Source organism: Perna viridis, chromosome 5 (genome assembly GCF_037379345.1).
Source record: "Perna viridis isolate PV_CMFRI_1.1 ecotype Kerala chromosome 5, ASM3737934v1, whole genome shotgun sequence".
Lineage (NCBI taxonomy): Eukaryota > Metazoa > Mollusca > Bivalvia > Mytilida > Mytilidae > Perna > Perna viridis.
The window spans coordinates 13,180,236-13,252,324 of record NC_142449.1 but is presented as its reverse complement, the minus strand read 5'-3'; the positions used below and the strand labels follow the sequence as shown (position 1 = coordinate 13,252,324).

Genomic DNA, 72,089 nt, shown 5'->3' with positions numbered 1-72,089 from the left:
ATCTTCTGCATATTGAACAACTTATTAAATAGCTACAATTTTAAAGTCATTATAAGAACTGATCTTTGTTTTTATTTTCTGAGAAGATTGTCGAGATTGCATGTTTACATTGTGAGAAAAACACTTTTTAGTCAGGTGTCCTATTAATGACTTTATGGGTACTACGTCATCAGTTCTCGATAGGGATATGACTTTTTGTATGGAGGGCATGAAAGACATAATTGGAAAGTAAAAATAAAGAAAATGAATAATTCAATATATTTTTTTTGATATTTCATATTTTCAGGGTCCATATATCACTTCCAGTGAATGTTATAATTGAATAACTTTGAAAAAAAACTTTTAATCACATCTTATATTTTTTAATTTGCCGTGATATGGTGTTCCAAGCATAGAAGCAAAGATATACAAGGTTATTCGTATTATAATTCGCCCAAAATTAATAGGCTTTTCATATTATTGCTCTTCGGAATCTCTTAAAACATTGATAACGTCATGATGTTTTTAACGTTTTCTGCAATAAAATATTAAGATACGACCAGTACTGCGCACCATACATTTTTACTGTGTAGCCATGCCTATATCCTGACTGGGCATGACCGTTGAATATATGACCTACCACTTTCAATAAAATTTATTTACATTCAAAATATGTATTGGGAGAGGTGGGCGCTTAAAATATGAGCCTTTTGGGGTTTAAGAGAAAGGTAAAATAAAGAGGTACTAGAGTATTGGTATTATACACACCTTTATAGCGAAATCAAAGCCCGATAGAACCAATGAAGTGTTCAGTTGGTTAATTCTTTGTGAATAGACCACACATGCACTTTATTTCGCGTTTAATGTCATATTGCCTATCCACATCGCTATCGAGAACTAATTACTATCGAGAACAGACGAATGCACGATATAGATAATAGTGTAAATGATGTGCCACATGCTGCTTTTGAAATATGTCAGATCAAATCTTTATCAGTGTTCGTATTATCTCACAAAAATGTCCTAGATATTAACCCGGTCACTAGTTTTGCCTATGTTTACATTCAAACTTTACGTAAATTCATGACCAAACTTGGTATTTTAAGGCATGTGTCAAAGAGAACAACTATCTTCCGAATGAATATAGACGTTTGTTGTCAACAGTTTACAATCATTTTGAAGTGTGTATTTTCCAACACTTTTGCATTAGAGATGTATCCTTAAACCATTTTTCATCGTCATGATAGTTGTTTGAATATTGTGATTATGTTTATGAGTACTTAGACTGAAATTTTGCCTTGAATGTCACCAGGACATTTATTTTGAAACTTTGCAAGTTATTTTTTAGAATTTATAACATTACTTCATGTCCTGCATGTATGGAGAGCAAAATTGACAGAAACTTTGAAACACTTACACTACACATATTGTACACAAAATTGGGTTCATAACATTGAACATGTTCTGTTAGTTTTGAATATTATGATTTTTTGCATATTTCTGTTTGTAAAATTGTTTTTTTTATTTATTGTAGACTTTTACCCTCTCCGGGGGTTTGCATCGAGTTCATAAAGTCCACAGTTTTGATTATATGATGCTTATCATTTTTATTTTTTTACAAGAAATACACTTGATCTCTCTCTTTTGTAATCAGGGTTACAAAACAAGCTCATACCCGATGATTTAATGTTCCAAATAAACCAAGATGATTAATTTGTTTCAAGGTAAGTTTTATATAGTGATGAGAATCTGATTGGATCATGACAAGTGATCATGGCATTTGTTAGTCTTTTAGTGTACCTGTCAATTCATTTGACAGCGCCCCGTGCAGGTCCGGGTGTTAAAAGAATAGGCCTGCAGCAGCGCTAAGCTTGTCGTATAAGACGACTAAACAGTGCTCAGAAACCTAGCCGGGGGCTAGGCGCTCTGCCCCCAGAGCGACTGGGATGTGTGCCCCAGATGGTGGAGTGGGGTACCCCTGGCGTGTTGCATGCTGGGGTTGTCAGGCTATAATACAGAAAACATGACCGCAAACCATAGTGGTGCACCGTGTTGGGAAAGATGCCACGTTCCTCGCACGTTAAAGAACCCTGCTGTGGTATTCGATAGGAGTAGGAACCTTTGCGCTCCGCCACAGGAGGCTAAATTGCCGACCTTACCTACCCCCCTTTTTCCAATGGCAATCAAAATTTGTCGACCCTATTATCCTTGTGACCCATCCTTTTTTTTCATTTCATATTCATTTTATCATCCATTTCATGTTCATCGTCTGAATATACCTGAAATATTGCTGCTCGGACGTTCAACCCCAACAAACAAACAAACATCATTTGACAGCAATATGCAATCACTGTTTTTCATAAATCAGTAACAGATCCAGAAACTCCGAAAAGGTGGGAAAATAAGGCCATTGAGGGGGCTTACTATTGGTATTATCATTAATTTTCTATAAAATCAAATTATTTTTTTTCAAATATGAGGGGGACCCTGGGCCCTTCTTGGATCCACCTCTGTTTTTGCTGAACTTCAATAAAGTTTTAATTATAGAACACATGTATGAAGTTTGGTTCCATGGATATCCACTTCCTGTTTGAAGAGGACATACATTTTAAAGGTGTACATAGATCTGCTCACCACAATTTCAGATTAAAAACTCAATTAATGTTTTTTTTTTTTTCAAAGTGCAAATAAAATATTTATACAAAACAGCATGTTTTAATTTACCAGATAATATTATTTCCATGATTGACACATACACGTGTAGCAAAAAAAAATATCAAGTAATATGTAATTGATAGTATGTATATTTTTCCCTTTAGTTTCAATAATAGCTACTGTATGTATATATATCGTGAACATTAATCATATACATCTTTTTTCAGGAAACCAAAGAAAGGAAATAGACGCTGCTTGAGATGCCTAAAGATAAATAAGTGAACTGACAAAACCTGTCTTTGAAATTTAGATTAGTTTGTTGCTACATCTACAAAATATAGAGAACTCTACAAATTACTTTTCTCATGTTAAACCTGTGTATGCAATTCTTAAAATATTCATAATTTAGATTGTTTTGAAAAATTTTTTTATTGAAAAACATTATAATAACATTATAGTGAATGGTTGTTGAAAACGTTATTATACCATGTCTGCCACCATACATTTTTACGTTTTAAAAACATTTCTAAAAAATGTTTTCATTCGTTTAAGGAAACGTTATAATAACATTATAGTGAATGGTTATTGAAAACGGTATTATAATTTTTCAGCAACCATACATTTTGGCGTTTTAAAAACAATTCTAAAAATGTTTTCAGTCTTTTTAAGGAAACGTCTTTAAGACATTTTTGTTACGTGTTTGGGCTAGCTGGGGAGTGATTGCCCTTAGAAGTGAAAACAAAAGATCTTTGTTTATAGCCAATTTCTTGAAAAATGTAATAAAGATAGAAAAAAAAAAACTATTTTATCTATGCTATTATCTTTACGATAAGGAAAATAAAAGTTGTGAAAAGGCACATTTTTAGCCAATATTTTATTACTTTAATAGATCTACTAAAGGGTGATTATATAACGGTCACCAATTTGAAAATGTATATAGATGTTTTTTTTCTTCAGTTGTTTTTTTTTTCTTGAAAAGCATTATTTGTTTTTCATCGTTCAGTAATACATGTTAAGCGAATGCTTATGAAAACATATATACACTTTTAGTTAACAATATACATTAGTATCAAGGTCATGACACAGACGTAATTATAGGTCTGTAGTAATGCGTAGTACGCCGTCCGAATAAGAAGCATTCAAACTTACAATATAAATGCAGGTTTACTTATTTTCTTCCCGATTGGCGATTGTCTGAAACAATCCTGAACAAGGGTGTTATCATTTTTACTTTGTCAATGAGAAAAAAGAGCATGTGACGTTTGCTTGATCCTTAAAATATTACAGCATCATTTAATAATAAACGCGTTATACAAAAGTAAGCTAGCGATCATTTCATATTCGATTGTTTGAATAAAACTTTGGTAACGAGGTCATGACCGGGCATTGTCCATATCTTCGCAATGAGCTCCGTGCAGGTCCGGGTGTTAAAAGAATAGGCCTGCAGCAACGCTAAGCTTGTCGTAAAAGACGACTAAATAGTGCTCAGAACCCTAGCCGGGGACTAGGGCGCTCTGCCCACAGAGCAACTGGAATGTGTACCCCAGGTGGTGGAATGGGGTACCTCTGGCGTGTTACATGCTGGGGTTGTCAGGTTATAATACGGAAAACCTGACCGCAAACCATAGTGGTGCACCGTGTTGGGAAAAATGCCACGTTCCTCGCACGTTAAAGAACCCTACTGTGGTATTCTCCCGGAGTAGGAACCGTAGGGCTCCGCAACAGGAGGCTAAATTGCCCGACCCTACCCACCTCGCCCTATTTCCAGAGAAATCAAAATTTTTCGACCCCTTTGTCCTTGTGTCCCATCCCTTTTTCATTTCCTCATCATTTCATGTTCATCGTCTGAATATAGCTGAAATATTGCTACTCGAACGTGAAACCACAACAAACAAACAAACAAAATCTTCGCAATGATGATCACTTCTAAGAATAATCTCAGATTACCACAATTAAACCTCAGTAAAGTCCATATGTCAATCGCCTGATTTTATAATGTTTATACAGTTGGAATATTCCGGGTCACATTTGATAAATTTAAATAAATTAGCTGATACTCACATTGAACTAAACGTGGATCTGTTGTTGTGAACGACTTCCTAGAGAAATCATTATGTATATGTGTATTTTTGTCTTGTAAAAAGCAATATCTTTCAAAGCATGATATCTGAAATCACAGCTTTTTCGCACCCGTGTTTTCAAACTATGCCGGTATCAAGATTTCAAATGTTTCGCCTCTTGACGTGCCAGTTCCAATCATGCACCAAAACAAATTTTTCAAGCAATAATTTTGAAAAAATGCCATCGCAATTCAAAAAACAGATACGGGGTTTGCAGATATTAATAAAAACTGTATAAGTCTGAACTGACGTATTTACGGTTTTTTACTCAAACATAACAACTGTGTGTTAAAGGTGGTAGATAAGGAACATAACTCTTGAAATCAGTGATATGTTTGTATTATATTCAATTTCACCGAAACCTTTCAAGCTTTCATTTAGAATAGAATGAAATCAATCCAAATTACTTTGATACTTAAATGAGATTGATATAATAGCCAGAATGAAAACGTTCCAATGATTTGTTAGAGTTATGCTCCTTACCTTAGGTCTACCTCCTTAAATGTGCTTAAAAGCAGTACTCGTCTTTGTTTATTCATATGGCTGAAACTAATGAATTAGAAATGGGGAAAAATTCAATGTACTATTGTTCCATTAAAATACAACAGCTATAATCTCATTTGAGGTAATACCATCATTGCTTTCCTCGACTTATATTTTCTCCATTCTCGTAGACATTCAAGTAAAATAAAACTATTAGATGGATACATAGCCAATTATGAATTTGTACGCATTACATTCCTGGAGATTCTCGTTGCAGTAATGAAATACAATCAGTGTAGACGTGATTGTACATTCAATGTTGCAAAGGTCAAAAGATAACCAACAAAATTAATATAATTTGCTTTGCAATATGGTTTTAAGAGGCAATGTCATGATAAACACTTTCATGAGAATGTTTCATTCTGTTCCTTTGAAAATTACAGTCGAAAATGATTGATTGTTTTCTCTTTAATTTCATGACAAACTTAATCAATGCGCAGTTGTTTAAATAAATATGAAATTCTCATTTGAATATCCACAATGACAATAATATTCTATCAATCACGTAGTTTGTATGAATGAAACGTTGTTACTGGATGAGTTATGGCAATTTAACTTACTTTACCTGCTAACGTTCATTCTGCTTAGATTTACGAATCAAAATATGTGGCAACATCGTAAGCACATATCAAAAGATTTTAGATCAAACAAAGCAATACAGCTTTTATATCCAATGTTTATTATCAGAGGTAGACGTAATAAGACCTACACTGCTACCACTCTCTCCAAAGAAGAGATTGTGGAAAACCATAAATCTGTGCTAGCCTCTTTTGGTCTCTCTACCAAGGACGATGATTATGATTTACCGTCTATGTACTGGATTCCTAAACTTCACAAGAATCCATACAAACAACGTTTCATAGCTGGATCTGCAAAATGTACCACCAAACCTCTTTCAAAACTTTTAACTTCTATACTCACAACTGTCAAAGAGGGTCTACAGTCCTACCACAACACTTGTTACTCCCGTAGTGGTATTAATTCAATGTGGATCCTGAAAAATTAGAAAGATCGTTTGGAGACAATCAGTTCAAGACTATTATCTGAATATAATAGCATTAAAACCTATGATTTTTCAACACTGTATACTTCTATTCCCCATACTCAGTTAAAATCCCGACTTCAAAGCATTATACATCGTTGTTTTTTCCAAAAATGATGGTACACCTAGATACAAATATATAGTTCTTGGTAGAGATTCCTCATACTTTGTAAGAAATAATTCCAAATCATCTTCCAAATATACAGAGGAACTCCGAAGATGTTTACAAAATGCTGGAATTTTTAATTGACAACATATTTGTCCAGTGTGGTGGACGTGTTTTTCAACAAAGGGTCGGCATTTCAATGGGAACAAATTGTGCTCCTTTACTTGCTGACCTATTCCTTCACTCTTATGAGGCTGACTTTATAGCTGATCTGATCAGAAACAATATCGTTTGGCTAGATCCTTCAATCTCAGTTTCTGCTATATAGATGACGTATTATCTTTAAACAATCCTAATTTCGGGGATTTGATACATCGCATCTACCCAAAAGAACTTGAGATACTACAGACACTGTGAAGTCAGCCTCATATCTTGACCTACACTTAGAAATCGATGGTAAAGGAAAATTATTGACCAAACTTTACGACAAACGTGATGACTTTTCATTCAGAATTGTCAACTTTCCTTTCATCTGTGGCAACATCCCTTCGGCTCCTGCGTATGGAGTATTCATATCACAACACATACGTTATGCCAGAGCTTGCCGAAACTACGCAGACTTTTTGTATCGCACTAGAACTCTAACAAATAGGCTTCTGGAACAGGGTTATGTTGCTACACGATTAAAGTAATCATTACAGAAGTTTTATGGTCGTTATCATGAACTCGTGGATTGTTTTGGTGTATTCATCAACACCATGAAAACTGATTTATTCAACGGGTCATAGTTTTCCTTCCCTCGTTTGTCTACCCCAGACTTGACTTTTTATGAGGAACTCGGCTGGTGTTTCTAGAAAAGCAGAGGACGCCTACTCTACCGGTGCACCTGGCCCATGCTCCCAGTTTTTAGTGGAGTCCGAATTGCTCATTTACTTTTGTTACTTTGCATGTATGGTTTTAGTTACTTTAATGTTCTTTGTTGTGTATGTCTGTTTTCCATGTCTGGTCTTTGTCCCTGGATTACATTCTTTTGATTACCGCTATAACCTTGGTTCCCTTGATTACTCTTTAACAGATTATTAGTATTAACCAGGTTTACTGAAATATCAAGCATTCAATAATGGGTTATAACAATATTGTTATACAAAAACATTTATCAATTCTTATGCATGTATTTTTAGTTTGAGTTTTGTAATTTATGTATTTAATTCCCACTGAATTGAATAACATTATATTAAATGTGATCCAGCATATAACATCTGTGGTAAAAATGAATAAGTGACAGGAGTTAAATTCACTTATTTCACGTTTAATGATGATAATCTAACATTCTAAATAAGGCGACTTTGATTTATATGTCCAACGTAACCAACTTTCATTGATGGATATTAACAAAATTAATAGCCCTTTCCTTATATGGTGAATGGCTGTTGACGATATCAAGATATGAAGCAAAAATGTTAAAATATATGAGTTGCTCATTTTTTTATGTTTCTTTTGCGTGTTTTCTTTTGTTGTCTAATGTTCCTTGTTGTGTTTGTTTTTCCTGTCTGTTCCTTGTCCTCGTATCATATTCTGTTGATTTACAATCGAATTTGATTCCCTTGATTACTCTTTAAGCATTAAAAACAGCATAAAAGTAAGTTAGTTCATGGTTAATGGAAGTTGTAACTTTGAATAGTTAAATTATGCTGTACATAGATTTATTTAATGCTATTACATTATGTTACAATGTTTGTGTTGATTTTTGCCAAATATCAGATTAATATTTTATTTCATCATCATTTTTTAAATGCAAGTGATAGATTAGATTTGTTTGTTTTTTCCCCTTAATTTGATTTTCATTTTTATATGTGATTTGCTATATATTTTGTATGCATGTGTTGTATTTTTGTAAAGCGCTTAGGGTAATTATTATTATATAATGCGCTCTATAAATGTTGTAACAAGAATAATAATAATAACGGACGTATTTACGGTTTTTTACTCAAACATAACAAATGTGTGTTAAAGGAGGTAGATAAGGAACATAACTCTTGAAATCAGTGATATGTTTGTATTATATTCAATTTCACCAAAACCTTTCAAGCTTTCATTTAAAACAGAATGAAATCAATCCAAATTACTTTGATACTTAAATAAGATTGATATAATAGCCAGAATGAAAACGTTCCAATGATTTGTTAGAGTTATGCTCCTTACCTTAGATCTACCTCCTTAAATGTGCTTAAAAGCAGTACTCGTCTTTGTTTATTCATATGGCTGAAACTAATGAATTAGAAATGGGAAAAATTCAACGTACTGTTGTTCCATTAAAAATACAACAGCTATAATCTCATTTGAGGTAATACCATCATTGCTTTCCTCGACTTATATTTTCTCCATTCTTGTAGACATTAAAGTAAAATAAAAACTATTAGATGGATACATGTGATCCAGTAAATAACAGGAGTTAAATTCACTTATTTCACGTTTAATGATGATAATCTAACATTCTAAATAAGACGACTTTGATTTATATGTCCAACGTAACCAACTTTCATTGATGGATAGCCCTTTCCTTATATGGTGAATGACTGTTGACGATGTCAAAATATGAAACAAAAATGTTAAAATATACCAGTTGCTCATTTTCTTATGTTTCTTTTGCGTATTTTCTTTTGTTGTCTAAATTTTGAATAAATTTAAAAAAGATGATTCAACGGGAGCATGCCAGATTTCCAACATAATCCATTATGCGTCTGCGTTTAAAGTTCAAACAATCACTTCATTATTTCATTATACATCATTTCGTCACATTCGATGGAGACATCGTTAACGCTCTGTTCCTACAAATTAATGAATTGTACCATATCAAAATCCTATATGTTTATTATTTTCCTTTGTGAATGACAACTAAGAATGATGGAAGATTATAAATAATCCTCTCTGACAGTTTACTGCTCCTCAACTGACGTTGTCTATCAATTTCAATATGAATGCCTTTAACAAACATAAAACTTATTTTGCAGTTATGATGAGAATACTTACTTTACTTTTTGTCAAACAAATCGGGTTCAACTGTATTTTGGTTTTCTTTGTAGAAGAGAGAAGAGAAGAGAAACATAAGAAATATAAATTATTTTCTCGATTTCGTTTTCCATGTCTGTTCTTTGTCCCAGGATTAGATTCTTTTGATTTCCGCTAGAATTTTTGTTTCCTTGATTACTCTTTTGTATCATATATGTGATGACAGTTTATGATGTTACGAAATAAAATGTTTTCAATTCCTCAATTTTGTGCACAATTTTATTGATTGGTTCTTATAGTCTTCGAAGTATGCATGTTCAAAAGATAATTTTACTGAAAATATTATACTCCCTTACCATATTTTAGAATAGGTTTAACATGCCATTATAATTAATTAGTGTAAACATATATTTAGGTTGTTAACAAACAATGTTAATTGCTTTTGTGATAACACATGTACTTGAAAAAAAAGACTAGTTTTCTATTTTAAGATGAAACATCTTTGTTTTCCTGTCTATGAAAGTTTCCATATTCATTGAAATAATCTTTTAATGGTGACATTAAATTTGAATCTGATCAACTATAGTAAAATGTTTCCATTTCAATGTCATTGTTGAGTTAATCAGCCATTTATCTTAGGTATGTTGCTGAGAAAGTCGTTTTCAGAGTAGAACTCGTATATGTTGACGCATTTCTAAAAAACGGTGTGCAGCCAAATGAGATAAGATATAAATATGTCTTTCCCATTTGTCTCCTTTGTGAATTATTACAAGTATTTACAGGGAAATAGGAAAAACAGATAAAAAGATAGATAAATGAAAAGATTCTTGAATCTGAATTACTTTTCTCGGAGTGATATGATGTAGGATGTCTATCTTGGACACATCTGTAAGATGCTAAATCCCACTACTAAAGTTTGATAAATAAATGCAAGGTTTTCCGCATATTATTTCAAAAATAGAATCAGGTCAATAAGGAAATTCTGTAGGAGTTCTATCGCAGATGAACAGATAAACTTTAATACTGACACACATCGTTCATTTTCTGGCCACAACCTTTCAGATCAGTCGTAGCGGGTAAATAAATAACGACTATTAAATTTATTTTATAGGAGTTGTTAAGTCAGATTAGAAGATATTGTCATCTACGTCCGTATGCAGCTGTTAATAATAGCCATGCTCTGGAAATTGTTTTTTTGTTGTTGGAATTTTTATCGATAAAATGGCGTCCTTTTTTACATTTTGAATCGATGCTGATGTATTTTGTATGTATAATCATATATTTCTATGTATGAAAATTGTCACGTCAATTTACAGACTTGTTTAATAAAAAAAATATTATATCATGTTTCAAGGTCCAAAACGAAATTAATCTCTAACCTAGATAAACATTTACATGAATCAACGCAGAGTTAATTGCTTTTGTCTTTACCTGTTATACCATACACACCAAGTTATAGCATCATTATTATGAAAAGCACAAAAAATTGATTTATTCAACGGGTCATAGTTTACCTTTCCCCGTTTGTCTACCCCGGACTTGACTTTTTATGAGCAACTCGGCGGGTGTTTCTAGAAAAGCGGAGGACGCTTACTTTACCGGTGTACCTGGTCCATGCTCCTAGTTTTAAGTGGAGTCCGTCCGAGTTGCTCAATCGCTTTTGTTACTTTGTATGTATGATTTTGGTTACTTTGTGTTCCTTGTTGTGTATGTCTGTTTTCCATGTCTGGTCTTTGTCCCTGGATTACATTCTTTTGTTATCCGCTATAACCTTGGTTCCCTTGATTACTATTTAACCTTTTCACTTTGACAACAATTAGCTACAATGTAACTAAAAGACATCAATACTCAAAATGTATAATCTTTAGTATTTACTGCAAAAAAGTAATGTATGGTCTTTATACACCGTATTCAATTTTGTAAATTTGATATTTAGTGAAAGTAAGGATTTAATAATTTATTCCTTCAAACAGATGTGATAAATGTATGCAAAAACAACAAGTTTAATTTGAAGCAAAACAGAAAATCAATATTCCCCGTCGTCTTTGGCTCTTTCCGCAACATAAACTAAATGATTTCCTACGGTATCTTATTTGCACTTAAATGTATAGAAATCGAATGATGCATATTCACTTACTATTTATTGAATATTGAAGGAAGTAATAATAATATTTCAATCCACAATTTGTACAAGAAACTTAAATATACTTATTCTTTTAAACCACTAAACTACCTTTGTAACTATCAATTTTCAATGTGCACAGGTAAGTCAGGGAGTACTTTTTCAGCCCTGTTTTAAACAAAGTATAGCGTCATATTACTGAGTAATACATAAAAAAACACGGGAGTTGAACGCACAAACAACATGAATAAATCACATATATACAATAAACCCAGAATATTTAATGTAACCAATATCAAGAAACCACGCAATGATAACTGTCTAATTTGTATACAATACAAAATACCGCATCTCCTATTCATATATTTTTGAAAAAAATGTTTTTGAAATAAGTTTACATGTATAAATGTGTAAGTTTCCAAATGAACCTGATATATTTAAGAATTGACAACAATAACAAATTTTCCATGTGCATATTGTTTATTATGCCAACTCTTATAGATTAATTGAAAAACAGCTCTGAATTTAACTGAATAGGGGCGTGTCAATATTTGTTTATCCATTGAGATAAAAATTATTTTAACCAATCAGATTCCAGTATTTATCTCAAATGGCCTTTCTTTATTAGTTTCAGAGGACTGTCGCTAGCTCGCCAAATAAAGTATTTTAGTTGTTTTTAGCCACGAGGCGAGGGGGGATATTAAACACCTTTTGGTACTTTTGTGTTATCTGAATATTTTTGCCAGGCTTCTTCTTACCTTATGTATGTTATGTGACTACTGAAGGTCGTAATGAAAGCAGCTAAAAAGTACACAATTATAGAAAATATCTTTTGACTTAATATGAATAGCAAGTTCAAAGAATAATCAAGGGAACCAAGGTTATAGTGGTAATCAAAGAGTAATCAAGGGAACCAAGGTTATAGTGGTAATCAAAAGAATGTTATCCAGGGCCAAAGACCAGACATGGAAAACAGACACACACAACAAAGAACAAAGAGTAACTAAAATCATACATACAAAGTAATAAAAACAAATATTCGTGCAATTGTAGGCAAAACATTTCTAGACCGATATATAAATTGTTCCATTTGGTCTTCTTATATAGATTTGGGTCGCCAAGACTGTCCTTAGTTAATCAGGAAAACGAAACATTACAATAACATAGTTATGCGGTTGGCTTTTAGTTTAAGAATAAATCTGTTGTACATTTTCTCCAAGATGTTTTCAAATTTTTAACTATAAAAAAGCATATTCTAACCAATGCCTTCCCGAGTATTTAAAAGCTTCTTGATTCTCCGCTGTCAAAGGATTTACAAAAACATACAAAATGAAAGTTTGCACCTCCTAAGATAAAACTGCTCATATTTACTTAAATTGAAGTTCTCTCCTAGCTAGCTGTAACATAAATGTATCATATTATAAAACTAAAAGATGGTGTCTTCAATATTAGTTTTCACCATTGAGTCACCATGTTTTTTATGTTATGCAACCCAAGTTGGGACTATTACCATACATATGTGATGAATTATTATCAATGAATAGACGAATTCATTTTTAAAATAAGATAATTTATAAAAAAATAATTAAGTATGAAAATTATTTTTCCGATTACAGCTGCAATTGAAATGCATAAAAAAATGCAAAAACTTTCTCAACGGACTATAAACATATGTACTAATATACTGAAAACGTACTAATTTTCGCGGCTTTATAATTTTTATAATCCCAGGGAATTTATGTTAACACTATATAACACTAATTGTTTTTTGTACCCGCGAAAATTGATGCCGGTAAATATGTTCCTTTGATATAATCCGCGAAAATTAATGCCGGTGAATATGTTTACTTGATGTAATCCGCGAAAATTAGTACGCTTACGGTAGTCTTTCGCTTTTCTGGTACTAGATATTGACGAGCATTAAACATGTTATAACCTTCAAACATGTCCTCCTTCATTTCTGTTTAAATGTAAAAGCTAAGTTACTTTTTTATGGGTAATTTACATATTTTCAATGTATCTCACGAATGTACGTAACAAGTCGTATACTGCCCTATCAATGTTTTTCAGTGCTGTTTTGTGAATTGAAATATGCGGCAATCTACACAAATTGATTTTAAATCATTCATTTGAATTCTATGTCCAATCTTACTTTCTTATAATATGATCCATAGACCGCATAGAAGTACTAATAACTCCATAAAGAGCAGGTGGCTGTGTTTCACAGATGTATTAATCACGGACCGTGATTTATTTTATTAAATTAAATATTAATTTGTGTGACAAATTAGACGTCTCTATGCCATTTGACACCCAGAAGAATTACTTTTAACTATCATTGTGTGAAGCTGGTAACACTAAAAGAAACTTGACCAAAGATTAAGACTCAATACCACAAATGATTTTGATGTGATGCAGTACACAAGCCCATTCAAATGTTCTTGTCGTACTTTGCGCAAATTTGACGACAATTTAACACTATCCGAACTGACAGAATAAAAGCACTGTTACTTTACAAGTTTTATCAGGCCAGGTTTATTTCCCAAACTCGAAAGATTAGTCTTGAACCGAATTTGATTAATCATTATTCAGTGGAATATTTGATTTTTTTTTAACAATTATTTCTTTGCTTATTTTTTTCTGAGTATAATTTCCATTTGTAATAGTGAGTGTAAAGTAGACTAGGTAAACATCGTACATCGTTGCTAGGTAAACATTATACGTACATCGTTGCTTTTGGTTTTGCTGGTAGATAAGCATCTGTAATACTGATTTGATGTAATAGGACGACTTGGATTCGTGTTATAATCTCAACGACATCAATGATAATTAAGAATAAATAACTTTTAAATGTTTGTATATTCAAGCATATAACTTTGATGACAACCAAAGGAAACAATTAATGACGATTCAGTTCGTTCAGATACTCAATGCGGAACTTGACTTCAATATTTGAAATTGCCTAGTATATAATAACCGAAAGAAAAATTGAAATATTCATGAAGCTATAACAAATGCAAATGAAACACAATTATATAAGGACAATAAAAATAGTAGATGTGGTATACTTGCTAATGAGACAGTCATCCACCAAAAAAAGCTAACTAATGAACAATTATAGTTCTACAGGTCAACACACTTTATGTTTTGGGAGGGATTTGGTTTAATATGCATAAGTTCATAACCTGTTAAAAGAAATGATTAAAGTTTTGATAAAATGTTATGATATATAAATTATTTTGTATTTTTTATAATCCGATTACGATAATTATTAAAATTAAGAAGTAGAACGCTTTCTGCTTGGTTTAAAATACCGGCTCTAGATCTATGGACTAAAATTTTGTTATTCGACTGTAACGTCATCAACTTTTTATTGACTATTATAATATTTTGTTCTACCTGTTTCAAATAATCTCTGTGTTCGCGGTGCACACAAATAACCTAAAGTATTCCTTCACAGACCGAAATATATTACACTTATTTCAGTTCTTCAAAAAGTGAAACTCTGCAACAAATGCAGTGACCTTGACATTCCGTTTTGTAAACTGGTATAAGAACTGCTTTCGAATAATAAATTTGAATAATAATAATAAAACAAAAACAAAAAATTATACTTGATTTCGTTTTTGTATTTAGCTAACGTTAGTTAATGTTTCTTTAAGACTTACATTATCAGTTAAATGTTCTACAACGTAACAATCACTGCGAAATTTATAAATTTTATGATATTTTTATGTTCATTGTGTGCATAGATTTTCTGTGTCCTCAAAGTTTGCTCATCTTTTATAAAAGTTATGAAATGAACAAATTGTTGTTCTTATAAAAATAAGAATAACGAAAATGGTATCAAAACCCTCTTTCAAATTCCCCGATCATACTGGACTAGACACAGATTATTATCCGCCATGCGCATAATACAAGTGCAAAAGTCTGCTGTTTTTTTTGTTTTTTTAAATAAAACTTCATTTTGATTTAGCAAGCATGACTACATCATAATTCATTAGAATAGAGCGAGGTGTTCCAATCCAGGATTTATAAATGTGGTTCCATGCAACTTTACCCGTTTAGTCAGAAATTCCCTCTAAAGGGGATCCGAACCCCGGAATCCTCCCCTTTGTTCTAAAGTTTATCAGAAGTGTTCATTCGGTATAAATTGCTTTGAAACTGTTAGCATTTCTGCACTTATACACAGTCAATTATCTCTTTAAGTAAACAATTTGTACAATAAATGAATGCAAAACTAAAAAGGACAAGATTTTCATTTGATTTCTTTAAGAAAACTGCTTTAACGAAGAACTTTGTGCGAAAGTAAAAACTTTCATTTATTATTCATCAATTGACACTATTGAATTTAAAATCAAGTTTTGTTTATTTAACGTAAAGTGTAGAAACCTACAATATTGCAATACCGAATCAAAAACTTACATGATAAACACTTTTAGCAAACAAACGCTATTTGTTGCTATTGCTGTGGAATTTTTTGAACCTGACATGTCAGTTCAGTCAGGATTAACGCAACAATCGTAAACCATTAAACAAGATAATGAAGTAATACACCAGCTTCCCTGCAAATGGTGAATCTTTCTCATTTTTTAAGATATGTCAGAGCTAGTTCCAACTGTTCTGACTTCTTAATTGCCTAAAAGACAGGCTGTTGGGCCTAGGTTATAAAAAACACGTCTTATACGTACATTTAACATTTTTTATTTTTCGATATCAAAATCTGATTGAGAAATAATTGAGAAATATTCTCATTCTGACAATCAGATTATGAATGATGGAATTTCGTAATGTCACCAAATTAGTTTTTTTGTAGTTTTAATTCGTATTCCTATTATTTTTTATTTCGAACTTGACGTATCTTCCATTCAAAATTCAAGTACTACTTTGATGCTGATTTTTATCAGTTTCTTAATTTATTTAATTTTAAGTGTATTTAAATCTTATTATTTTCACTTATTTATAGTTCATTTGTACTATAATGTGTTGGGGTATTAGTGGCAACTGTATGCTGCCCTTTTGTGTTAAATTATACAGGGAATAATGAACTGTAATGGAAACGTAATGGAAACGAGGGGTTAAGTACGCTTTGAATTCCGCCTATACCAAGTCTGGACGAATATGGGTGTTCCAACTTTCCTGATTTTACCCCAATATTGCCATTTGTTATACGAACTTTCCTTTTGACCACTCCTTTTGACTATTTTTTAGATTTTATCAGTTCTCTAATTTTGTATTTGCCCTTCATTTTATTAAGTTTGGTCGTATGAAAAAGTCAAATCTGAGAACACGAAATTTCCTTATAAAACAATTTTCTATGAATAAATAGTTTCTGAATGGGAATCATGTTTTTATCGAAGTGTATTAGACTTTCCAGATGCTATGAAGGTCTCACAGGAAATCATTATTAACATTTCATCTTACATATTACGCAAATTTGATACTCAAATGCTCTTAAATGAATATTGGGCAAATTGTTATACTTTGATAAATATACCATGCATAGATAGTATTTTAAAATGTGAACACATTCCCTTCATGACATCTAAAGATAGCAATCGGATAGTATATTTAGAAACTTAATTGCTCTCTATAGATTCGTACGTATCACCAATAAATTGCCGGTATAGGTGCTATTTGTATCTGAATCTCGTTGTCTGGCTAATATTATAAATAGCACTTTTAATTGTAACTTTATCGACAACAGGTTTTCTGTTGCATAAAAAATAAAAGACCTTTAAAAGGGAGAATTAAAAAATAGTGAAACAATTATAAATTGATATTTGATAAAAGCATTACCAAACATCTCTTGTGTTGTGCTAAAGATGTAGGAAAAGGTGAAGTCGTGAACATTATTTCCACGTATCAATGTATAAGAGGAACGGGTCTATAAACATGGCACAAGGATTTCAGCGATTTACGTATACACTCTTTCGATACAACAGGCCAATATGATCTAATTTAAAATTGAATATGTCTTCCGGATACATTGAGCTTTTTTATTAGTTCTACGGACGCCATTGTAAATTTTCGCTTGAAATGATCCAAAGCATGAACATATATTCATGTCTCTGTAAAAAGCTTAAAATTCCTAGATACCTCCTGAAAATCAGTGGACGTTTCTGGAAAAGCAGCCAAGGCTGATAATGTTCTTATCTATCCATGTTGAGGGGAATGTCCATTCCTTATTGGTTTTAGTATATTTATTCAAGTTATTGTATGGTATTTATATTCCATTTCTTTTTTTTCTGTTTAGTTGTTAAGCTTTTTGTAACTATTTTGATGATTGAAATGTGTTCTGACTTATTTTTTTTTAATTCATTTTACTCATACATAGTACGTATATGCTCGTGTTTTAATACTTTTCAGTCACATTTGGTTTAATTAAAATAATTCACACAAACCAAACATGGTATACCTACTCCATATATAAATATAAACCATACAGTCTAGCAATAAAAGAGAACACAACATCAGACTAATTTAAACAGAAGAAATTTAAAGGTAAAATATTTCATCTATCTCAGGATATACACAAAAATTAACTAAGATAGAATTCCCATGCATTGTATGTTAGCAGCCAAAAATAAATTTCACAAGAAATGAAAATTTGAGTAACGAAACGATGTTATTCTCTATACAATAAACTAGACACTAGGTGAACGGAGACGTGTTCTTGTTCGTGTTCGTTTCTAATATATCACACAGATGGCATTGATACATTCCATGCTTTGACAAAACCTAAAAGAATCAAAGTCACTTTTATCGTCATAGAATTTGTAGCCGTCACCATTATAGTAAAATTGGTCTTTCAATTTATAGTATGACTAAAGGCACCGCGTCTGTGGGGCTGGATCCAGAGTAAATAACAACAGCGTACGACATAAACTATGCACTAAAAATTGAAAACTTAGATTATTTAAACAACACGTATGATAATTCCCTGATTTTATGAAGAAGTCTGAATCTCTATAACAATACAAATTAGGTTGCTACATTTTTTATTTTATATCATGTCCATACAAAATCTTTTCATTAGAGATACATTTAAATCAAGCATCATCAGTTGAAACACATATGTTTATGTATAGATTTACAACGTTGTTGTGAAAAAGACATTTGTCTTTTTTTTCAGAAAAAAGTACACACGAATTAGCCTTTTCGTAGTTTTACCAATGATGGATTTATTTGTTACTTAACAACGTATGGACGCTGTCTCCTTCTCCGTACTAATTTCAATTTTAATTGTCAATAATTGTCAATGTTATTACTGTTTGAATTAATAGTTTTTTTAGCCTCAGTAGATTTAAACTAAATAATCAATTGGAAACCCTCAATTCAAGATTATTGTCAGAATAACATTAAAACCCATGATTTTCAACTCTTCATACTTCTAATTCCCATACTCAGTTAGTGCTCCGACTTCATTATACATCATTGTTACTCAAAAAAAAAAACAAAAAACAAAAAACAAAAACAAAAAACAAAAAAAACAAAAACAAAAACAAAAACATAAAGATGGTAACCTAGATACGGATATCAATTCCTTATACTTTGTAAAAAAAATACGATTTCAAATCATCTTTCAGATATACCGTAAAAGATGTTTACAAAATGCTGGATTTTTTTTATCGATAACATATTTAACATATTTGTCCAGTGTTGCAAACGCGTCATTCAACAAACGGTCGTCATTACAATGAAACAATTGTGCTCTTGTACTTGCTGACCTAATCCATCACTCTTATGAGGCTGACTTTGTATCTGATCGGATCCAAATGAAGTAACATCGTTTAGCTATATCATTTCATCTTAGTTTCCTCTATACAGATGACGTATTATCGTTAATGGATCCTAGTTTCGGTAGTTTCATACATCGCATCTACCCCCAACGTACTTGAGATAAAGGATAATACAGATACTGTGAAATCAACCTCTTGACATACACTTAGAGATCGGTGGTAAAAGGAAACAACTGACCAAACTGTACGACATACGTTACGAGCTTTCATTCCGTCTTGTAAACTTTCCACCCATTTGTGGCAACATCCGTCAGTACCAGTGTCTGGAGTTTTATATCACAACTAATACCTTATGCCAGATCTTGCTGTAACTACACCCACTTTTTTTGTATCGCGCTAGACTTCTTACAGTTAGGCTTCTGCAACAGGGTTTTGTTACTGCAATACTGAAATCATCACTTCAAAAATGTTATGGTCGTCATTATGAACTCGTGGATCGTTACTATGTATCCATCTGCTCCGGGAGAACTAATTTGATCAACATTTCAAATTGCCTTTTCCTCTTTCGTCTACCCTGGACTTGACTTTTTATGAGCAATTCGTTGAATGTTTCTAGAAAAGCAGAGGACATCTATCCTACCGGTGCTCCTGGCCCATGCTCTTAGTTTTTAGTGGAGTCAAATTTGCTCAGTTACATTGTATTGTATGTATTATTTTGGTTATTTTATATTTTTTTTTTGTGACTGTTTTTCCTGTCTGGTCTGTGGCCCTAGATTATATTCTTTTGATTTCTGTTATAATCTTGGTTTCTTTGATAACTCTTTGAAAGAGCAGTGGGAGAAAAAAAAACGCAATTACCAAAGTAAGTATTTGGTACTCCAAATGACTACTTTAAAATATTCCCTTGTTCCGATTTCGAAAAACTTTTTTTAAGATATAAATCATTGATTTTGATTCCATTTAAACTTGTTTCTACAAAATTGGAAAGTTTTGTTTCATTATATTTCGGCAGACTGTAACAGAACATCAACGTTTCTACGTAAAAAGAAACTAGATGGTTAAAAAAAAAGCTCAACGGAGCTTGTTGCCAAATCCTAGTTATTAACAATATTAATGCTACTGCTTTGTTTCATCTATATGCTTAATGAATATGTTTAAACTGAAAAAATCTAAGCCATTTTTGAAGTACTTGCCCTTTTACTTCTGGACATATCTACATTAAGCTCAATTTATTGGAAATGTAATGAAATATTTTTTCTAATACTGGTAGTTTTATGGTATTGTCATTCTTTAATATATTTTAAGCCAGCTTTCAATAACTCCAAGCGTGTTCCAAACTGATAACTCTTGCTGTCCTTATGATGTATGTTGAGGTATTCTATGGTGAGAATCTGTAGTATTATTAAAGGAGTTTCATAATAGTTTGTTCTTTCAATTGATTTTAGTCATTCTAGTCATTATATTTAAATGGTGATGGTCTTAACTATATTAACCCCACCACATTGTTCATTGTCCTGTCCACAGTCAGAAGATGTTGGTCATTACTGTGTCTATGTGTTGTTAATTTACTTTTAAGTTTTTTTTTTTAAAGAAATTTTAACATTGCTACCGTTGCTTTGATCACTTTTAATCTTAGGGCCTTTCTGAACAAAGTTATGAACCTAGCCCATGCTCCCGAGTTGCTCATTTTACTCTTGTTACTTTGGTACTATTTTGATTATTTTGTGTGCTTTTTTTTTGTTTGTCTGGTTTCCATGTCGGGTCTTTTTCCCTGGATTACATTGTTTTGATTTCCTCTAGAATCTTGATTTCCCTGATTACGCTTTCAAAGTGTGTTTAAATTTATTGAAGACCTTATGGTATTTAGGTTATACGCTGGTGCAATTGTTACGTTTCACAACATCTGTTCTTTTTTCTATTGCCGTAAACCACGGAATACCAATTTGGATTGAACCATTAGTTTCGCATCTTTCAAATATTGGGAACTTAACGCTTATACAAGCGGTGATTTGTTATTGCTTGTATGTCATTAATCAACATGGTTGTCATAAATATATGTACTGGTATAACACCCGATGGAGTATGAGTTAAATAAACATGATTTGATCTCTTATGGAGATCATACGCCATTGCTCTCTTGTACTTGAGGTAATTTAAAAAAAAAACCGTACAGAGATGAACGAAATATTTTATATTTCCACATGTTATTGATATGTTGCTAAGATTACGTTTGAGTTTATCATGAAGACATCTGAATTTGGTAAAATGATTATTTCGTAAATGTTATATATGAAAAACATTCAGGCATGTCCATAGAACGATTAAATTCGTAAATAATACAAAACTTGGAACACAAGGAAGAATTTATACGAAAATCAAATTACAAACAGTACAAACAAATATAAATATTATACTCCGAAACAAGCAATACACAAATTACAGAACAAAGCAAGTGTCAACTAGAAGAAAAAGTTAAATGTAAATATGAAACTTTTTACATACAAAAGTAGACAAATAATTACTTTCAGTGAACAGAGTTGATATGTCCTTACTTAGTTGACCATTTACTGATGAAATGTCTTAAGATACTGGACATTTTACATATATTATAAATTTGATAATAACAAGTTTAAATCTCTTTACGGTAGTCATGTAATCAATGGAATATCAACTTTATTAGTCTGTCTCTATTGTATCACTGTCAGGGTTGTGGATTACACGAATACGAATACACCACTGTCATGATTCGTATCAATGCATACTGTAATAAGAGTTGCCCGATTAATTTACCTCTTGATATTCTTTTTTTGTTAGTTCGTATGTCAAGATTATCCACCATATAATTACAAATCAATGATTCTTGATTCTGTATTGATTAATCTAGACCATATAGAGTGTTTGAGAGAGTCTGCATACTTTATAAGACTTCTGTCATTCAGGTTAAAAAAGTAATCAATGCAACAATTAGATACCGCCTTATTTATTACATTAGAACGTTATTAAGTAAAACAGATCATATGATAATTATCTTTTGGATACGACGAATGTCATGGATGTAAAGAATTATGGTTTTCCATGGTAAGTTGTTTACATATATTTGTTATAATGAAAAATATTCGTGGTACTTATCGAATTCCAATTAGTGTCAAAATCAAAGAAGACAAAATGTCTTGATTTTTTCATTATCTTTGTATATGTTTTGATTTGTTTCATAGTGGTTTATTTGGAATGTTATTTGTTTTTGATGTTATATGTTGGTGATGTTTGTCATGCAAAGTATCGTGGTGGTGCGAGTTTAAAAGGCATTGTTACTGCTTAAACTTTGGTTGAATGTTTAGAATTTTGTGCATTTGGATGCGAAATAAATTGACGATTTACGTATTTTGCTTTCTGCCACTCACGAAAAGGTGGAATAAATGAACGTAAAACTTAATTTGAACATTGTATTTTAAAAGGCATTTGTAATTACAAATCGAAATTAACTGTAACTGGAAACTTATCAGTCTCTCCACTGAGCTACGATTCTCCTTACCCTTCTTAGAAGGAGTAATCAAGGGAACCAAGGTTATAGAGATAATCAAAAGAATGTAATCCAGGGACAAAGACCAGACATGGAAAACGAAATCAAGAAAATAATTTATCTTTCTTATGTTTCTCTTCTCTTCTCTCTTCTACAAAGAAAATCAAAATACAGTTGAACCCAATTTGTTTGACAAAAAGTAAAGTAAGTATTCTCATCATAACTGGAAAAAAAACATAAAGTAACTAAAATCGTACATACAAAGTACAAAAAAAACAAATGAGCGACTCGGACCCCACTAAAAACTGGGAGCATGGACCAATGGTGGAAGACGTAATGATTTGTTGATTGTCATATGCATGATAGTATATAATATTTTCGTTATCTCAGGCTAAGAATAAATTCATGAGCATGTTTTCTGTTTTGATGCAATATATAAGGTTTTGTTGTGAATAATTTGATGTTAATTATTTTATTGTTTCCTTTTTAATAATGTCAGGAAAAAAACTTCTAATGTTAAGTAGCACTCACGATAAGAATCATGCAAAATGTGATTCATGGTTTGAAGCCTACATATTTTTATTTTTGATATTTTGTGAAAAATGTAATAGTAAACATGAATGAACATATGGCTTTTCATATGATCCTTGTGTTTAGGAGATAAAAGTTATAAAGAATGTAGAATTAAAAGTTAAGGGAGACAATTCTGTAAATAACACTTAAATACAATAGAAACTGTTGAAATTTAAATGTGGATTATCTCCTAAGAGCAGACAGATTAGATTGAATAATTATACATTTCATCATATAGACCCATAAAGCAACTTTGTCACAAAAAATGAAAATGTGTAGCCTTTTTTGGGTGTTTTTCACATATTATAGAGTTTGCATGGTTCTTAGCCGAAATGCTGGTCAATAACAACCAGACATGTTAACCCTTTGAATTCTTTTATCGAAGACGAAACAGGCAACCTATACTGACATATATACTTATTAACAATTGAATAGCTGGTAGTTATCTAGAGTCTTTTCCCCCTTGATTACTCTTTCATAAAGTTGAGGATGAAATTTGCATGCAGATTCTCAATTCTAAAATTACACTTTTTATGGTATGTGTTTTGGAATACATGTATTGTTATTTATGCCAAAATGTACAATATAAACACATAGGAGACGCATTTTTTGAATTCATATTTTACATTATTTGGTTGAACATAACACAATTTATTGCACTGATAATTTTGAAGAGGTATGTTACAATAGATACAATGATGTCATGTAATTGTCCTGATCGCACAATATTACATAATGTGATCTTATTTACACATTTTACAGTTATTATACTCTTAAGGTTTACTCAAACATTGAATGTATGCACATCAAAGGACGTATTCATATTTATGAATATATGACTTTTAGGTTGTCTATAATCTACCCATTATATCATGCATATTTATATTAATGTACAAGAAAGTAATATTTGAAAGAAGTACATACACTGATAAATATATGATAAACATATATATAGTTGGTATTATGTTAAGAGAAGGACTATAGTAACTGATCAATTTAGGGATAACACAAACTAGACAAGTACGACTGTGAACGAAGCTCATTTAGTGATACCCCCGCTTTTGCTACTAATATAACAACCATGGATCATTCAGAAGAAAAATAGATACAAAGGTATTATGTGATAATGAATTTGCACAAGTAATACATAGCGTTTTCTAGACGGTGTATCCATCTGCACCATGAAAACTGATTTGTTCAACGTGTCATAGTTTTCCCTTCCTCTTTCGTCTATCCCGAACTTGACTTTTATGAGCAGCTCAGCTAGAAGTATATGACGCTTACTCTACCGTTGCACTTGGTCCATGCTCCAAGGAGTCCGATCTGCTCATTTACTTTTGGTACTTTGTATGTATTATTTTAGTTACTTTATGGTTACACAATGTAATTGGGCGAGATGGTTTGCCCTTCAAACGGACCTTATGATTTCTTTCATTTTTGAAATCTTTGTTCAGAATCTCTATACAAGTGCAGATCATATGGACAAAATATAAATTTTTTAGAAGAAATATCCTTGTTGATGTTCGATTTTTTAAATTCTAATAACACATAGCTGACGACGTTTTCGATGGTTACAACTATTGAATTTTAACAAAATACCATATAATATATTGAAAGAGTAATCAAGGGAACCAAGGTTGTAGCGGTAATCAAAAGAATGTAATCCAGGGAACAGACCAGACATGGAAAACAAACATACACAACAAAACACATAAACATTTACTTGAAATAAGAATCGTAAATGACGTAATATGTGTTCAAGCAGAAACATTTGTTAAAAGGGTTAAAATAATTTTATTATAGCATGCTGGTTAATTCTCACAATTTAGCATTTGATAATGTAGTAATTTGTAAACGCAAATCATTAAGCTGAAATAGAAAAAATAGCAGATAGCTTTAACGTGAAATATGGGATGACATGAAAATATTGTTTAGAAAAGTTATTTAAGGTCTTAACATAGTACAACTCTGTAACATGCGTATCAAGGGGTTCTATAAAAGAGGAAATGAAAAATTGAAGTACTTAAACATAGTGTTATTGCGCATTATTCATTTGCAAACATTATTTTCGGTTGTACATTTCATCCCATCATTGTGTATACGTCCATCTCAAATTAAATCGTAATATTACTTTTTCTGTAATATGAGGTATAAAGATTCTTTTTGATACAGTTGTTCGATTATAGCATTACTATAATTATTCAAACATTCAGAATTATAAGGTTTAGATTATTGAATTGAATAAGGTTTTAACTTTTTTCAAACGTTTTCTAACTCAACAAAAAGACCCCCCAAAAAACAAAAGATAATCTAAATTAAATACCCGAATCACAACTCAATTTGAACATTAAGCCTTTCACTGGTAAATTGTTTATAAATCTCGTAATAGATCAATCGTTTGTTACATTGCGGATAAATCTTTCTTTGAAACAGAAGAAGTATATGATGCACAATTCAGAACTAATATAGTATGTTGCTGACATTACATCATAATGGATTCTAGGAAAGAGAAGTAAAATTCAATTAAAAGCATTATTTTTTTTCTATCCTCGTACTGATTCCATCTCACTACAATTAGAAATCTTCCGTCGAAATGTTGTTGTAAAGTGTCTTCTTAAATAATGAGATTGTCTAACCGAAATGAGGTGCAACGGGAGTCTTTTTATACTCTTAAAAGAGCAGATGTATCAGTACAAATAGGCAGTGTATTTAAATGGTTTACGAGTTGCCAAAATAAAAAAAAAAAACAAATTGATTTATTCTTGTATAAAGTATGAAAATAGTGATCTGATATAAAGATATGCTATATATAAATTGTGAAACTTTTGAAAATGAAAATCAATAAACAACTCATGGTTTCAAATTAAATGTCGAATAATGTGGCTAAAGTAATTTTTCAATCGAATTGTAAGTTTTTAATAAATTACTATAGCAAAGTACAGTCTAGCATACAAAACTGATTTTTACCGACTGCTATAAATATTTCACAAACTAGTCCTTTGTTTTTACTTTTCTACAAAGTAATAAACAATAAAAAGAGTCGCCTAACCTGTTTAAATTATTGTCTTTTCCCTTCAGGTTGTTGTAATTAAAAATGTCAGAGACAAGACTAAAGCAGTTAGTTTTAGTTCTTCAGTTCAAGTTAAGTTTATACAGCGTAAGCTTATCTTGTGCTAACTTGATAGTTGGTAAACTTGTAATGCTAAAAAAAAAGTAAAAAAAAGAGAAGACCAAAAACAAAAACATAACAGAAACAAAAACAAAACAAAACAAAAACAAAAACAAAACAAAAAACAAGAAACAAGAAACAAACAAACAAAAACAAATTTGGAAGTGAAATAATAATAGTATATTAATTGAATCGCTTCCAGACGTAACCTTTACAAAAAATAATGTTATAACAATTTAAACTTGTGAGAAAGTATATTTTTCTACCATAGGTTTTCATTAAGAGATTAAAAAATCTATAGATTTATGGTCAATTATAAAGATTTGTTTTTTCGACATGGTTAACATACATGTACATCGGAACAAAAAATAAGTCGATTAATAAGTAAGGTGACCACTGTTTGGCCCCCATCCATGTTATTTTACGACACAAACCATGTTTTACTGATTGGTTAAAGAAAAAAACATACGCAGGTAAACGAAGGAGCTTTTAAGGCAAACTCGTATAAAGCTACGTATGTAAAAGGTTATAGACTCAAATATCACGAAAACGCACATAATACTATCTTCTAGTCATTTGTTTATACACCCACATGGTGAAATAACCCTCCTCAGAATAAAAGAAAAACGAACAAATTGGCTTTTTGACAATGATCCATATGTTCACAATCTTACCTACGTTTTTCCTTTGTTAAACATCCACAGTAAAATAATTCCCTACAAATTTCAAAATACTAACATGTTTTGGCCAACACAAATGTGACCTGGATGTAATAATAAGTACATATCAGGGTAAAAGACATTTCAACTTGCAGGTATTATTCAAAAGACAAACAGTACGTTATTATAACTTTGCGGTGTAAGCGAAATTTCGCTTAATTTTAACGACTCTTTTGCTGCCACCTTGTGATTTGTGATGTAGTTGAAACACAATTGTAGTGGTAAACGCTTCTCTTAATGTCATATTCTAATGATACACACAATGTTACGATTTGATATTGTCTCATGTTGTGCGTCGGATCAAAACAGAAGATGGATGTACAATCACTTTAAAAAAAAGAAGTGGACTAATGACGAAAATCATTTAAAAATAGCTGAATAATGCTAGTGAAAATTGACTACTGATTAAAACAACGTTAGAACTATATCAAACATATACCATTAATAAGAAAATTGTAACGGGGAAATATTTGGAAAAACAAAATTTGAGAATTGAAGATAGAAGTCATGTAGACAAATATATATGATAATATAACCGAATGCACAAATAAATCATGATATTTTTGTTCAAAAACAACACCTCTATGGTCTAGTCATGCAGCTCTCCGAAACAAAGCTTTTGAATTCATTTCATGTACAATTGAAAATAAATTGATTTTCAATTTTGCTTAAACAGGATCATTAACTTCCTTAATTGATAGTACCCAATATATTCCATAACAATATTCTAAAGGCAATATATTGAACCGTTCACCCGAATCATACTTTCACGGACGTCAACAATTTTGCATTTATCTTGTATTGCATAATACTCGTCTGTAATGATGAAATTTGCTAAAAATCTTTCCTAAACAATAAACACTATTGCTTTTTTTAATTATGACCTTTTGATGCCATATGATTCCCGTTTTTGTAAGTGTTTGTTATGACATTTTCGGCGATAAACTACCAAGATTCACTGCAGAAGATGTTTATTCATCAATATCTTGGATTTCAAACAGTAAAGAATCTTTAACTAAAAAATGCATAATTCTCCAGAAACATTTAAGTTTGAACTGATATATTAGCCTTTTGAATGAACGCAAAATGAAAGAAACGAGGGGGTTTAGCCTTCTTGTCAAGATGTTTATCCTCTTAGATTAATATTACCTTTCACGGTAAAAAAAAACCATTCACTTGAGATGTAAACACCAGATTTCAGTTCTGCGTGAAGATATTATCAGAAAATTGCTATTGGCGTTGACTTTTAGTTTACTGAGAGATTTTTGAAAACATGCATATTTTTTAAAGATGCCAATCAATCAATCTAAAACAAAAGCATTTCGGTATTAGTAATTGAAAGTCTGTCGATTATTTATGTGACTAAAACAGACTTAATGGTGTCAAATAATTGGCTGCCTCAAAAAGAAATGATTGAAACAGTCATGTAAGCAACATTGGCCAGTTTGTAAAAAAATAGAGTTCACTATGGTAAAATTGGCCTTAATGTGATTACGTAAAGCAAATATATTGTAACAATTCGACCAGTAGGAGTACAACATTAGTAGAAATTGCGCAACTGCCAAGATGATTGTTACACATGGGTATCCAAATAACTGGAAAGGTATGCGTTTTGGAGGTATTAATAAGTTACTCCGCGAAACACGTTGACAGAATACCGAAATTAACGATTGATATAATATTGACACTTTTGTATGTATTGTCCTAAAAAAAGGTAACAACGAAAATATTGAATGCTCCTAGGGAAAATCGTGAATTACAAATAGTGAATATATTTCATCAAGAATGATTTTAAAAGGATATAGCCAGTTCACAAAAGAGTCAAATTACTTATGGACCGTCTTAACGATGTAGTCAGTCTTAGTGATTAATTTTTCATTCATAAGAATTTGTGCAAGAAGATTAGTTGTGCGAATATTGTTACGACTATTAACTTTGTAGCTAGAAATTTTGCTAGATCGCATATAAATAGAATACATTAAACATATAACAATGACATCGAGAAAGTATGTCTAGGATTGATGTCGGAAACTTTAAATAGGACTGCAAACATGTATATTTAGTGTTATCTTAAAGCAGTACGGATTTGCTTAAGACGGCCACGACCGAAACCAAAGGAATAATTCAAAACCACTCGCAAATATCTACCTATCCGGCACCACCCAGACATTCACATATGTCACTAGGAAGTTTGCTGGACTCTAAACAGAAAAAGACAATAGTTTCACAATCTTTTTTTTAGGAATCACATTGAAGGCGGAAACACGAGGATCTTACATCTCACAGAGAATGTAATTGCACAACCGAAAAAACTCGACATGCTTAATAACGATCCAATTTTTGTTATGTGATAACTTGCAGTTTACTGAGACTTGTTTCCGGAAAAGATTCAGAGTTCTCAATTCCGAGTTAATTAAACCATAAACTATATTACAAATCGTCCTATTGTGAAAGGCTTCGTATTCGTAGTACAACACTTTATGCCGACCGCAAAAATAAAATGACATGTTTATTAATGAAATGGTCCATTAATATTTTTGAAGTCACCACTAAAACCGGTGTATCCCTCTGCACCATGAAAACTGATTTGTTCAGCGTGTCATAGTTTTTTTCCTCTTTCGTCTACTTGGACTTGACGTTTTACCAGCAACTCGGCGGTGGCTTCTAGAAAAGCAGAGGACGCTTACCCTACCGGTATATTTTAGTTATTTTATTGTCTTTGTTGTGTGTGTCTGTTTTCCCTCTCTGGTCTTTGTCCGGAGACTACATTTTTTTATTTCCGCTAGAATCTTGGTTCTCTTGATCACTCTTTCTTCAGAATAGACAATTAAGTAATACAATTTAATGTTCATTATTTTCCGGTGCATTATTTTCCCAGTTTTCAAGTGATAATTTTAGAGCATCTGTTCTGAAGAGTAACCACTCATTTTGTACATCAATTATGTGAGATAGTCTGAGCAGATTTTGAATATCTCCTGTTAAGGTATATGCCATTAAGAATATGTACCATTGACGTATGAAGTATCCTGACGTAAGACATTGATCACTGATTTATATATTTTTGTTGTTGTGTTAATATTTCTAATTTTCTTTTTGCGTAATAAATAATCATAATAAGCAAATTGAAGTAACTAGAGACTGTATATTAAGTCCTGATTGTTATTTGTCTTTTTGTTAAAATATATTCACAGATTTATGACGTTTGCAGAGGAATTAAAAATCAAACATAACACAATACATTTTTTTTTAAAATCTACGAAGTAAAACCACAGTTATTAAGGGAAATTCTAACGCTCATTTTCAACCGCCGAAGCAAAAGCGAACCAAAAATTGATGGAATCAAGGAAATAAGTAAAGAAATTAAAAAATACCTACTGAAACTGAATGCCAACGATTATACCAACAAAACAAGGAAATTGAGCAGTTGAAACGATAGGGGAAGTTACCCATCCATTTTGTAATGTCACTCATGCCTAATAATAACATGATTTTATATGAGACAGGTTAAAACAATTCCTATGAAGGTAATTACTTGATTTTTTTTGGTTAAACGAAGATTTGCAATTAAGGCAAAAGTTCAAATACTTAATGGTAGGACTTTACCGACTCGAGAAGAAACATGCCGGATACCTCAACCTCTACTTTAACGTTTTATCTAGTTATAAAGTATGTTCATTAAATTTATTTAACTTTTAAATATGCCTATTATATTTGTTTTTATTCATCTTACGGACGCGATTAGCAGAAAATATAAATATATATAGAACAAATGTGTTAACTTCCAAATTTCGCAAATGTTCGTGCTTCGTGTTTCTTTTTATTGTGTGTGTTTCATATAAATACCACACCATCCAAGTTTAGATTTAAACTAAAATATAATTGCAGTTTGCTGTTAAGAAAGTTCGTCCCTATCGTATTGCTATACGACCTTACGAAATACAAATGTTTGTTAGGGCGTCGTAATCTAGAATAGCAATGATTATATTGTCAAATGGCCAGTAATTATTTTCAAAACTGTTTTTCGGTGATTCGACTAGAAAAAAATATTAGAACCTTACAGGTTATTACTGCTCACAAGAAAGCAGGATTGCCTGAAACTATAGATTATAAGCAAGCTAGTAAAATTAAATGATCATTATTTTCCAACAATGTGCCGGTCTAAAACAAGAGGGTATATTCATAATGAAGTTTTTTTTACATAAACAACATGTTTCGTACGTAAGGATAACTTGAATTTGCAACTGGTAAACTAAAGCAGATTGAAAAGAAGGCTAGAATAGAACAGTTGAATATTACTGATAAGATCAGTTATTGAATTGAACTGACGACAAGTGTAATCCTTTAATGTTGTAATACGCATTTTGTCATCCATCGTTATAGTGTTTTCGATTTTTGTCTTCTCAGGTGAACCTCAATATTTCTATTTTATACGAGAGTAGCCTTATCTCGTTAAACTCATAGAGGAAACATAATGTATACGCACCGTTTATTCTTCTTTCATCTTCTGAAACCTAAGCATGTACCTTCTGATGGTTTTGCATTCTTCCTTTAAACTTAACAGTTAAGACATTGGTGATAAATACATTGTTAAAATAATAGATGGAGCTAATTACAGTTGTTACTTGTTCTATACAGAAATATGAATAGCTAATGACTCAAATGCATATAGTTTTTGTTTCCGAACAAAACATATTAGCAAGACAAAAGTCTGAATCAAAATCAATTATCAGTAATATATTTGTCTTTCTGAAATAATGAATCATACTATACATATTATTGACACATTGAGAAAGAACCTATTCCATTATGTTGCATAAATGCCTACTTTATTCTTGTTAGGTACTATTATTTTCATAAAAAATCTATTTAAACTTTAGATTTTTTGCTAATGGTTTTAATTTGCGTAATGTTCAGGTACAAATGATTCTTCTAAAGGCAATACTAGAATGGTTGGACCTGACCGCATTTCTACAATTTACCACTGTAACATATGAAGTCTGTGAAGAATTAGGCAGTGGGTGGCACATCGTTATTCTCAATTTGGTCTTTTTTGCATCAAATGTATTTAATACATGTAGAAAACAACTGAAAAACTGTTTGAATTAATCTTGAAGCATCTGTGACGTAAACATTTTTGAATGCTTATATAGGGAAAAAAGTGCGTATAAAAAAATTAAACTAAAATAAACTAAATTTGACCTGCCTAAAATGCAAAATTAACTAACACTTTTATAGTGATTTCCGGAGATAATGAGGTATGAATACTGATTCAATATTATCTTATTGGTTTAATTGAGTGTCTCGAATGATTTGTTTCACGTGAATGTGAATTTACAGTCTTTGAATATAATCTTGACAATTATGACACTTTCAAGAATTACATTTGTAAAATTCAGACCTGAAAGAAGTTTGAACTATGAACATTTCTTTGTAATTGCTTTTCATCATCTCTTTTATCATTGATTTGGTTACAATATGATATTTTATATTCATTATTGTCATCATTATTGAGTAATTTAAGTGAAGAGAAATATGACAACACTTGTTGTTCCTTGGTTGATTCCTAGACTAAGTCCAGCATTATTGTCTGGTTACAGAGTATAAATTAGCAAGGTATGAATTTTAACGTTGTGAATTGAAACATCGACAGGACAAATAATTCGCTCGAGACCGTCGGGTATGCTTTCAGTCGTGTACAGCCAGAATTACTGTACTTAATTTATTACTTTTTTTTAAAAATTCAAAGTGAAATTAATATAGTCTGAAATAACTGAAGTTTAATTGTAGATGTCACGGTCTCGTTTGAGTTTAAAAACGATCGGACAAAAAAGAAAACAATGAATTTTAAACGAGGGTCAAACTCCAGTATACATGCAGCAAACCGCATATAACATCAAATCTTTAACCTTTTATGTAAAGTACAGTTACATTCTTATTTGTTCTTCCATTTTGTCTGCACGGTTCATTTTATTAGTAAAATTAACGATAGATTCGTGACCTAGTTCAACCTTGACTGATGTTGTCACATATCCATTCGATTTTATAGTATAGTTTCTACAATCTTGATGTATCCGTTTCCTCAATCGTGATTAGCCATTTAGAGATGTAATTTCTTCGACGAATGATTTTACAGAATGTTTATTGTAGGAAGAGAATTTCCTTATTTACTTAGGGATACGGCTTGGTCTTTTAGTGTAACTTTCTATAGGTATTAAAAGTTACAATCATATTGATAGACAGTCATTAGGCATAAGAAAATACAATGTAATAGAACATGTTAGACTTCAATTCATAAAATGGTAAAAATTGAAGAACGGATAAACAAAAGATTATGGAAAGTGTGCACATTTGCGTCATCTAAAGAAAATGTACGGTGAGTTCCGGGTATTCAGAAAACAAATTGGTATTTTGGGTAGTTTATGACTTTTTATTCTTCCCGATCAATAATTGTGGCTTGTATGTCGTCCTAATAGATAACTGTTTGATATGCTTTTTGTTATCTCTTGACATTAAATGCAACCATCATAAAAAATATTCACTACTGAGTTTCGTATTTTTAATATTGGCAACTTATTTTCAAATAAATTTAAAACTTGTATGCCGCTATTTTAACAACATATCTCTATACATATTAATATGCTCATGATTGTAAAAAAAGAGAAATAAAGCAGGACACAATACTGAAAAGGCGCAAGGCGTATAAAAAAAACATACGTTATCTTAGTTCAACCCACCATTTCCATCGGTAATACCTGCACCAAATTCAGGATCATTGCGTATGTTTCCAACTTGACAATTTTTTGCCTTGATATTGCAATAAGTCATATGGATTTTCCTTCTAATGCCTACTGCAATTCGGTTTTATTTTGTATTTTGTAATTACAATTAATTTTCAAAAAATTAATTCGTAGACGAAACGCCATATTCAGATAAAAAAATCTTTAAAATCCATATTCTTTTATCAAACACATTATGTCATCCCTGGTCAAAAGAGGTGCACATCTTACAAAATCGCTCCAAAATCCCAATTAGTCGAGTCCGGGTTGCTCATTTATCCTTTTGTTAATGTGTGTTCATGGTTTGTCAGATTTCCTGGTGTAGCCGTCTAGGATCATCTGTTACTTGATCTGATATTTGTTTCTTTCTACCTTTAATTGATTTATTAGTTTTGATTTCAAATAAGAACGAACACAAGTAATGTTAGATTTTAATCTTAATTTATATGCTCCTACATGTTCTTGTAATAGTTTGTGTTAAAATAAGCACAATCAAATGACTTCGTACATTTCATTTTTCTAATCGATTATAACGAAAGAGTAATCAAGGGAACCAAGGTTATAGCGGTAATCAAAAGAATGTTATCCAGGAACAAAGACCAGACATGGAAAACAGACATACACAATAAAGAACATAAAGTAACTAAAATCATACATACAAAGTAACAAAAGTAAATGAGCAACTCGGACTCCACTAAAAACTGGGAGCATGAACCAGGTGCACCGGTAGGGTAAGCGTCCTCTGCTTTTTTAGAAACACCCGCCGAGTTGCTCATACCATCCAGCCACGTTGATTCTGGATATACATAATACTATTTTTAGAATGACATGGTCATGAAACCACCGTTTTAGGTATTATATAAACATGCTCGTTTATTCTGGTAATACTGACTGTAAAACCGGTGCCGATACTGAAGAAAAAATATATTATGTTTTTGTATGTTTTGTTTGTTTGTTGGGGTTTAACGTCCGAGCAGCAATATTTCAGCTATATTCAGACAATGAACATGACATGGATGATAAAATGAACATGAAATGAAAAAAAAGGATGGGTCACAAGGATAATAGGGTCGACAAATTTCGATTGCCACTGGAAAAAGGGGGATGGGTAAGGTAGGGCAATTTAGCCTCCTGTGGTGGAGCGCAAAGGTTCCTACTCCTATCGAATACCACAGCAGGGTTCTTTAACGTGCGAGGAACGTGGCATCTTTCCCAACACGGTCAGTCAGGTTTTCCGTATTATAGCCTGACAACCCCAGCATGTAACACGCCAGGGGTACCCCATTCCACCACCTGGGGCACACATCCCAGTTGCTCTGTGGGCAGAGCGCCTAGCCCCCGGCTAGGTTTCTGAGCACTATTTAGTCGCCTTATACGACAAGCTTAGCGCTGCTGCAGGCTATTCTTTTTACACCCGGACCTGCACGGAGCTATATGTTTTTGTAGGTTGTAGAGAAACTACCATACTATCACTTACAAAGTCCACGATTTTGATTTTTAAATAAAATTCTGGTAGATATAATATTTCTTGCTCTATCTTGTGATGTAATCAATACAAAAATACCAATTATTTTGCAAATTTAAGTATGCTGTACATCTAACAACATTTGGGAACGTTATTGAAAAATATCTCCATATATTTTATTGGAGAGAATATGTTTACGATACATTTTACAGCAAATGTTGACCATTAAACACCATTTCCACATAGTCTGAAATATAAAACAAAAACATAATTTGAACCCATTTGCTGACACCAACATCGTTTATGAGCATATAGAGTTTTGTCGTTAGCACCATTGTTGACAACAATTAAACGTTTGAAACTGCCATTCGATTAATGGCTATGTCGGGGAACAAATACTTTTTATCAGGCGAATAAAAAAGTTCCATTTGGAAGATTGTCGTAAAAATGTCTTCAATTCTAGTATCTCTTTTCAATAAATAAAATGAACATGTATATTGTTATAGTCACTGTAAAAACGTTGATAACATGTATTTTAAAAACATAACAATTCTGATTATATTTTGCGAATGACTGTTGATTATACTAAAATCTTTGTGTTTAAATGAATCCTTTTTTTGTTTAAAAATCAATGCATTTATTTATATCAAACTGTTTGAAAATTCTGAGAGGAGCACAAACTTAACTCCAATATGTCACATATATGTTATTGTGTGTATAAATGTAATGAAAAAGTACAAAGCTGCATATTTGCGATAGTAATAAACGTTTTTTTCGGACAAATTTAAATATACATGATGTACATGTACAATGTTTAAGTATCCAAAGACAAAAATATTTTATGTCAATCCAAAATATGTTATGATATCCGTTTTTTGACCAAAATATATTAATATATTTTTTGAACAACTACTGACCAAACTTTACGACAAACGTAATGACTTTTCATTCAGAATTGTCAACTTTCCTTTCATCTGTGGCAACATTCCTTCTGCACCTGCATATGGAGTGTTCATATCACAACTCATACGTTATGCCAGATCTTGCCGAAACTACGCAGACTTTTTGTATCATGCTAGAACAAATAGGCTTCTGGAACAGGGTTATATTGCTACGAGATTGAAGTCATCTGCACCATGAAAACTGATTAATTCAACGGGTCATAGTTTTCCTTTCCTCGTTTGTCTACCCCGGACCTTTTATGAGCAACTCAGCGGATGTTTCTTGAAAAGCAGAGCACGCTTACCCTACCGGTGCACCTGGTTCATGCTCCCAGTTTTTAGTGGAGTCTGAGTTGCTCATTTGCTTTTGTTACTTTGTATGTATGATTTTAATTACTTTTTTTGCTTGAAAGGCAAGTCCGGGGTAGACGAAAGAGGAAAGGAAAACTATGACACGAATCAAATCAGTCCTCATGGCGCAGATGGATACACCGTAACGATCCACGAGTTCATGAAGACGACCATAAAACTTTTGTAGTGATGACTTTTTTCTTGTAGCAACATAGCTCTGTTCCAGAAGTCTAGCGCGATACAAAAAGTCTGAGTAGTTTCGGCAAGCTCTTGCATAACGTATGAGTTTTGATATGAATACTTCTTGCACTCAAAACAATTTTAAAAGAGAGTTTCCTGATTGAAATGCAATCTGAAAAAAATGTAGTTCTTTAATCTTTTTTATGTGATTGTTCCAATCATATTGAATAGACGCAAGTACAAAAATGCATGTACATCCATTATTTTTTTTTTATCAATATTAAAGGTTAGTGCATCAATTATTGTATTCTGGAATATATTACGGGTACGTGTATAATTCCAACTAATTTTCTTCTCTCTGTCATACTATTACAAGTGCATTGGAAGCAAAGACAAAGTCGTTATAACTATAAGGCCGGAGATTATTCATGCATGAAAAAAAACCCACCAAATTTACTATTGTGTCTTATTTAGGTAGAGTTACAGATCACATAACCATTTCTAGTTATTTGTCTTCAATTATTTTACTAAGGAGATGGCGATTATATGTATTGTTTATGAAAGTGGCACTTTGCAAGAGTGATTGTTCTTCACAATGTAAAGTTGTTGTAAAATCGGAAATTTGACCAACATCTACATATTCAAGTAATCCTTCTCAAAATCAGATCATTGTAAAACGTTATTAAATAAAATATTCCTCACCCATACAAAGGAAAACAAACCATTTACTATCCTTGTGAAAAAAAGAAACCAAACAACATTGTTTTTCAATAACAAAGTTTGATTGTTTATTACACAAATAGTTTCTATGACTAATTATCTTTGGTTGCCCTATATTATGACGCTTACCCTTCCGGTCTATCTGGTCCATGCTCCTTGTTTTAGTTGAGTCCGAGTTGCTCATTTAATTTTGCTATTTTGTATGTTTTATTTTAGGTACTATATGTTCGTTGTTGTGTTTGTCTGTTTTCCATGTCTGGTCTTTATACCTGGATTGCATTCTTTTGATTTCCGCTAGAACCTCGGTTCCCTTGATTTCTTTTATGAATTAAAAGAAATGCTCTTGTTGAATAAAAGAAAAAAGACATACCCTAAAACGCGGGAAATAAAAATCAGAGTAAATAGATCAATTTAAAATGATTTGCCATATCATTTGTTTATAGCGACACATTGTACTTTCTCTTTGTTCTTAACTTTACAAATATTTCTGACTCAATATCAAGTAAATTCTCTGAAAACATAAAACATGGTTACAAAGTAGAAGAGTAGAACAAAGCTTGGACAATGGATGCGTTATTAATGAAGCCAATGGAGGCTTTACAAAGGTTACGGGAAGCAATTGGAGATTCACACAACGATTGCTCTGACGTCTGACGTGATTTCTCAGTTAAACATTGGCATCTAGGCTATTATGATATCGATTTTTGAATTTCTAACAAAAGCACAATCCTCCATCTCTGCAAATATTGTTTGTATCATTAATTTATACAAAGATCAAAATATGTAGTCTTTTCTATCTTTTTTTTATTTTTCACAAATAGTTCCCATTAATGTCAAATTGTACAATTATACCAATGTATATAGAAATAAATAGACTTTTCCATTTTAGGTATGTGCTATTTAATATAAAACATACACGTTTAAGATAATATCAATCTTAATTTATTATATACTTGAGTAATATTCAAAACAAAACGAAGAAGGTAAATATACAGGTAAGTTGCATTGCAAACATCAGTGGTAGTGGACTTAAAAAACAAATCAACACTTTAAACACTTTAACGAATAAAGACTTGTCGGACCCCAAAATTATGTCAGATATTATTGATCATATTTATAAAAAATCTAATAATATAAATTTAAAAAATACCCAACAAATGAAACATGAAAAAACCCTAAAACGGAGGGTTCATTCCTTGTATTGAACATGGTTGGACCTCTTGCTGATGGATTTGGCTTCTTTTGTTATGATAGTTTTGCTATTACTTTTTTTATTTCGATGATGAGATGCTGCTGAGAGTTTTCACATTAAAATACGTGTATAGCATATCGAAATTTGTTATATTCATGATTTTATTTTTCGGAAGAGTAATCAAGGGAACCAAGGTTATAGCGGTAATCAAAAGAATATAATCCAGGGACAAAGACCAGACATGGAAAACAGACACACACAACAAAGAACATAAAGTAACTAAAATCATACAGACAAAGTAACAAAAGTAAATGAGCAACTCGGACTCCACTAAAAACTGTGAGCATGGACCAGGTGCACCGGTAGGGTAAGCGTCCTCTGCTTTTCTAGAAACACCCGCCGAGTTGCTCATAAAAAGTCAAGTCCGGGACAGACAAACGTGGAAAGGTAAACCATGACCCGTTGAATAAATTAGTTTTCATGATGCTGATGGGTACATCATAACGATCCACGAGTTCATGAAACGTGTTCAGCTTTTATTATTTTTACTTGGTAAAAGCATTTGAATGATGTAGATGCTATTATGTAACTGACTGTAGAAACCCTATTTAGCAATTAATTTGTCTAAAGTCTACATCTTATTTTCATGAAGTCAAATAACTAAACCACTCATTTTGTATCCCTAACATAATATTCATGTTAGATCGAATACGTCTCGACGGTCATTAATGATTCAATGTTTCCACTTATTACAAGAAATCTTATATAGAAAAGGAAACTAATGTCTTGAAAGTTTTTGTAACGATACATCAACTGAGCAAAAAGGTGTCTTCTATACGAACAGATGAAAAAGCATATAGAGAAAGTTATTTTCTTTGTCATGGAAATAGGTACAACACAAAAGATAATATTGCTTGTTATTTATGTTTGTTTTCTTTTTTACAATTGTTCTGTGTTTTGTCTGATTCTCCCAGCATCATGAGTATATGAAATAAGAAAAGAAATTGTTATGGCATAACAAAGATCCCTCAGGTCTTTGAAAAAGCTTGTTATACAATTTGATCGACAATCTATTGAAATGCCCACATGAAAATGTTTTCGGAAGGTGGAAACGGATGACTTTTGGAGACATTTAAAAAGTAATCTCACACAGATTGGTGCTAATAAGCTCGAAGACACTACAATTATTCCTAAATTTCAATACCACGATTAAATAATGAATATATGTTCTTGAGGAAAATTGACGTTTTCAATATCAGTCAATATTAATATTTTTTTCACAGCCAGCTGAAGCCAAATAGAACAAGTAAAACAAGATTTAACTTGGTATGTTAGAATTTCCATTTTTAGTCGACTTCAAACCAAACGGGAAAATCCCCCAAAAGGTCACTTTAATGGGTAAATTCAAACCCTGTTCGTGTATATTTTTTTTATTCATTCGAAAGTTACTACATGTATATAGTAGGTAGTTGTCGATGTTTAAATTCTACTTTGCGTCTTTTTTTACTTTCGTGAATTTATTAGAAGAAATTATTGTAGATAAGGTAGGTTTAAAAGTTGTAAGTTATGATTTGTGTTGTTTTACTTTGCATTTGTTGGCTATATTTTTAAAGATATTTATCTATGTTTACTGACCATGTTGTCCTTGATATTTTGTATTTCATTAACAGAAAATCATGTGTGGCATTCACGTTAGTAGCACTCCTATGATATCACAACAACCCACTTGTATTTAATAAATATGGAAATGTATCTCGAAACAATCCCTTATAGCTTGTACAATGAAGAAACATTATTTCTGCCTACAAACTTAATTTGAAAAAGTCTAATATTTTTTTTTAAATAATGCAAGGGAACTCCTTGTACATTCCCTCTCTAAGGATGGTATTTTTTTAAGACAAAGATTTGTCTTTTCTTACAATTTTCTTTAACATTTGTTTTCAACAATGTCACGTTCGTTAATAGCAAACCATCCCGGCTGACTAATAACAAAGGTCAAGAGTCACGACAGAAAGCAAACCAAAGTGACATTCATAGAAATCAGATTCCTTCTATGGTTTTACGTCTAATAAAAAAATGTGAAAATGAAATTACTCACATAGCATTGAAATATCACGACATAATTGCAAAAAAACAGTATTGATACAGTTATCAACATTCATTTTATTCTTTCGATAAATTAGTAACCTATTAAGTAATCGCTTCGTGAACTTTTGAACATCCTGATCAGATGGCTTTGTTAATCTCTTAATTCCTTTATCTGTATGATATCATAAATCCACCTCTAATGATATTGCAGTTTAATCAAAATTTAGAGTAGGCGATGATTGTCTATAATGGAAGATCGGTCAGTCGGACAATCGAAAGTAATAACAATGTCTCTCCAGGAATTTCAATTAAACATTAATTGTGGACTTCAATTTATAGTATACATAAAGTTTGAAAGTCTGAAAAGTATAACATATTTCTATCATTTGGTTCTGCAGTTTCATCTTATGTCGTAAAAATTCACTTTAGTCTTTACCTTTGTTGAAAGGCCGGTTTGTCATGTTTTGATATCAACTTTTATCTTAAAGGGTTACATTGCATACATGCATAATGTTTTAAATTAAATGTATCAAGTATTGTTTGAAAAACGGGCAGTTACCTTTATCCTGCTCAGTTTTAGAGATCTCATTTAAACACATGACTGGAATTTGCCACATGACGTTTGTATAATGTACAAGTTACTTTCGGGAGGAAAAAACGAATTTAATTCAGATATCAAATTCGTTTAGTATCATTACCAATTCTTAAAAAAAAATGATAAAGCGATAATCCTTACCGATCCTTTCTATTTGATTCTCTAATCGAGTTCGAGTTGCTCATTTGCTTTTGTCACTGTGTATGTATGATTTTAGTTACGTCATATTCTTTGTTGTGTATGTCTATTTTCCATGACTGGTGTTTGTCCCTGGATTACATTCTTGTGATTACCACTATAACCTTGGTTCCCTTGATTACTTCTTCATTTGTTCTGCAGTGCATATATTATTGGAACAATAATTTGGTTATATATTTTTTTAAGGAAAAAAACTTAGTATTGATTAACTTCTTATAGTTGTGAAGCATGATATCTTTTTTCGCCGATTTACTTTAATAGTATGACACACGACCAAAATACATAATATTTTTAAGCAGAAAATGTCTCGTCGAAATAGCAATGTCATCGTCATCATTAGTAGACGCAGGACGATGAAAATATGTTACAAGGTCAAACACTCAATTATGTGTATGTCGCATTTGTTTTTCTTGCAAAAATCTGAAACATTTACATATCTTTCATATACTGTAATTTAACATTATTTAAAATTATTCCAGAATTATTATGTTTTATGCATCTTAAATGTAAAGGTTGTGTTGGCATTTTACCGTGTTAAATATCAAAATATATAAATATCTAAGTGATTTTGTAAAATATAACCTTTAATCTTCGTGCATATCTTTTATGCGAAAAAAAAACATATTATTTTTGTAATTGAAGTTTGTTATTGTCTTAAAGATAAGATATCTGCAAAAGTTATGTTTAACTGCGAAGCATGAGTGCCTTTTGTACATATGTCAAAACTGAAAAATTGATGACACAAAGAGCATATATGCAGGTATCGGTGACAACAAAGGGTGATTTTTGCAGAAAGACGTTGTTTCCTGGAATATTTCTGAACAAATACAATTCAAAATTCGATAAAGGACCTAGATATTTTGTAGCCTTCTTTCAAGCATATAAGGAGTAATCCAGGGAATCAAGGTCGTAGCGGAATTCAAAAGAATGTACTCCAGGGACAAAGACCAGACATGGAAAACAGACAAACACAACAAAGAACATAAACCAATCAAAATAATACATAAAAAGTAACGAACGCAACGACCGCAGTGATGGACACAATATTCAGGATTAAAACACTGGTGCATTTTTACGAGTACTTGTTCATACAATTCGAATTTTAAATAAATGAAATATATGAAATATATGAAAAAGTAATGAAGGGAATCAAGATTGTAGCGGAAATCAAAAGAATGCAATTCAGGATAAAACAATCGTTTTAAATTGACATCCCTACTAGCAAATGCATAAAATAAACTAAAGAGATGCTCATACTTAGTTTTACATGCAGCCAGTTGTTGATTGTATTGTATAAAACTTTTGTTGTGTTTGACTCGAATATAAAATACTCTTTCGTTAGGAGGAGTTGAGGGTACCACTGAAAGCCTTAATGTTTTTAAGAGACGAGACCATGGTAGATTACGACGACAAAACTTAAAAAAAAACTTCTGTCGAATGAGACTGCAACTGTTTACCCAATTCTAACTTCTAATAATGTTCAATACCCTACTATAACGGACATAGTTCTTGGTTGAGATTCCTTATACTTTGTAAATATAATAGATAATTCCAAATCATTTTCCAAATATACAGAGGAAAATGTTTACAAAATGTTGGAATTTTGTAATCGACAACATATTTGTCCAGTGTGGTGGACGTGTTTTTCAACAAAACAGTCGACATTCCAATGGGAAAAAATTGTGCTCTTTCACTTGCTGACCTATTCCTTCACTCTTATGAGGCTGACGTTATAGCTGATCTGATCAGAAAGAAAGAATATCGTTTGGCTAGATCCTTCAATCTCAGTTTCCGCTATATAGATGACGTATTATCTTTAAACACTCCTAATTTCGGGGATTTGATACATCGCATCTACCCAAAAAGAACTTGAGATAAAGGATACTACAGACACTGTGAGGTCAGCCTCATATCTTGACCTACACTTAGAAATCGATGATAAAGGAAAACTATTGACCAAACTTTAGGACAAACGTGATGACTTTTCATTCAGAATTGTCAACTTTCCTTTCCTCTGTGGCAACATCCCTTCGGCTCATGCGTATGGAGTGTTCATATCACAACTCATACGTTATGCCAGAGCTTGCGAAAATTACGCAGACTTTTTGTATCGCGCTAGAACTCTAACAAATAGACTTCTGGAACAGGGTTATGTTGCTACAAGATTGAAGTCATCACTACAGAAGTTTATGGCCGTCATCATGAACTCGTGGATCGTTATGGTGTATCCATCAGCACCATGAAAACTGATTTATTCAACGGGTCATAGTTTTCCTTTCCTCGTTTGTCTACCCCGGACTTTTCATGAGCAACTCGGCGGGTGTTTCTAGAAAAGCAGAGGACGCTTACCCTACCGGTGCACCTGGTCCATGCTCCCAGTTTTTAGTGGAGTCCGAGTTGCTCATTTACTTTTGTTACTTTGTATGTATGATTTTAGTTACTTTATGTTCTTTGTTGTGTATGTCTGTTTTCTATGTCTGGTTCTTTGTCCCTGGATTACATTCTTTTGATTACCGCTATAACCTTGGTTCCCTTGATTACTCTTCCATAGGTTTATAAATTCTTAAAACTACAGTCATTACTATTGCAAGTTCCCAACTCCTGTCGACCGTTATGATGTGATTCCTAATCAAAGATGGCAATTCATTCCAGTATCACATTGCGTTCTCAGTATTATTTGGTTACCGTGCATAAGCCAGGATCATTCGATAGAAGACAAAAAACTTACAATCAATTCTGTGTGTATCTTTAATGCAGCTCGGATTATTTTCTAGTGGAATTTATTGATCACAGTATATGCCCATCCGTTCATTCTTCTACAACGTTTTCGTTTCAATTTTCTCTATAACTATTTATAATACCTACTTAATGTTTTTTTTGCATAAGCTTTATTTATGGTATGCTATTTTATGCAATTTGATTTTAGACTGAAGCCACATGAACTACCTGTTGGTACGTTTGTTTGTATTTTAACCATATGGTTTCTGGTATGTGTGGTGGGGATTTTGCTTTAGTGAAATTACACCCAGTTTTCTCCAACTTACTTTAACATTTCAATCAAGTTCATTCTGTAGGAATGTAATTTGATTATGTAGAAATTAAGTTTAATAAAAGTTTACTGCACAATTATATGTCTAGTCTGTTTAATTAGTTTTAATGATGGTTTTAAGAATATCTGGCGTAATATTGACAAACCATTTTTTGGTACTTCAAAGGAAAAACTTAATAATTTGTTTATCTGGCATTATTGAAAGCAGATTTTCAAATGAAGTTCATCATTGACAGAACTGCACGGATACAGAGTTTTCTTGTCAGAAGACACTCATGTATTTTCTTTTAAATATTTGTTGTGGATAATACTTTTTATCAAACATTTTAAAATTGACCCATTAAATTTAAGTATGTTTAGTATGATTTCAATGTTTATTATTTTGTTATTTTGCTGTTGTAAAACGCATTTTTTTGTAATTATAGTGATTCATTGAGCCTCAATTTGTTCTTCATAATACTTATCTGTTTTCACTCAAAATTTCAACAATTTGACGAAGATATGCATTTAATAAAAGTTTACTCCTTGTAATTTTTTTTGCAAGACATTGCAATTGAAAAGCTAAGCACACACATTTCATGTTATTAAATGAATTTTATTTGACATTAAAATTGCCTTTGAGACACTTTATTGCATCTACATATAGTAATAAGAACTAAGACTGACGTGATACGGTACCTTTTGCATTGTTATTTTGCCAAACCATACTCTTTACTTGAACCTACATATAATTTTGGACGGTAATAAACAAAATTATCATTTTTTATCGATTGTCATCGCGAAAAAGTGTAAGATTTATTATCCCTGACGACCACAAAACCTCTGTAATATTGATATCAACAAAGACTACACGCACCCCTGACATAAAGCTTTTTGACACTATTCACGAAAATAGTTTTTTTCTCCAAAACAATATAACACCTTAAGTGCAAAGACGAAAAAGTCGGTTTCAGCAATAATTGTGCTCATGTGAAAATTGTTAATATCACTTAACAGTTCACGCAAATGCAAAAATGTGTGGGGCAACTGTTTATAACAGAGAAATATATAAACCCATAAAAGGTAATAACAACCAACAATGTCTACACGCATTCTTTGATTCTCCCTGTAAGTGGAACATATAGTAAAATTATTCATCCGAACACGTGAACTCGTTGAACATCAATGATAAACTGCCACTTACCACGACTATGTATTAGTATAAAGCGCAAAAATAATTATGCATTTTGCCTGGAAGAATTTAGTAATCGAATGGTTTTTCCCCAAATTGACATACAAAACGTCTAAGAATGGTACTACTCAATTCGCTGCACTGCTCAATCGGATCAAATTGATGTAGAACATATAATGTAAGCATTGAAGGGTCTGAAAAATTCCCAACTATGTTAGAACTGTCGAATTATCGAAGCAAAGTTTTGGTCGTTCCTTCCGTGGAACTCGTACCGCTGTGATATCTATTAAAACAACACCGCCTGCACAAAGTGGAGCACCCTAATCCACTCGGCCAGATAGGCTTTAGATAGAAGCTGCAAGACCATTTACATTGCATCATGAATCTTTATTGTATACCAAACACAAACATTAAGGAAAATAAACAACGAAATAAATGTAGATGTGACTCATGCACCAACAAATGTATACTCTGTATGCACTCACGCTATAATTATTTCGTTATAACCTGATGTGGAGAAATGGACATTAAAGATCAAATCAAGCCTGTTTCGTTCATGACTTGTTAATAAAACATTTTTTTGTTCGACTTTACAATAAGTAGACGCAAAATAAGCTGGCGGTATCTTCTGTCAAGTTTTTTCTAGGTTTTTACTGACCCAGATGACATTTTTGGCTTAAAATTTCATATTTTATGCAAAGAACTTTCTTTAGTTGTAAGTGGAGGCCGGATTGCTCTTTCACATTTGTTACTTTGTAAGTATTATTTTTGCTGCTTTATGTTCTTTGTTTTATATGACTGTTTTCAATTTCTAGTCTTTGTCCCTGGATTACATTCTTTTGATTATCGCTAGAACCTTGGTTTCTCTGATTACTCCTTCAATCATTCTAACCGACGCCTTCTTACAGTGTCTTTATCTCATGTTTTAGTTAATATTATCTATATTATTCTTATTACAATTACTACATGTAAAGGTAAAGGTGGCATATGAGAGTAGACTGCATTATCTTTTAGACTACGTCACAAATTGCAACGCACAAATGATGTTGTGTATTCGACGCTTTCATGTATTTACCCGATACTTTCTCGAAATAACATAAGCCATATACATTTAGTATCCCATTTTCGTTAGTTTAATGATGTCATTACTAAATCTATGATATTATCTAAAATGAAAATTTTAGCAAAAAAGAACCAAAAAAGACCAAACAATCAAGCAAACAAAAGCAAACAAAATAATCACAAAACAAAAAAAAACAAAACAAAAAACAAACAACAACAACAACAATCATCTAATAAAAATACTTATGCAATGATTATATTATCAAAGTAACATTTTTATACATCGTCCTGGGTAAATACTACTACATCACTTGGAATTAGTCGTTTAATTCGAAAAAAGGGCTGCAAAAATCATCTCAAATACTAACGATGCAAATAAAGTACATGTGTGTAAAGACAAAAAATCGTGGATTAAAAACTAATTAACTTCAATTTCAAAAATGCATCGTCCACATAGGTCATCTGTCTTTTTTCTATAAAATGTGCAAAATAGTATACAAGAAAAGTATAAAAATGCAAAGTAAGAATTTGGAAGACGATAGATGATATGTAAAGAATTGTTTTTATCACACACGATACCTATCTCGTGGACACCTGATTCTTGTATATGTACTTATATAGCAATTACAATGACGATTTTCATGTAAATAAATATCGCCTCCTAGACAGATGTTGGCTGACATCGATTCCAATTACTATCGCATTGAAATTAAATGATCTTTAACATATTGTCATGTCCATAATTTAGTTTAATTTAGTTCATGATATTTTCTTCCTGTTATTTCTAATCTTGGCAAGCAAATGGGAATACAATCTCGGCCTCCACCGGTTTGTGAATAATTTTTCATGAATGTGTTTTTCCATTTTCTTATATATTGAATACTTTGCGTTTATTCACAAAAGTATATTTTTGAAACGCGATTTATTTAGTCTACCAAAAGTGAGCTTAATGTGCTTCCCTATTACTTGATTTCAGACAATTTGAATTTACTTCATAAATAGCCAAAGGCTCGATCGACCTATTTTTCATTATAATGATTATGACATTATACTTCCCTTATTCTTTTTCTAAACTATATGGAAAATTTCCCGATCTCAGCCATGCTTGAGATTAACACTCGACGTTTGCGATGTCACACTAAAATGTTTTATTGGGTATAAATACAAGGAGAGCAGCAAGCGGGACGTGTTTAAATTTGTCACTAACTTGATTTTTAAGTGCGAAAAAGAATCAAACAACGCAACAAAATGAAAGACTATAAAAAATCAGACACTCTTGGGAATTTGTTTAGAAATGTCCCCTAACTCGTCAGAGCTTCATTAAAGAACTTTGAATATCACCATTGAGTGTCTCAGCCTCCAGCAGTGTTATGTTTTTAATGTCTATTTATATCTTCAGTTGCATACATGTAATATTCACTTTTAAAAAATATATATTCAAATTTTATTATTTAAAGTTTGTAGAAGTTGATGTATTTATTTCCATGATCCTCTAAGATAAACTTAATGTATCATTATGTTGATGATACCTCATAAACAAAAGTACACAAATACCCAATTTGAATGTTCGTTCATGTTGATAAGTAACTTGACCATGTGTATAAATACTCCCTTTCAATATAACAATAGCCATGTCGTGTTTAATGCAAATGACATTATTCATTTGAAAAGTTCTAACTTTCCATACATATTTCATTCCTTAAACCCAGCATGCCAGCAATAAAAATAGCAAATAAAAAGTAACACTGATTCATCACTCGTTCATCAAGACAAAACCAATTTCAAAAAAATTATTTTACCAAATATCATTTCTAATTTCATTTAATTGACTGTAGTGGAGTTATATTGTATTCTTCTGTTAAGTATGTTGAATGAGTTCTATAGAATTAGAACTTCGAGTCGATATTTTATGTCAATTAACCTTTATACCATATGTTAAAACTAAAATGACATCAATATTAATGGCAAAATATATTAAAAGGATAATAAGGTTGAGTTTATTGATGAGCGAAATATTTGTACAGCAAAACTACTAATGTTCTTTAACAATTGAAGCTGAAAATGGAGTCATATACACTGTGTATTATGGAAGTCGAAAGTAAGTTATAAACAATTTGACCTTTCAATTTCGTAGAAAATGTAAACTATCTTTTAAGACCCAATAAGACGATTGGCAAGAGTTTTTTATATACAAAAGTTACTTACTTGCACGTTTCTCATCATTCTTCATGTGATTAAACATAGAAAAAAAAATAAAACAATGAAACACATACTCTATATCGAAACGACAATAAAAAGCGCATTTCATATTATGCTCGCTGCAGATTTTGCTGTTAATATTTATATAATTTATATTGTAAGAGTGTTTTCATTGTTTTTTCGCCCCGTGCGGGTCCGAGTGTCAAAAGAATACACCAGAAACGACGCAAAGCTTGTTGTAAAAAGCGACTAAATAGTGCTCGGAACCCTGCCAGGGGCTAAGGCGCTCTGCTCACAATGCAACTGGGTTGTGTACCCCAGGTGGTGGAATGGGGTTTCCCTGGCATGCTACATGCAGGGGTCGTCAGGCCATAATACGGAAAAACCTGACCGCAAACCATAGAGGTGGTAAAGAACCCTGCTGTGGTATTCCATCGCAGTAGGAACCTTTGCGGTCCGCCTCAGGAAGTTCAATTGCCCGACCTTACCCGTGCACTTCTTCCTATTTCCAGTGGCATTTAAAATTCTGCGTCCTTATTATACTTGTGTTTCATCATTATTTTTCATTTCATCATCATTTTATGTTCATTTTATCTTCCATTTCATGTTAATCGCCTAGATATATCTGAAATATTACTTCTAGGGCGTTAAACGCCAACAATCAATCAAACAATCATTGCTTTTTCATTACGCACGCCTTGAAAAAAAATGTAATGTATTTGTATCATTTCTTTTGGAATCTAGTCAGATGCCTGTAAAATATACATCTCACGACCCATTTTGTTTTTGCATGAAATCATTATATATTTTTTCTTTAATTTCTGTAACGCTGTTTCAAAATCACGACTCCTTTTACTTTCCCCACAACCATTTGACTAAAATATTTTATCAGCAACAATTCGTATATCTAAATCTTTGACTTTGTATTTTGCTGTTTCATCATGAAGATTTGTGATACTGGTCTGTTTTTGTTCGAGAATGCATAAAATACCAGAGAATGATTTTTAACTACATATGTTCCATACAAGCCCATTAGCATGCTTCCGGGTTTATTTTATTTAGCAAAATTAAAATTTTTAAACAACTGCTGCGGCTTAGACAATTGTCCTCATACTTTCAATCTTGAGCTAGTTTTAAATTTGCTATGTGTCCATATAGCGTTAAGTTCGTAAATGTTCATGAACTGAAAGTTATCCTTGACTCAGAGTGTCAAAAATTCGATTTCTATTCTACATTTTAAAAACAAACCTCCCTCTAGTAACATAAAGTGTTATCAAATTATCAGATATAAAAACAAAATCAAGGGTAAATTACATGTGTGGGTATTTCATAACCTAAATCTACTATACATGAAGAATATATTGTACCAGCAAACAAAGCCCAAAGCAACAAAAGGTATTACATCCAATGTTTATTATCATAGGTAGATGTAGAAAATAGTAGCAGTGATAAGACCTATACTGCCACTACACTATCCAAAGAAGAGATGGTGGATAACCTGTTTCTAGTATCCTCTTTTGGTCTATCTACCAAAGACGATGATTGTGATTTACCGTCTATGTACTGAATTTCTAAACTCAACAAGAATCCAACGTTACATGGCTGTATCTGCGAAATGTACCAACAAACTTCTTTCAAAACTTTTAACTTCTATACTTACAGCTGTCAAAGAGGGTCTCCAGTCTTACCACAACACTTGTTACTCCCGTAGTGGTATTAAGTCAACGTGGATTCTAAAAAAAATCGAAAGAACTTTTGTAGACCCATCAATTCAAGATAATTATCAGAATATAATAGCATTAAAACCTATGATTTTTTAGCACTGTATACTTCTATTCCCCATACTCAGTTAAAATTCCGACTTAAAAACATTATATATCTCCACAAAAAAAGATGTTGCACTTTGATACAAATATATAGGTTTTGAGAGAGATTCTTCATATATTGTAAAAAAAAATAATTCAAACCATCTTCCAATTATACAGAAGATGTTTTTTTTGTTTTTTTTTTAAATGCTGGAATTTTTTATCGACAACATATTTGTCCTATCTGGTGGACTCGTTTTTTCAACAACGGTCGACATTCCAACGGGAACAAATTGTGCTCCTCTACTAGCTAATCTATTCTTTCACTCTTATGAGGTTGACTCAGTTTCCGTATTTAGATGACGCATTATTGTTAAACAATCCTAGTTTCGGGGATTGATACATCGCATCTTCCCCAAATAACTTGAGATGAAGGATACTACAGACACTGGGAAGTCGGCCTAATATCTTGACCTACACTTAGAATTTGATGGTAAAGGAAACCTTTTGACCAAAATTCACTACAAACGTGATGAATTTTCATTTAAAATTATCAACTTTCCTTTCATCTGTGGCTGCATCCCTTCTGCACCTGCGTATGAAGTTTTCATATGAAAACTCATACGCAGATTGTTTGTATCTTGCTATCTTACAATTATGCTTCTGGAACAGTGTTATGTTGCTACAAGATTGAAGTCATCACTACGTTTCTTTTCTTTTTCAGGTGAATAGCATTCTGCATGTGTTGGCATAAAGATTCTTCGGCGTAAAAAACAAGTCAACAAAAACACTTGGGTTAATATGATGAAAATTCTGATACAAAACCGTAGGTATTCTTAGAGTTGCCATGTCAAATTTGAAATAGATCAATTTAATACTAACAAAGCTTGTTTATGCAGACTTTGTATACTATTGAAAATGTCTGTTGTCATCATTATCATCCTGGATACTCCTTAAGTCTCCGCATATTGATGTTTTTAATTCACGACTTATACGTTATGCCAGTGCTTGTTAGGTCTACATAAAATTTTTGTACCATTCTAAACTTCTGGCAAAAAGCTTTTGGAACAAGATCATGTTGCCGTGACACTGAAGATTTTACAATAAACTTTACATCAACTTGGGGTGACTAAGAGAACAATTTTTCCTTATACCGTAGTTTTTGTTTCCTATTTAATTAGGATTTTATATCATACCAGCTACTTGACCTGGTACTTGACTTGGTCAGAGAAAAATAAATGACATCCAATTTAAGGTAAAGTTCGGGTTGAATAATTATTAGTACGTTTCTTCAATTCAATTTGTGTAATTTATGATTTTGTCAATTGGTTTTAAACATTTCCTGTTCGTCGATCTAATCACAATGTTTTGTTTTTTTTGTTTTTGTTGTACTTTACAAAGCACTTAAGCAAGCAAGATCTCCAAACGTATACAACTTGATAAATTAACAGCCTCATATCTTGACCTACACTTAGAAATCGATGGTAAAGGAAAACTATTGACCAAACTTTATGACAAACGTGATGACTTTTCATTCAGAATTGTCAACTTTCCTTTTATCTGTGGCAATATCCCTTCGGCTCCTACGTATGGCGTTAATTCTTATCACAACTCATACGTTATGCCAGAGCTTACCGAAACTACGCAGACTTGTTGTATCGGGCTAGAATTCTAACACATAGGCTTTTGGAGTAGGGTCATGAACTCGTGGATCGTTATGGTATATCCATCTGCACCATGAAAACATATTTATTCAACCGGTCATAGTTTTCCTTTCCTCGTTTGTCTACCCCGGACTTGACTTTTTATGAGAAACTCGGTGGGTGTTTCTAGAAAAGCAGAGGACGCTTACCCTACAGGTGCACCTGGTCATGCTCCCAGTTTTTAGTGGAGTCCGAGTTGCTCATTTACTTTTGTTACCTTGTATGTATGATTTTAGTTACTTTATGTTCTTCATTGTGTATGTCTGTTTTCCATGTCTGGTCTTTGTCCCTGGATTACATTCTTTTGATTACCGCTATAACCTTGGTTCCATTGATTACTCTTTCATTGAAACAAATCTGATCGCATTGTTTGGTTCTAAGAAATTATTAACAGTCCAAGTCAAAACAGTTAAAATGAAAAGCATATCAAATACTTGGAGTAAGACTAAAATCATTCCATCAAAATGTAACTTATTTGAACTACTTAATGAAGGAACGTGTTTAGCCTTTGACGTCTTCATCATTACAGAAGTATGTGGTCGTGATCGTCATCACAATCTGATTAACTAAATTAATAATGCATCTGTCGCACTAATGAAATAATATATCTAAAGTTACGTTTCATGTCTCACCGGATTGACAAATTGCCGACTTTGACGCCCACTTGCAATGTGGCGGGTACTGTTGACAAAAAAGATACCCTTCAGGAGCGGTTAATGTTAACCAAATTATAAATAATTCTGCTGTATACATTTTGTATTTCCTACTTTTACGTTTTGACCATGTCTCCTGATTTTGATGTCGCTTATTTGTTTTTTTTTCTATTTGGATGTTTTCGAATGGTTGCCGATATTCACAAAGATAAAAGAAATTCCTTTTCGAATTTTTAAACCATATTTTTTAATGAATTCAAAAACTAATATTTCATGTTTACGTAATCGCTTATATCAATGTTCAAAATCAATCGGTAAAAGTTTTTATTTAATCCAAAATTATTTGGTATTGATTTATCAACAAACCATCGTAATTACTTAAGTTAAGCTAACTTATTTGTGAGTCACGCCATGACCCATTTAATATATTATTGTCAACACAACATATTCTAAAAGTTTTTATTGACTGCTGCTTTCTTAGCCGGGTCACAAGATGTTACAGATAGTGTATTTTCTGATATCTTGTCCTACTCTTAGAGACCGATGGAAAAGAAAAACGCATGGCTAAACTTTACGACAAACGCTATGACTTCTCATTCTATAGTATCAACTTTTCTTTGGGAAACTTTTTTTTCAAATTTGGGAACAAATTGTGCTCCTTTACTTGCTGACCTATTCTTTCACTCTTATGAGGCTGACTTTATAGCTGATTTGATCCAAAAGGAAAAACATCGTTTGGCTAGATCCTTTTATCTCAGTTTCCGCTATATAGATGACGTATTATCTTTAAACAATCCTAATTTCGGGGATTTGATACATCGCATCTACCCCAAAGAACTTGAGATAAAGGATACTACAGACACTGTAAAGTCAGTCATATCTACACTTAGAAATCGATGGGAAAGGAAAACTATTGACCAAACTTTAGGACAAACGTGATGACTTTTCATTCAGAATTGTCAACTTTCCTTTCCTCTGTGGCAACATCCCTTCGGCTCATGCGTATGGAGTGTTCATATCACAACTCATAGGTTATGCCAGAGCTTGCGAAAATTACGCAGACTTTTTGTATCGCGCTAGAACTCTAACAAATAGACTTCTGGAACAGGGTTATGTTGCTACAAGATTGAAGTCATCACTACAGAAGTTTATGGCCGTCATCATGAATTCGTGGATCGTTATGGTATATCCATCTGCACCACGAAAACTGATTTATTCAACGGTTCATAGTTTACCTTTCCTCGTTTATCTTCCCCGGACTTGACTTTTTATGAGAAACTCGGCGGGTGTTTCTAGAAAAACAGAGGACGCTTACAATACCGGTGCACCTGGTCCATGCTCCTAGTTTTTAGTGGAGTCTGATTTGCTCATTTACTTTTGTTACTTTGCATGTATGGTTTTACTTACTTTATGTTCTTCGTTGTGTATGTCTGTTTTCCATGTCTGTTCTTTGTCAATGGATTGCATTCTTTTGATTACCGCTATAACCTTGGTTCCCTTGAATACTCTTTCATCCTTGGCAACATACATTTTCAGCACTTACGTATTGAGTCATGACTCATACATTATGCCAATTTTTGTACCGTGCTTTACTTCTTACAATAAAGCTCCTGATTGCTACAATGGTGAAAGTAATCATTACAAAAAGTTTTAAGGTTGTCATCATGAGCACGTGGATTATTAAGATGAATCCTTCTGTACTATGAAAACCGATTTGTGTACATGTTATACTTTTTCTTTCTTTTTTTATCTACCCCAGACATGAGATTTTCATAAGTAACACGGGGTTTTTCTAAAAAAGCAGTTTATGCTCCTGGGTCATGCTCAAAGTTTTTAGTGAACTTCGTGTTGCTCATTTACTTTTGTTACTTTGTACCTGTTATTTTTGTTATTTCATGCTCTTTGTTATTAGTATATTTTTTCCCTGTCGAGATTTTATCCTTGGGTTAATTCCTACTAGGAACGTTTTGTCACCACAAATCGCCAGTATGATAACTTATCTCCTTCTTCCAATATTAATCTGATGACACTCGGCTTTAAGGGGTTCATCTGTTTGCTTTTTATGTTTATTTTACTCCCCAACCTTCCACAGCTACGTGCATGAGATCAAACCGAATTTTAGTAGGATTTGTTTTTTTTCGTTTTCCCATGTATTTTTTAGTTGAGCTGTGAAATGTTGAGTTTAACATCAGTCTGAAGATATTTGAACATCTGCATGATTTAGATGATTATTGTAATTTCATGTTTCTAGGAAACTGAATTAATGTTGATTAATGTAAAGCAATTACTAAGACTTAATGTTAAATCTGATCACCAAAAAAATCTTAAACGTATCCGTGTTTGTGGCAATTACATAAATAACGCATTAAAATGAATTTCTTGTTGTTTGTAATGAAATCTTAGTTATGTAAGTGACAACAAAATTGCCATAGGAAAGTGTATTATGTCTGAATTTCCTCGAATTTTTAACAATGATAATTTTCAATCCCAAAAATACCACCAATCATTTTCAATACAAGCATTTATATTGATAGATGCTACAACACCAAGGAAATATTATTTACATTGTATCTTCAAGGAACTTCACAATCCTTGATTTGAACATAACATAATCGGATCCAAATCTTATCTTTAGTGATATCACAATGATCAAAAGGAACAATGAAGTATTTTGGTAATTTTTAGACTAAAATGAAAATAAACACATATAAGTATACACAATTCTTTGGAAGGTGGTCTTATTGTCGAAACGCCTGACACACATTATATGTAAATCTTATAAATATACATAATAGTCTAAAATTAAGCCATATTTTTGTCACAATCTCCGCCGTAGGACTTTTGTACTTATTGATTTAACGTAATAGATACTAAATATTTTAACACTGCCTTCTAGAACAATATGTATGATGACATTTTACGAACGTGCAGTTGTAAAGTAGAAAACCTACCTGTTGGACTGATTACCGAAGATGAAGATAAAGCAATACTAAACTTGAAGCTAAAAAAATCTCCTGGTCATGATCGTGTACAGCACGAACATATAAAATATGGTGGTAAAAATTGGTATGGAGGGTGGGGTTAATGTACAATCTATATAATTTAGGGATAACAGACAAGTTGTATAATCAATGATATAAATACTGATACGTATAGCGCTGTTGTTGCTAATCAGTCCTGTTCATATTTCTTTCCTGTGTCACAAGGAGTGAGACGAGGGGTGTTAATGAAGTGTTAACTAACTTAGAAGCTTTTAATAATAGCACAGTTGTTTATCATGGTACTAGCACTAGCTGATGATATTTCAAGTATTAGCCTGTCTCTTTTGGGTTACTTAAAATGCATGATGTGTGCTCGCAGTGTGCTCGCAATATGCTCATAAATGGAGATAAATGGCTCATAATTCTCGTAACAATAAACTATTTTATCCATTGAAGATAAGTCATGAGTTAGTTCCAATACAAGATGACAAATCCTTAGAACGCACTGCGAATGCCTGCAGGAAAGGCCGTAATGCATTCTGTGCGTAACTTCATTCCGAGTTCATTAACCCGAATGGTCTTGTACGTTTGTATAAAACTATAGTGTTACCATTTACCCTATATGGATGTGAAGTATGGACTAACCTTAAAACTGCGGAAAAGACAATGCCTGAACGGTTTCAACATTTTATTGCAAAACAAATACTTAACTTAAAATCTAGAACTAGATCGGACATGTGCGAAAGTCTGTCAGAACTCTACCCAATAACTAGCACTAGCTGATGATATTTCAAGTATTAGCCTGTCTCTTTTGGGTTACTTAAAATGCATGATGTGTGCTCGCAGTATGCTCATAAATGGAGATTTCACTTACTACAGTTCGCCACTAATTCTCGTAACAATAAACTATTTTATCCATTGAAGATAAGTCATGAGTTAGTTCCAATACAAGATGACAAATCCTTAGAACGCACTGCGAATGCCTGCAGGAAAGGCCGTAATGCATTCTGTGCGTAACTTCATTCCGAGTTCATTAACCCGAATGTTCTTGTACGTTTGTATAAAACTATAGTGTTACCATTTACCCTATATGGATGTGAAGTATGGACTAACCTTAAAACTGCGGAAAAGACAATGCCTGAACGGTTTCAACATTTTATTGCAAAACAAATACTTAACTTAAAAACTAGAACTAGATCGGACATGTGCGAAAGTCTGTCAGAACTCTACCCAATAACTGCTGCCATTGAAAAAAGGAAATTATTTTTAAATAAACTTGTGTCGTTAGATGACAATCGCTTAACGAAGAAGATATTCCTTATTCGTCTCTTTTCATTCCTCGTTGCTACGGAACGCACTCATTTTGGTTCCATTTCTGACATTTTTTAAATTTTATTATATTATGAGCTCCATGGGTACCTAAAATAATTTTTATTTACTTGCCTAATAGACGTGAATGGAAATCAATCGTGAATAATTCAGTTTGGCAAGTGCAAGAGACTAACTGGCAATCCCGCACTAGTGTTGATGGAGACTTTCTTCGGTTTCGACATGTCATCAACAGCGTCGAATTGACACCGTTTTGGAAACAAGCAGAAATACAGTATGATATAAACAATTATTTTTTTTTTTACAAAACTCTTAACTGATACTCCAAATATAACCGCTGGTTTATTTATTCTATGCAAGAGATTATTTGTGTACATATATGTTCACGCCTGCTGAGGTTGCAAAGCCTCAGACAATAGAATAGGCTCCTGAGATTTGCAAATGCAGAAAATATCAACCCTACCCCACACCCACCCCATGAGTAACTAGTCCGTATCATGAAATATCTTTTGTTGTAATATAGATAAACTGTAATTTACAATTCATGTCAGTTGAATTAAAGTATGTCAGAAAATTACAGATCATTCTGAATTGTCATTAAAAATATAAAATGGAATGAAAATTTCAGTACATGCCTTATCAGAAATTATTCTTGCTGTTTGTTTCGTACAATTTGTTTAGTTAGTTTTTATATTTTGCTAGAATGATTATAAGTCTATATCCACAGATTTCTTTCTTTAACTTCAAAAAAAAAAAAAAAAAAAAAAAAATACCAATTCGATTCCTATAAAGTCTGCGTCAACCTCGGATTAGTAAAACTTAAATTTGGAATTAAAGTTGAAATAAAAAGAAACGGCTATTCTGCGAATATAACTCCGTAAAGTGCCTAACTACACAAGAGATAATTGACAACAGAAAGTAGTCTTCGGTATCATTTTCCTTATTTTCTTATTTATCTTTTATAGCATTTAAAAAATAAAGCTTACAAAAACAATAGGAAGACATAATTGTTGTTCGGGGAGTGTTTTGTAGTCTGATATACATTGGTTTCAATATTATGTAATATACGGTACCAATTAGTGTTTTAAATGCAATTAAGATGCATGTTGCGATATGTAGGAAAAAATATTTAAATGTTAAATGTTGGTTGACCTATATGGTATTTTGTGTCTTCATTGGGAAAATACCTTGTCGAACTCGAACCAATTGTAACAAACACAGATTCAGTTTCATAAGCAATTTGCTTTCTTTTTATCGGACAGTCCTTTCAAAACAACTCAAAAATGACGTACACAGACAGCGTGTTTATAACTGATAATAGTGGTTTCCAAACACAAAGGATTTGATAAAATCATATTGACATCCATTCATTTTCATATGTATCATGTTCAATATTACAACATAATGCATTGATTCTATAATTTGATACTGATTTGTGTTGTTCAAGGTGTTTGTCTTTATTTCCGATTGTTTCGTTCTAAGGATTGTCTCCCTTTATTGCTACTTGTTATTTGTATACCATTATACCTTTTCATGTAAAAGACCAATTTGTAGTCATTGGATGTGCATTGTTAAAGCCAAAATGATTCATTAAAACTATATCAATTTACACAAAACAAATGAAATGTTATTAACACTGATAAATCGAAAGTGTAAGGTGCAGTGGATAAAAAGTGAATGTTCCGGAAGTTTATATTACACATACTATCTAAACGTAAGCTTGGATATGAGGGAAATTGTGACAAACACTTGAAACGTATTGCGATTTTCCGTTTCAAATTGATTATTTTTGTTTTGATAATTACTAAAATTTCAGCATATACTACAATAATTCGAAAATCGAAATTCTAAATAATTGCAAATCGGTAAGGGTTTCAATGCAGGCTTTTCTCATCCTTCTTCTTTGCACAGGATGCAAAATATCTGGTGAGTTAGTATCAATAGGCAGTGAGCAGCAACTCGTTGGGCTCTAATTGGGCAGTTCTGCGTGCAAACTTCTGAGGCAGAAGTCAGCCTATGCTTATTCAAACAATTGGAGTGCACGTTGAAAGGTCACTTATCTTCCACTAAATAGATGGATTTAGCTCTACACTATACTCATGAAGAGTTGTCAATTAAAAGCACTACAGGCACGATAAAGTTATAAAGATCGTATATCATCTATCTCGTATTTTTAAACGAGAAAAATAAGCTTTTACCTAACCATAAATTCCTTACAAATCTACATTACATACAAACAATGCTATAAAGTCAAAGTGAAAGCTATCTGTAATTTTATCACTTTAAATGTATGCGGAAAAAGCTGAACCGCCTCCCTCTTTTTTAACCATCTATACCCATACCCATGAATTTTCTATTTTGTCAGTGGAAGACTTGTTTTGAGTATTTGGCTTATAACATTAATGTTTTTGCTCTAAACTATCACAAAAAGTGCTTAATAAGTAAGAATCCTCATAAATTTGAATTCTTATACTTTACATGGGAGCTGGACAAACTTTCTAATCCGCATACATGAAATCTATTTTTTTTTGGAAATTTTTCTTCCTTCTACTTGCTTAAGTTTTTCTTAACTTACTTAAAATAAAAGATATAACTACAAGCGAGTAAATAGAACCATAAGATATGCCATAAAACAAAACAATACTAACAAAAAAAGGACATTTTTTAACCCATCAGGACTTTAAACTGGTCAAAAGCATATATTTGGCTGATTTTTTAAAACAGTTGTAAAAGTTGTAATATTATGGAGGGAATTTTGATTGTGCGTCACTCTTTGCATGGGTTTTAAAAATTTAAGACAGTTTGGAACACTTTTGAGAATAATAATATTTTACCATACATATCAGTTCAGGTAACAAACTACTAATGTCACTTCCCATAGGCTCCAATGCTAAGTTTAATGCGATATGGAGCTTCTTCAGTATGTTTAAACGGAAGAAGACTATACATCACCTATTAGCTACATGTTTACAATGATAGGCCTGAAAATATTATGCACGGTTTACTACCTTGCAGTGCGATATTGGCTTTTAGAAGACGACATGGAGCTATTTAGAGGCTCAAGTGAGCCAGAATTGTTCACCTGGTTTACCATTTGCTGAATTGAAAAACTTGAAGAATGAGACAGGCAATGTCAAAATTAACTGAATTGTCAAATGCAAAAAATGATTTTAATAACATTCTTATGACCTGAACCAGAATTTTGCTTAAGGCAACAGTTTTTGAATTATTAAAAGAAAACTGTATTCTGACCTCTATGTTCCGGTTTTAGTATAGGCAGCAGTATCTATTCGCGGATCAAAAAATACAAGTCATTTGGAGCACTATACACGAAAGAACCAATATGCTTATTTAAATGATCCAAATCGGTTTTAGAGAAGATTTTCTATGTTGTAGAGTACCTGAACCGATCCACGCAACGGTTTGACGGATTGATGACCGTTGACAGATTGATCGCTGACAGATCGATAACCAATGACCGGTCACAGATCTGATCGCAGTTTTGTTATGTAAAATGACGGATGATCTGTTTAAGATAAAACAAATGTAAAATAAAAGTAAAACAAATTGATGTATGAATTTATTGCATTATGTAAATATGTGTAAGAAAACATGGCAAACCGTAAAATAAATTGACCGCTCTGTGGTCACGTAATCCGATCATTGGCTTGATCTGTGATCGATGACTGATCGCAATTTTTGTTGTACGGATCGGTACAGGTACTGTATATATGGGAACAAATTACGAATTGTTTCAGAATCCATAACTCCTACATAAGTAGAAGAATCGTTTAAAAATTTTGGCAAAGGTCTGTCTATTGATGCTGAATAAATTTACCATCTGCCAGAATTTTCGTAAAGGCAGCGGTTTTTAAGTTATTTACACAAAAATGCCTTCAAACCACTCTGTTCTATTTTTAGTAATGGCGGTCATGTTTTTTCACGGATCATAAATTCCAACGGTCATTTTGTGCAACGTACTCTGAGGAACAATCAAGCCAAATTTACATCCTGTCGGTCTAGTAGTTTTAGAGAAGATTTTCGAAAATTTGTCCACGACAACGACGACGACGGACGCCAAGTGATGACTCAATTGTGCAGATTTCATGTGCACTTTTTCCACAGCGACATAACACAAGTGCACTAAAACTTGTTTAGGACAATTACGTTCTAAGTACGTTCTAAAAGCTCTTTGGTTGAATTAGTGGTATTTAACCTTGAGACATCGACATTTATTCATAACTGTTGTTCAAAAATACGGCAAATTGTTTAGTTAATCTATAGTTTTTTACTTTATGAGAAAGATGGATCAGTTGTTTCATTTGGTAACGCTAGAAACAGTATATTTGTTGTTTTGATGGAACACTGCGATATTGACGGAAACATAAATCAAAAATAATAATTTATGCTGTTGAAAGGTTAAACGTTTTTTTTAAACTTTTCAAACACATTCGGTTTTCGACTTTGGAACCTTACAGTTTGCAGTTTAAAAAGTCTGTGCGGCAAACTGGCATTTAATTAACTAATCTTATCTCAATGATAAGTGCATATCTCCTCAATCGACGCTAGCTTTATTTGTCAGCTTTTAGATAAGAATCTATAAATCTATATAAATAATATAACTCTTTTCATTGAACATTAAAATATTCTCATTCAAGGTTTTTAATTATTTATGGTCAAGATTTGTTAAAGCCATCAGTACATAGAATAACTGACATTTTTGTCCTTTGTTAAGATTTTCAATTCGACCATTAAACAAAAAGAAATAGAACACAATTCTCATTGTGACGGGAGGATGATATTGATCACACGCCCCTTGGTTTACCACGCTACACAGTTTATTCGTGAGATAAGGAGTGACACACCATGCAGCGAACGATTAATAAAACTCCCTCTCATTCTAAAACATATGCGATTTCATACAATACACATTTGTTTAGTTTAGTTTTGGTTTTGTTTGAATTTCTTTTTTATTGAACATTATCAGGAGAAATGTTATTGATAGTCTTATTTAATAATAGCAGTTATGCTGCTTTTAATTGATGGAGTAAAAAGTGATAATGTTTAATTGTCTTTTTTCTTGACTGGTAGACTTGTATTTCTTCACACGCAATTGCCTATTTGCCTTTAAACACGCAATTTTGTATTTGTAGGTAATCATTTGATTTCCTTTCAGACACATTGCATTTCAGTTAGACACTGCATCTTTCTGTTGATTTTTGATTAAATGGATAAAGACATTGAAACTTAGCATTAGAGTGAAATACTTTAACCCAGCATAATGGAATCATACATTTGGGCCATATATCTTATCCTAATCGTTTTGAACTTATAAAAAATAAATATCAAGTATATTGATGGCATTTCTACTGCATAAATTGAAAACTTAAGTCCGATTTTTTTCTGCTGTGATTGCTTTATTCTCTTTAGAATTAAAACGTAAAGCATGACAAAGTAGACACTTGTTAATTTATAACAAAAGTAGTAAAATTGATTTATCGATGCAATGTATCATTTTATCTTATTATTATTATTATTATTATTATTATTATTATTATTATTTATTCTTTTTTTTGCTCTTGAAATTTATTTGCGATGTTATTGTTCCACACAGAAATACCCAGACAATTTTACGTGTAATTTAAAAAAAAACGAACATGTAGTTTTCTTCTATAAGCTGTACAGGTATTTTATGCAGTAACCTCTCGTCAATAGCATAAGAATCCAATATATTGAAAGATACAAATCAAATCCAAAAAATAATATACATACAAGAAGCACTCAAAACCAAAGCAATCGAAAAAGAAAAGCCAAATCAATCCCCGAGAGGGCACTACCGTGTGCAATTCAAGGAATGAAGCCCTGGTGGTTTATACATTTACAATTATGTAATACTGCAAATTTTGATAAAAATCTAATACAGTTAAAGGGTAAGACAAGTGTGACTACTAAGTAGTTAAATATCCTCGGGGACCAAATGACATTATACTCATTCTAAGACTTTATTGCAGGACACATAACCCGTGTAGACAACCTTAGTTTTGCAGGTTTTATATATAATATATTAGATGGAATGTTTCCAACGGAAAAATCAATACGAGTTTTTCTCAGTGATCACAATATGAAAAGAGGTAAAATCTCTCACTTACTATATTCGATTTATTTGTTTGTTTGTTTGTTTGTTGTTTTTCAGTCCAGTGATATGCTTAAGATATCACATTCGGGTAAAAAATAAAGAAGAGGGTAACGACATTACTGTTGCTAAGTGTTTTCTCATGGCGAAACGACCCCATTCATAATGTCGGGCATTACATTTTGAAGGTATGGCAAAGTCGCCATTTCCGCATACATGCAGCTAATAGATCTGGCTGGAGAACGTATTAGAAGTGATATAAATTGCATACACATATGTTGAAGGAAATTTGCCACAGACAAATAGACAAATTTTTAATAAGGACATATGAGTTACGAGCCTTCATACGTTGTACTTTGTCGATCACTAATAGTAGGTCGGGATATTGGGCAGACTACTCTTGCCTGCAGTGTCATTTATCCTCAGTTGTATTGTAAAATGTGGTGTAAAATCAATGATCGACAAGTACCATTTTTTGCAAATTTAATACCGCTAGGATTATTTTTAATTGACTGTATATATCAACTTTGACGCTTTGAGGCTAAATTTAAAAAGATAAATCAATTATTTTTGGTAACGAAAGCAGAGAATGCATATTGTAAAAAAATCATTTGTCTTGTGTTCAGTTTTTCAATTTGGTACTTGGATGAATTCATGCCTAAATTTAGATATATTTATTATTTTAATTTTGTCCGGAACAACACGTTACGCTATAGAGATCAATGCCTGACTTTGAGGACAAACGGTTCACACAAGTATTTAATAGCAAAAAAGATGGACACTTTGAATTTTATGTTTTAAATTTGAAATTTAATAACTAAGTCTATTATTTGGTAAAATATGAAATTACTGTATTATATATAATTGAAAACAAGCTGTTGTGTATTACATTCAAAGGTTAATTGATAAACGAAATTGAATAAGAAGACAAGACAGAAAATGGTATAACAAGATAAAATGGAAATCGCTTTGCGACATTGAAGGTCCAAATTTCACGAAAAGCACATATGTAATAAAAATCAACAAAAAGATAAAATGGCGTTAGTGTGCATTATATACAGTTGAAATGGACATGAACATAAACTACTTTGATAAATTCATCTTGTTCACTTTTATATTGTGTAGCAACAATTAATTTATGTTTTGTTTAATATCAGCACATTGTTCATTTAATTAACTGTCATATGAAATGTTACTAGCAAGTTCACAAAGAAAATACCCCCGCTACAAATTCAGTTCAATGTTAAATTTAAAAGTTCAATTATCACACTTCCTTGAGCAGTTTAGTTGCGCTTCAAAAGTTTAGCATGTAAAACACCTTAAGTTGGATTTGTTTCTCTTTTGAGTGCTCTGACAGAATACATATTCCTTTATTCTATCTACACATAATGCCTAAGCTTCCTAAGTGAATTATAGGTTTCAAGCAGGTTGTATGTCATTCCATATTAGCAAAAGGAGGTCTGGTGTGAGTTTGTAAAAACACAAGCGTAAAAACAGTAGTCAATTCAACGTTATAAACTAGACTGAAATAGCACGGAACGCATATATTTATGTTATTGAATTAACTATGATCAGATAAAGATACCGACATGAATATTTTGTGAAAGGGTAGAAATGCGCTAAACATTATGGGGCGGGACTGTACCTCTCCTTATACACAACGACAGACATATATTGTGTATTTGATTAGGACATGAACTAATATAAAATCACTTTCAAGGGACTTTAAAAATTTATATGGGCCTCACTATCCCACTCAGACACAATATGAACATTTCAACCTGTTCACTGGTCTTTCTATTAGGTACTCCCTGGAAGTAGAAGTAGACAAAAAAAAAACACACACACACAAACAAATACACAACACAACAAAACAACATAAAACATCTTTTTCGTCAAAAAAAAAAAATATTAAGTACCAGTACATATACAATTCAGACACTGTTTATCATAAGGTGATTTATGGTGTAGAAAAACCCACGGAACAAATGATGCGTTTTTGGTCTACATATGCTATATTTTTTTTGTGACACAAGTCATTTCGGTATTTAGATCTGTACTTTTGAGAAAACTACAATTTAACCTCCCACTAAAATCAACCAAATCAAACCAAATCAAGGACAATTACTCTTGCAAAATGCTAATTTCGTGTACAATCTACATGAATTTCATCTCTTTATAAAACTGAATTCGGTAGGTTTTTGACATGCATGAAACACCCTTTGTTTGTTTGTTTGTTATAGTCATTATCGAGTACAAATGAAATCACTTTACTACGGGCGGCATTTACTTAAACCTGATAAAAAAAGGTTCATAAATGTCTATTGCATGAACCTAGCTGATATTATATGCCTTTGAACAAATTCGCATTTTCCTCAACAGTTAAAGAGTGCAATATTCTGTTGGAAAACAAATGACTTAGTAATTTAATGGGGACAAACACAGATTGTTGTCTGACAGCTAATAGATGCAATTCGCATTCAACTATCGTAGGCATTTGATTCTGACCAGGATGTGAAACTGATTTTGATGCAAATCATTTCTTTTAAAATAAAAGTTATCACTTACAATGTCAATTGTTATTTGGTTTGGTGATAATGTGATCGTGGTGTCACATTTTCGGGCGATTTACATGAATGGAACATTTATATGAATAGCTTACTGGCATGCAATTATTGGATCCTACATTCCCCCTTTTTTTTTACTTTAATTGATTAAAACCGGTTCCCAGTAATATTACCTTTACCTTTTCCTCGGGTATTCACGTTAAAGTCAACCTGCCATTTGAAATATCGTAAAGACCGACATTGAATTGAAGGCATATTAGATAATTAATTTTGTTTTAATTTGATTTTCTTTTTCTTTTCTGAAAGTTAAATGCACTGTATCGCATTTTTATTTTCTCCATTTAAAATTGATATTTGGTTTGATATCAATTACCAAATTGTCTTCATTTTCTTTCTGTCGTCTAATTGCAACGGGCTTGCCTGAATAGCACTCTTATTTCAGTGCCCATTAACTTCAATTTCGACATATCTGTTCAATTAGTCGACTAATAAATACCACAAATAATTTCTTAATCAAAAAAATAAATTAAGAAAATTTTAAAAGCCATTAAGGCATTGTAAATAGTATGTAACTTAAGGTTTTACATTTTATTGTCTTGCCCCCCCCTTTTCTCCAACAATATGACGTCACACACTTCGTTAAAAATACAAACGCAAGTTTTATAACAAAAACTGACACAAATGTAAGTAAACATTTGACGCAAACAAAGCAAACTGCTTAAATCCTTAGTTTAATTAAACTTGCCAGTCATGTGTCTCACGTGTACATTTAATAAACCCTATTAACTTGTTACTTCAGTAACATTAACGCCTAAAATGAAAAAAAAAAGATATTGGTCTATAAACAGAAAAACCTATATTTCATCCTACCAGAATTATCTTATTTCTGTATGTACAAAGATACTCTTGTTATATTTTGTTTAAATAATTAATGAAATAAGAATCTAATGGGATTCAGAAAACAACATGAAATATCCAAGAGGCTCAGATGATTTTTGTTTTATTAATATTTACCAAATAAAATATAATTCGGTTAAATAACTTTTCTTCATGCCATTTAATCATAAAAATATTACGTCAAATAAACTGAAAATCACCCAACTTCGAAAAGAACTAAACTGTCCCATTTGTCTTCCTGCTAAACGGTTGTTGGCAGTTTTGTTGTTGTTTTGGTTGTTTTAGTTTTTTTTTGTACATTTATTTTTCGTATAATTTTTGTTAAGGTAAATTCATTCAAATTTGAATGAACTAACTTTTGTTAGTTAAACAATGACTTTTTCCGACGCAGTCGATATAGTTTCACTTTTTATCCTTTGACCTTAAAGACGCTCTTCCATAGAAGCGCAATTCACGTGACCGAAAGTTTGTTTCCCGATTGGCTAAATATTGATAATTTAGTGGCGTTTGAAAATACTGCATCGGGAATTAAAATTTCGAGTCATGTGTTATTCCCTGAATAAAATGTAGAAAATTATAAGTAAAAAGAACAATTTTTACTGCGTCGGCTATCTTTTTTTAAAGATAGTACTTGTTTCTATTATTCCGATAATTTTAAAATTCATTTAAGGTATATTTGAAGGGAAGTAGTAAAGAATCATCAACCTGTATTTAGGATTGTCTAATGTGAGTTTTTTTCTTTATCTTCTAGTGACATTTGGAACTTGCCAACGCTAAGTATGATCAGACATGTATCATTTTGTTACAAAACCGCGCACTAGTATTGTGTACATATCTATCAAAGTTTGATTTTTCGTATTTGAAATTCTTTGTTTAACATCATCTATAAATCTGTGTTTGGAGCAAAGTTGTTTACAAAAAATTGGCTTGTTTCAACAATCCTATGCATACGTCTTTTAAAAAAACATTTCAACGAATCAGCTTAAATGATAACATTTAAAATAAACAATTAAAACGACAATTCTGTTGCAAAAATACTTAAGTTGGAATTAATATAGATTTTTTTTATTATTTCGAGTAAAATCTTAAGATAATATTGACGGACAACAGACTAAAAAACAAATGAAACAGAAAGTCTAAAATCGAGTCATTTAACGTCAAATGTGGTAATCAAATATCACGATGCATTGTGTGATAATTTCTCTTCCATGCAAATTCTTTTGATTCGATGTAAGAAAATACAAACATAATTAAATGGTATAAGATTTTATTTCCTTATAAATCTAAGTCAGTGATAGCGACAACCTTATAGGATATTTGAATTTACTTTGAACTTTAGAGAGATGTATATGACAAGCTATGTGCTAATTGATTTCAGTGTATATAATAAGCATTCAATCAGCATTATATTCATATGTGAATTGTCTTTGTCGATACTTACGAATGCTGTTAAATCTAATTCAAACAAGAGAAGTGAACTTTGGATGTTATTTTATTTACATAGTGGTAAGTTTATACATTTTGTGTGAAAAAAATATAGCATGTTCTTCTTACTATTCATTATTCATGAAGATTTCAACAAGATAAGTTTGTATATCTGCTCTCTTTTTTTCTTAAATATTTTTTTAAGTAATATAATAACATTGCATATTTGTCTACATCATTCCCATCAGAACTTACAGACTTTGTGTGAATGTATAAATGTAATTGCTAGTTGTCATTCTATAACTTGCAGTACATTTTACATCCAATTAGTGAATATTTTTTCATAAAATTTTCTATACTAGCATTAAAATATCTCTGCTCTTTGAAAAGTTAATATAAAAGTAAATGTTGTGTTAAATGAATTGGTGTCAAAATGCAACATACTTTATCAGCGCATCATTCAAAAAAAGGTTTGAAGCGGTATTACCCGTTATTTCATAACTCGAAATATAAATTTCGAGTAACGTCCTTTTATGGCTTTTATCAATGTCATGTACTGGGGAATATAAATCTGCACAATGTCCACTGTTTGAAGCAATTTAATACCTATAATGATCTTACAAGGACAAACGAAAACTTGATTTCACGCTTAAGCCATTTTAGTTTGACTCCTATCTTACGCAGCCGTTGACAACATAAGCATCATTTATGTATAGTTTAACATCTCATCAAAGGAAGACAAAAGAGCTTATTTAATATCTCATAACAGATTTCATGGGGCAAATAAAGATAAATAAAATACAATAAACAACAACTTAACTTTTACACAAATAATGATATTAAATGGTGTTGGATTCAATCAATCAAACTCCAAATGGACATGTAATAAAGCAGAGCAGAGGAGATTAAAGTAAAGATGGTGTTTGAATTAACAAAATTTGACCAAAATCAATCAAACGTAAATCCAATACTACAAGATCTTAGTTATTCTAAACCTGTTCAGGTAGTGTTAATAAAATAATTTAATGCGATATGAAAATTAGATTCAATAACTTGTCTTACACATAATTGAAAAGAATGACGCCTTAGTAATGACTAGTCTTTTTAACTTTTAAATTGATTAAGTACCAAATGGTTATCATGTTGTAGAATCGCAATACGCATGTTCGATTTCGATTCTGTAACTTGAGACCATTGACGCAAAATGGATTCATCTTTATGTATGAGCTGATTTGCAATCTTTTATGGAATGAATAAATATTTACTTAGGAATAGATTTTAACGCACATATTATTTGCGTAACAAAATTAATTGCTAATTTACATTCAGCTCAATGAACAATAAACAAGAATTTAAAATTGGGTAAAAGAACTTTCAGAAAGGTAAGCCACAAGATGATCAATCGAAATTTTAAATTATGTCAGAAATCTGAGAATTCAATCATTACATTTCCGAACTTGTTAATGGTATTCTAATTTTACTTTCATGATTAGAATTATATGTATTCTAAACCTGATTTGAAAGATATACAGTTTTGTAGTTTTTCTTATATTCAGTCTTTCATTTTTTTTATTTCAGACTTTGCCTGATGGATCCAAGCATTTACGATGACTTTAATATAACACAACTATTACTTCACATTCACTTAAACAATGGTACGATTCCAGAAGAATTTTACGAACATGCGTTTTTACTAAAACAAAGACTTTTTGATCACCAATTGCATCAAAATATCGACTTTCGCCTTCACAAGGCACTACTTCTGTACATACCACCGATACTCCTAGTTTTAGGAGTGATAGGAAATGTTCTCTCATTTTTTATACTTCGCCATAAGACGATGACTCGGCAATCTACAACTCTATTTCTGGCAGTGTTATCAATTGCAGATTCGTTAGTATTATTGGTTGGTCTGTTGAGAAAATGGGTAGGGGAGATAACTGGAATTGATATTCAATCAGAATCTATGGTTATTTGTAAAATCATAACGGTTTTGGGATATTGTGTTAGTCATTATTCTGTATGGCTGATTGTTGCTGTTACTATTGAGAGATTCATTGTTGTGTGTAGACCACTTCAAGCATCTCGATATTGTCAACAAACAAGAGCGCGCAAAGTTGTTCTTTTAATGGTCGTTGTCTTTTTTATATTTAACATTCATTTCCTCTGGACCGTCGAATTGACGGAAAAGGAACATAATGGTAAATCTGTATTGTTATGTGACGCCGCACCTAAATTTATCATGTTTATAGAGCGTATATGGCCATGGATAGATTTGGTGCTTTACTCTCTTTGTCCGCTAGTTATTCTATTGTTCTTTAATACTTTAATAATCAAACAGGTAGTGAAAGCAACTGTTGGTCGAGATATCTTACAGAATGGACCATTGATGAAAGTTGATCCCAGACGGAATTCAAAAGACACTAATGTCAAACTAACAATAATGCTCTTAACAATATCGTTCACATTTTTAGCCACCACAGTTCCTATGAATGTCGTTATGATATTCACCGTGATGTGGAATAAAAACGACGACCCAGAACAGTTTGCAAAATTACTGTTGATACGAACCATATCAGAGCTATTAATGTATCTGAACCATTCTATCAATTTCTTTTTATATTGTGCCACAGGACAGAAGTTTAGAAATATTGTAGTTAGAATGATTTGTGGGCGTTCTACATCAAACATATCGAACTTGTCAGATCACAGTCAACATTTGTATTGCTCAAGAGGTTTTGGAAACAACAACAACTGTAAAAGTCAGAAATCAGACAAGTCAGAATATGAAACTGCTCTATAAGGATCTGTGATACTTTATTTCTTAATTTTTATGTGTTTTTTTATACAACCTAAAATGTCATTCCTTTGTTATATTTCTTTTGTTAAAACTACTTAATAAATCATAACTGCTAATACTGTGTTTGTATACTTTAGAAAAGTACCTTTATTTAAGCATTAATCTGCACTTAGTTACCTAAATGCTCATGAAGATGGAAATGAAATATATCTTAAAGATATAAACACAAAACACTTGATCATTCTTAAAAGCCCACTTAAAAACCACACTTTCTACTATTAAGTGTCAGTATCTATAAGAATCAGCCCACTGGTGAAATATGGTATAAATTCCCACCACTTTGAAAGTTTTATTTGACTATTTACACCATCATAAACATTTTTCCATATCATTTGGTAAATTGGATATAATTTATTTGAAATGCACTGAAAATGAACAATTAAGATAACTCTGTCAAATATCCCATTTTTTTAACACTTTATTGAAAAAAAATTGAACAAATCCAGTGAT

General features: G+C 32.0%; 1 protein-coding gene and 1 long non-coding RNA gene across 6 annotated transcripts in view; both read left to right on the top strand.

Annotated features, from left to right (window-relative positions):
- The window catches only part of LOC148616099 (uncharacterized), a 5,997-nt gene extending 1,527 nt beyond the window's left edge, over positions 1–4,470 (top strand). The window contains exons 2-3 of the long non-coding RNA XR_015922114.1: positions 1,634–1,703; positions 2,862–4,470. This is a non-coding gene — a long non-coding RNA (uncharacterized LOC148616099). The remainder of the gene's footprint in view (positions 1–1,633; positions 1,704–2,861) is intronic.
- Positions 4,471–22,264: 17,794 nt separating this feature from the next.
- On the top strand, positions 22,265–71,689 carry LOC148616098 (putative G protein-coupled receptor 139). 5 transcript variants are annotated; one of them, XR_015921903.1, is made up of 3 exons: positions 22,265–22,396; positions 51,816–51,917; positions 61,154–61,293. XR_015921903.1 is itself a non-coding variant. In XM_088581570.1 (3 exons), exon 3 carries the CDS (start codon positions 70,368–70,370, stop codon positions 71,580–71,582), a length of 1,215 nt encoding a protein of 404 aa, XP_088437696.1. In that variant the 5' UTR covers positions 22,265–22,396; positions 51,816–51,917; positions 70,358–70,367; the 3' UTR covers positions 71,583–71,689. The 5 variants fall into 5 exon arrangements, 4 of the variants coding, with proteins under 4 accessions (XP_088437696.1, XP_088437697.1, XP_088437699.1 ...); XM_088581570.1 differs by lacking the exon at positions 61,154–61,293 and adding an exon at positions 70,358–71,689; XM_088581571.1 differs by lacking the exons at positions 22,265–22,396; positions 61,154–61,293 and adding exons at positions 49,105–49,185; positions 70,358–71,689.
- The last annotated feature ends 400 nt before the right edge of the window (positions 71,690–72,089 follow it).

Coding starts and splice junctions, on each gene's coding strand:
- LOC148616098 (XM_088581570.1), top strand. CDS start 70,368: ATGGATCCAAGCATTTACGATGACTTTAATATAACACAACTATTACTT.